Below are 66,981 nucleotides of genomic sequence, written 5' to 3'. Positions count from 1 at the left end.
TTACATAAACCTGCATGCACAAAAGATGCATGTTTTTCATAATTATTCAGCAAAAAGAACAAATGTTTTTAATTTTGTTTGTTTTGTTTTACACACCCTCCTTGTGTGTAGTGTTCTACAGCTTCTTTCAAATGCACACAGTGGGACCTGAGAATTGGGAGAGCTTTCATACTCAGGTGAATAAGCTCCATTTAGTATAACCTGCTCTGCAGAGGGAAGAGCAGTGAGTGTTTCGGAGGGTGGGGGTGTGGAGCGTGAAGTGAAGTGAAAGGCCACCCACACTCACCCAGCCGTCTCAGAGGAAGTGAAGTTGCGGACAGCGTTTGCTCATTCGCTGCATATAGGTATTTGCAGCCTCATTTCCAGGCAGTTCGTGGCCAGAGCCGCAATGGTCTCTGAGTGTATATACATGCATGTACGTGTGTACGTGCATGTGTGTGTAAGGGTGTCTGCTTCAGTTAGTGTGAAGTTAAAGGTGTGAGATCTCATGTGGGCTTTTCTAATGCTTGCACAACACAACACAACACAACACAACTGCATTGCAAATAAACTGTGTAGCAAGTATAAAGGCTTACTACATACCACCTATGTACTTGCTACCACCCAAAATATTGACCCCTGATATTTATGTGTGTGTGCATGCACGTGTAAGTAAGTGTGTCTGTTTCAGTCAAGTATTCAGTTAAAGTGAGGCGAAACAAGGAGTTGAAATCGAACAGGGTCTGCTGCAAATGAAAGGTTTAAAGGGTTGCCGTATGATCTGATGTGTTGAAGGCCACGCCATTGTTGTCACAGAAACTACGGGTTTACTCACAGATATTCGTCATTTCTCATCGAATACAAGCAGTCTAAGAGGAACCAAAAGAAAAGCTGATGGCAAACAAGCTTGTAATAGTGCTTTTTAGAATAGGGCTGTCATCATTTCTCCATACTCACATACTGTGAGTGATCGCAGTTTCCAGAAAAGCAGAAGAGCCATATTTCTTAGCTGACGTATTTTGTTGCCAAAAAATGAGAAGGGAAGTGGATCAATCAACATAACACACAACACTGTCGATCTATGCTTCTTCAGTGTAGGAATCCCCCTTTCTGGTAGCATATCTGTACCCATCCAGAGCTCAGTAGTGGTTTTTGACACAGGCGAAGCGGGCAGTGGCTCGGGGCGGCATCTTGCCGTGGGCGACGGCAAGAACGCTCACCAAAATAAATAAATAAAGTAGTTTTTAGCTTTCATTTGCGCTAATCAGTTTTCTATCGCTCATTTGCACGTCAATCATATTTCACTGTGTGGGGAGTGGGCGCCATATAGGCAATTAGTAGGCTAAAGTCAGTCATACGAATTGGCTCCAAAACAGCACATTTCATTCATAACATTGTGTATACAGGGCTACATGTTATTTTTCTGGATTGTGAAATAGTAAAAAAAAAAAAAAAAGATAACAGCCTAACTACAAAACGAATCTGCACACCAAAATTAATTGGTTTAGTATTGACGGTGTTAAGTAGCCTAGAAATCTAGACGCGCCCCTAGCGGCAGCGAATTACATTTGCTGCCAGGGCTAGTCTAGCAACTCTCCGTTGGCTTGTGAGCTCCAGAAATCGAAACTTAATCAGGCCAATGAAATTGTGTATAGAGTCGTTAGGTGGGCTTAACATAATGATTGATGGCAGAGTTGCAACGGTTTGGCTTGAATTCCCTGCTACTTGAAAACAAATAAGATGGATGTTGCTGCTGGCGAACAGTGTGACACGAGTTAAGCTTTGATTAAGTTGGCAAACGTTTGAACTAGCCAACTAGCTCCGCTGGTGGGAAACGCATGGGACTCATAGCGCTGCCGCTGTCCTATTGCGTGCAGAGGGAATTTGAAAGACAACTGATTATCCCGCCCCTCGGACTGAGCACTGCGAACGGCGAGTGTCCAGACCCTACATTTTAATGTGGGTCTGGCTCGTCAGGCTAGGTGTTGAGGGATAGGGGATTTGATTCTGGATTGCCAAATAAACAATGGACAAAAAAGGGTCAAGCCATCGGATAGGAAAAAGAGCAAAGGAGAGGAGAAACGAGCAAAAGATGAATACAGCTATGGCGTCTGTTTATGAGTAGCCTGTTAGTCTACACATGTAATGAAAGTGCAGCCATCCGGTCCTGCAGCCATTTGCGGTGCTGGTCACAGACCCGCTTGTCAGATTGGGGGTACAAAGCGACGAAGGCGAGGGATGGGGGGTAGACGGGCAGTATATATGACATGTATTTGAAATACAAAATAGTATTTTGTCATTTGTATTTTATTGGGTTGAAGAAAAATGGCTGAAGTAGTTTGTATCAAAATACGTTATGGGTGTGTATTTTTCCAGACTAGCACCTCTGTCTGGTGCTGATTTACTAATTTGCGTAGAGTTGTGATCAGAATATTGAGGTGATCCAGTGCAAGATGGGTAACGTGTAGGTTGCTCACACACTCTCACACAGTTTCTTGAGAACTTCTGTCATCAATTTCTTGAGAACTTTAATCATCCAATTGGAACTGGTCATGTGGTTGCCCTGCAACATTGCTCAAAAAGTTGCCCCATGTATCACCTTAAGCAACATGATGAATTCATATTTATGCCCCTTTACGTCAACATAACACCATTTAGTGTACCCAGTTAAAAACAACTAAAAGGGTCATGATCCTTCCTTATCAGCAGCATTACATAGTGCAATATCAAGCAATCTGGGCATGCATTGACAATGTCAGAGACTTGTCTCCACTTTCTACCACTTGACAAGTTCAGTTGACTTTTCGAGCGCATGTTTGATATAGTATTTAGGCTAGCTAGCCTATGGGATGTAACCGGCAGGTTAGCATAGTTGATCTGTTGACTGTTCATAGGTTTATGGCATGTACTGTAGGCAGAGAAAAGCTGTTGCTCTCAAACACTGTCCACTTCATCAAGAATCAGTGTATTGATGAAGGAGTAGCTCAAAGAAACAGATACGGAAGGTTTGCAAAGTGATGTCATACTCCCTTTTCAAGAGTATTTTTAGTATTTTCAAAATACAAAAACACAGTATACAAGTATTCCACAAAATGACAGCTTTAAAAATCATTCTGATGTTACTCTGACTTACTATGCAGAGAAATGTTGACTAACTGGGTACCATCTCAGCACTAAAAGGCATTGAATATTGTTTTAGGAGCTGGGGTAGTGTGCAGCCTGAAAAGTTGTGGGTTCAATATCCGGCTTACACCATTTTTGCTCTGGGACAATGTAATCAGATGCATTTTAGCAGTAATTTATTGCAAATAGCTTCATTACCATTAAAACGTTTTGCATTTTGGCCTTGACATTAATAACCAGCTAGATATAACCATTGTTACGGCCGGCTCGAGACCATAACATAAAAGAGGAAGGCGGACAAGGTGGTTTGGTCAACCAAAATATATTTATTTAAAAGTCATCATTAAATATTAAATTACTGCAGTTCACAAGATGTCTAGGGGGGAAACTACAATGTATGTAAGTGTGTGGGTGTAACGCAAGCGTCAGTATGGTGTTGCAAAAGAGGAGTGAAAGATAAAGAAAGAGATAAGAAGTGTGTAGGAAAGAAATCTATCAATGTGTCTTCAAATTAGAAATGTGCCTAACCCAGAAGTGACCCAGCAAGAGAGAGAGAGAGAAACAACCCTGTATATAGCCCAACCCATTAACCCAGGTGCATACTATTAATCAATTAGTGGAACCAAGGACACCACTATCAGTGCATTGGCTATGCCAAGCCTGAAGAGGGCACAGGGGGTCATAACACCTCCCTCCCTAAAGAAGTTTTCCTCAAGGAAATCTTCAAAACAAATTCAAAGACCTCCTGTGGTCCTAACGATATCCACAACTACCTCCATATCCCGGGCCCTAGGACAGTAGAGAGCAGAATGGACGAGAAAACACAGAGGCTATGCATAATAAAATTAATTAAATCCAAGAACAGACAAAAACACCATCCCACATGATAAACTAATCAGTGTCAAAATAAGGCCTATTTTCCCACGCAAAGTTACCCTGGAGTAGTTTTTGGAAACAATGGGGAGTGTTGCCAAGACTCCCCTTTGAAACCCAAATAGGTTTGCCACAGAACCAGACTACCAGTGAAGGACACAGAGCAACACCTAATTTGCCCTACTGTGTTGGGATCCTCCACAGAACACAAGCACCAAATAGGTGGCGCCAACCCAAGCTCAGTACTATGCACTGTGAAGACAGAAACAAATGTCATTAACAAAAACAATAACAGCAATAATGACAATGATGGTAAATATGCTGGTAGGCCGCCCTCAGTCTCAGCTGAGGCACTACCCTCAATTTCCACAAGAGGCTCCACCACGGACGCCTCACTCTCCGCATCAGAACAGTTACCTCAATGGTGTCAACAGGCAGATTATTCACCTGACCAACAGGTGAACCTAAGTCACCCTTATTCATACACTCAGACTTAGAATTATTAGCCAGTTGTCCAAAACCTAAATCTGGGAGCTGCTTTACTACGGTGCAAACTGGCACTTCAATGCGGTCTCTACACAAATGTCTCACCTCAGACACGGGCACACCTACAGGTGACGACACCACACACATTTCCCTGCAAACTTTACCTCCCGCCAGATCGTTCCCAAGAATAAATGACACTCCCGGTACTGGAAGGGAAGGCCGCACGCCCACTACAACCTTACCAGTGACCGTGTGGGAGGCCAAGTGAATCTGGTGGAGGGGCACAGGAACAGACACGGCCTCAAAACCTCGAACCCAAACATTCTTGCCCATCGCAGTCTGGTCCGACAGAGGAAACACGCCATCCAGCAGAAGAGACTGGGTAGCCCCTGTATCTCTGAGAATGCGAATGGCAACACTATGATTTTGACCAGGCAAGGAAACTTCTCCCTCTGATAAAAGGAGCATAACCAGTGGGATGGCCGTACAGGGTAGCATGGGCTTCCCTGTAAACAGTTGCTATCAAACCCACTGATTTAGCCTCTTCCTTTTTCTTAAGAGCATGACATTCAGAAATTTTATGGCCGAGCTTTCTGCAATAAAAGCATGTGATCTCCTGCTTAGTAGTTAGGGCACGGCTAGAGCTACCTGGGGGAGAGGACTGTGTGGAACCGGAAACCCTATTCCTCCGTCTACCCTGGTCGCTCCTGTCATAACTGTTACCCCATCTACAGTCAACAGATTTGTGGGTGAGCACATACTCGTCAGCCAAAACTGCTGCCGCGTCCAACGTACGGACTTCACGCTCATGTAAATAAGTGGCTACCTTCTCAGGAAGGCAATTCCTAAGCTCTTCAACAAGAACCAGCTGTTTGAGATCCTCCATGGAGTCAACTCTCTCAGAGCCACACCAACGCTCAAATGCCCGCTCCTTCTCTCTGGCAAACTCGATGTAGGTCTCCTGATCTGATTTCTGATTGTTCCTAAACCGTTGGCGATATGCCTCAGGAATTAACGAGTAAGCATGCAAGATAGTGGTCTTTACTAAGTCATATTGACGGCTTTGCTCCAAACTAAGGGCAGAAAATACATCTTGAGCTCTACCAGTAAGAACACACTGAAGCATTATGGGCCAAACCTCTTCAGGCCACTTCAATGTGGTAGCTACCCTCTCAAAATGTGAGAAATATTTCTCGACATCCTTCTCTATGAAGGGTGGCACTAAACGGATGTTACGAGTGACATCAAACATAGGCGCTACAGGGGCCGATGGATTGGCTGGGTCAACTGGAGGTAATGTACGGGAAGGAGAGACTGGTCGTTTGGCACCGAATTCCAACTCAAGTTTCTTCAAAGCAAATTCATGCTGGCGTTCCTGCTTACGTTCTTCCTGTTCCATTCTCTTTAACTCTATTTCATGCTCAAGCCTGCGAAGCGCAATGTCTCTCTCTATCTCCTTCTCCCGAAGAAATCTTACCTCACGGTCAGTCTTCAGTTTTTCTAAATCAGACTGGTCTTGCAATACCACTGTACTCCTTGTTGCATTGTCACTACCCACTGCAGATGGTACTAATGAAACAGGTTGGCTAGGATGATCAGTTTGTGCAATAAACAGACCTTTATTAACCAGCTGATTTTTAATGGCTAGAAACAATGTTTCTTTTACCTTTTTCTCGAGAGGTTATAATAAACCCATAGTGCTCAGCAAGTTGCCACAACTGGTCTTTAGTAAAACCTGCAAGCAATTCCTCTGAGGGATCAGCTACAAATTCGTCGAGAAATGAAGCCATAATCTCACCGATCAAGCCTGCCACCTAGATAAAGGGGAATACAACCAGTCCAAACAGCTAAACACAGGCAAAATTTTACTGTGCAGACAACGCAGAATAGCCAGAGAGATAAGTTAATGCTACCAAGCTGTGATTTAAAACAAGAGGGTCACAATAGACAATGGCACAATTAAGACTCTCTCCACACATAAAACATGCACCAACACAACAGCTAGAGAGGTTACTGCAAGCAGAACACTAATAGCATAGGAACCAAGGCTCTCAATTCTCTACACAGCATAAACAAAATGCTATTTAATGGTTGCTTAATTGGCATGTAATTCTCACTAACTGTGCTACCACTCTGGGCCAAGTTAACGTTACTTTTAACACGCACCACAAAAATAACGCAAACCGCACATTTTTAAATAGTATATGCTCAAACAAGTAACATAAGTAACTCAAACAAAAGATCAAGCGTTCGCGCACACACAAGACACTAACCACTGGCGTTACACGCAAAGTCAGTTATAGAGTTGTCTCCAATATCGTAGATGTAATTAGATTAACAAACACACAAACTGCAACACTAACGCAACATTCACTTACCCAACTTCATACGCACTGCATAAGGTACTCCACATAAATCCAGGCGGAACTAGCCAGCCAGTCGCTGCTATTTCGCTGCATCCAATATTTAAAACAGAGCTCCGGTCCTAATTATGCCCGCACCAAACTACTAACTCACCTGGCTAGTCTTCAAGGGCCTGCTGGCCTCGGGGCGACTGAATAACGCATGAACTCGTCACAGTATGGTGAAATAACTGCGCGAAGCGTGCCCCCGACAGGAATGCGTGACTCCCGACCAGGATTACCCCCTATATGAAAATAAACTAAAACAGGATAACAAAGAAATAAACAGTACTCCGATGGAAAGGCTGCAAGCAACCTAGCTGGAGCACTCTTACTAGCCGGAGTCTGCTAATAGGCTAATTGAATCAATCAAAAGCTTCTCACCTGGATTTTTGCGAGTTGCGAGTCAGAAAGGATCCAAATTTTACAACTTGTTTGTTCTCCCGGACGAGCCCCAAATGTATGTTACGGCCGGCTCGAGACCATAACATAAAAGAGGAAGGCGGACAAGGTGGTTTGGTCAACCAAAATATATTTATTTAAAAGTCATCATTAAATATTAAATTACTGCAGTTCACAAAATGTCTAGGGGAGAAAACTACAATGTATGTAAGTGTGTGGGTGTAACGCAAGCGTCAGTATGGTGTTGCAAAAGAGGAGTGAAAGATAAAGAAAGAGATAAGAAGTGTGTAGGAAAGAAATCTATCAATGTGTCTTCAAATTAGAAATGTGCCTAACCCAGAAGTGACCCAGCAAGAGAGAGAGAGAAACAACCCTGTATATAGCCCAACCCATTAACCCAGGTGTATACTATTCACCAATTAGTGGAACCAAGGACACCACTATCAGTGCATTGGCTATGCCAAGCCTGAAGAGGGCACAGGGGGTCGTAACACCATGTTATGACCAGTATAATCATATCATCAGCACAGGGCAAAGTGTGGATGAGTACAAATCAACTGATATCACTCTGTCATTTCCGATTGAATTATAAGAACAGACTGATTGCTATAATGGAGGGAATCAGCGCTTAAAATCATGTGTGTTTCCTGTATTAGCAATGGTCGCCCCCAAAAACAACCAAAATGCTGATAAAGTTCTTGAGTGTACATGTGAAACGAGAAAAAACCCGAATCCAATTCTGCAGCAAAGCAACACAGTTTGTGAAACACAACAGTGTGTCAGTGCCAACTCAACTGAGTTAATATTTTGTAGTTGATGTGAAATAAATTAACAAATGAGTCAGCATTAGACTGTGCAGGATGTTGGTTATTCACTGCAACACAAGTGGGGTGGAGGGCCAGGAAGTCACAGTGATCTATCAGCCGTCACATCAAAGTCTGCTTTATTGTCAATTTCTTTACATGTCAAGACATACAAAGAGATCGAAATTGCGTTTCCTACTATCCCACGGTGGAGACAAGACATATTTTACCAATTAGGTCCACAGACAAACATAACATTCAAGTAAACAATATAAAAAGTAAAAATAAGAAGGCACATACAATGAAGAAATAAGAGCAGCAAAATTTGGTAGAAATTGTGCAATTGTGCATACAGTAGACAGTCAATATAATAGTGCAAAAGTCAGGCCAATAAATGGCTGAGATAGTTTTGTTTGACCTAAGTATGCAAGTGGCATAGTGGTGCAATTTATGTAAGAGCAGCAGAAGTATGAATTTTGGTCGCCTTGCGGGTGAGGTGGGAGGTGTAAATGTCCTTCAGGGAGGGGAGAGATTTAAATTTAGCTTGAGCCCTCTACTGGTGTAGATACAATATTACCTACAGAATATGCAGACATACCATGCAATTAAATGGTCATCATAATTAATACACAAACATTTGTTATAGATGGTGGGGTCTAGATGAAATCACACTGTGTTATGTTGCTTCATTATCAAGAAATGTGGGTTTATGGGTTTATGTTAAAAATCACAATGTTGCAAGGCCTTGAAGAGGGGAAATTAACAACAATAACAACAACAACAACCAGAACTTCACAAGAAGTTTATTGTGGAGCACACAGTGAATACTGCTCACATATCAAGTATCATCAAGGTTGTTTACGTATCTACTGTCATCAAAGTGATCTGACCACAGTGTGTGTTGCCCACGTGTGTACAGTTCTGTCCTATTCCCAGCTTGTTCTCCTCAGAAACGCTGAAGTTGCTTCACTCTGCTAATGAATAGGGGCTAGACAGTGGAGAAGCATTTCCTAGACACAGGAAAAAGGTATTGTGACTGGATACGTCCGTCTGTCCCTTTGGGTGAGTCTGTCCACATAACATTGAAAGTACTAGTCTGATCTACGTCACATTTTTATACAAGGCACCAAATCTCGGTCGTGTTACATGACCATCCACATCAGGCTCAGAATCCAGATATTGGGGGCAGCCGTGGCTTACTGGTTAGCGCTTCGGACAACCGGAGGGAACCCCGACCAGTAGGAACGGCTGAAGTGCCCTTGAGCAAGGCACCTAACCCCTCACTGCTCCCCGAGCGCCGCTGTTGTAGCAGGCAGCTCACTGCGCCGGGATTAGTGTGTGCTTCACCTCACTGTGTGTTCACTGTGTGCTGAGTGTGTTTCACTAATTCACGGATTGGGATAAATGCAGAGACCAAATTTCCCTCACGGGATCAAGAGTATATATACTTATACTTATTGGAATTTATATGATATGATGCATAATATGATATGCATAATATGACACACATGCATGCGCATGCACACGCAAGCACACACACACACACACACACACACATCACACACTTTCTTTCCGCAGTTCATCCAGCCGTTCTCTGAATCTGACAGTAACACTTTTAGCTCCAGCTTATTGAATCAGATTAGACCGTTATCTTATAGGAGAGATGCTAACGGTCTAATCTGATTCAATGAGCTGGAGCTAAAAGTGCTACTGTCAGACTCAGAGAACGGCTGGATGAACTGGGGAATGGTAAAACTCAATTGTTTAACTCAAGAGGAGGTGGAAAATGAGTGTATTTCCCCAAATGGTGGAATATCCCTTTAAAGTAACACACTGAGGGAGGGATACACAAACTTTTTGTAGCAGTGTGATGCTAACGCTACAATTGCAAGTGGAGAGCGAGGGTGTGCTGTTTCCTGACTGCTGTGGTTTTAATTTGTTGACTCCAGTTGACATGGCATTTCTCAAAATGTGACATTATTGATGTACTTAGTAAAGTGCAGAGAACAGGACTTTTAGTTCCTACCTCCCAAAGTACAGAGACCTGCATCTGATGGATCCTCTAGCATGCCTGCTGAGACATTTTAAAAATATATTCCAGGGTTATATTCCATGTAACCTCCCTAATATCAGTAATTCCAGGTTCATTTCAAAGTCATATTTTCTCCATCTAGTGATACATACCCATTTTGCTTAATGACAGTTTGTCGTACACTGTATCCATCACTGTCAAAAAAAAGACATCAATGAGTACTGGCACTGTGATAAATTATAAAAAAAAGTCTGTTGAAACCTCACCTGGTCTGCTCGGTTCTGTGAATTCAGTGGTTTCATAGATATGACGCCCTTCTAGAGGTGAGAGTATTTTAAGTGTTAGGTTGCATTAATCTTCATTAAAGTCTTTCAGAGTTTCAAGTTTTCAAGAAATATATGGTATTACACTATAGTGAGTTTTAATTTTAATTTTTATTTTAAATTTACAAAAGAGGAAATATGAGGTAGGCTAAAATGAGATATAATGACATTCAAATAGAGACCCTCCTCACCTCCATCATACTCATCAGTGGTGTTTCTGCCTGCAAGACCACTAGAGGGAGACAGCAATCTACCAAATTAGTTCATTTGTAAAGTCACCAAATTAGTTCATTTGTAAAGTCACCAAATTAGTTGATATCTAAAGTCATTCAACACAGCATAAAACCATAATATATTTATGGGACATTTTATTCACCGACAGATAATAGTCTCTTGAGCAAACAAGGTGGCTTTTGACTGCATTAAGTAATTGAGTAGATGTTGATAGACCCTATGCATGGAAGTCTTATTAGGCAGCTCATTTGTTTCCGGTGGAGCCAGGTGAGTTGTAGTCGCTGCTATAGTTAATGTAATTAATGTACAGGGACCTGGTTGGGTGTTGCATCTAGTGAATCAGCACATTACAATGTAAAAGGATTTACTGTATGTGTGTGTTATTTTTATTTTTATTTTGGGCAAACAAGATATTCGATTGATTTTTGATTTGGAACGTTTATTTTCTTTAACATGTAGACATTAACAAATAAAATATTTAAGAATCAACATAGACATAGACAACAAAATAAAAATGAAAAGTCACATTTTGTTCAAGAAAAAGGAGTAGAGGGAAGCAAAAGCTTGTAGGTCCCTACCCCCATCTTTCAGTTAAATGAATCTTTTATCATCCACGTTTAGTATTTACACATATATATATATTTATTCCACTGCTTGGTTGAACTTCCCATTGTCCTACGTAATTTAGAACGACCATTAACCGTATGTTATCTGCACACCTATGAAGTAGATCCAATTTTTTGGCCGTATCACACTTGTATATTAATTCGCCGAACTCGTTGTGAAGTTTAAATGAACTGTCACGTTGCATCCGAGCTGTAAAATGCAGACGTTCAGAACATTGCAACATTGTAGCATATGACAGAGGTGGCTTTTAGCTAGATGGATGACAGCAGGCTAAGTAAAAGCGATGTTTCAAAGCTAAAGTTCATCAGAATCTTGGGATACGCAAGCTTGACAACGGGAGAGATAGAACTAACGACTGGCCTTTGGCCGTAGCAACCATCCATTTAGAACTAGTAATGGCAGTTTGTCTTGTGAGTTGAGAAATTAGTTGATATGTGTCGGAAGAAATTAGTTCTACAAACAAGACAGTTTTAGCGATTAAAGCGTTTAAATTGTAACAGGAAATGAACACAACGCAAGTGGCAACTGTGGAATAAGCGGGATAATGGACTCCACGGTGGTATGTTCACAGAAGTTAATGCACTACGAGGTTTAAACTCTTCGCGGTCGGCCGTTTTACAACCTCGGTCGGCCGTTTTACAACCTCGACCGTGCATTAACTTCTGTGAACAGACCACCGTGTCGTCCATTATCCCTTACATATTTGTAAACCTTTCTCTTATACTTGCACATTTAACAGTCATACCTCCTATGTTTATTTATATTCACAAATAATATATATTACGTTGAAGATTAAAATCACTCCTATGTTCATCATATATACATACACCCATACGAACACACACACACACACACACACACACACAATATATATATAATTGTACTCATTAAAGGCCATGCATTACTTGTCATTTCCATCACTGAATATTTTCACACATCTCATATTTTGCTATTGTGTATAATTTAAGATGCTTTTTAAACTGTGCAATATGTTTGCAATCTTTGATCTTATCTGGTAAGTTGTTCCACAACTTCACCCCACAGACAGATATGCACATGCTTTTGAGTGTAGAGTGTACCGTTGGTTGCCTCAATTTCAATCTCCCTCTTAAATTATAATCTCCTAGTCTGTCACTAAGCCATCATTGAATGTTTCCTGGAAGTAGGCTGTTTCTTGCTTTAAATACAATTTGTGAATTTTTAAAATCTATAAAATCCATAAACTTTAATGTTTTTAATTTAAGAAATAATTTGTTAGTGTGTTCATAGTACCCCACATTATTAACTATCCTTATTGCTTTTTTTTAATTGTGCATATTGTCTGTAGGGTGCTTTTGTAGGTATTACCCCACACTTCCACACAGTAACTCAAATAGGGGGAAAACAGTGTACAGTACAGTGTATGCAGGGATTTTTTATTCAATATATGTCTTACTTTGACTAGTATCCCTACACATCGTGCCAATTTTGAGTGTACACGGGTGACCTGAGGTTTCCAGCTGAGCTTGTGGTCTATAATTACACCTAGAAAGGAGTTTTCAAACACCCTTTCGATTTTTATATTATCGATCTTTAGTTCAATGTGTGTGTTTGCTTGTGTGTTCCATTTACCAAAAACCATAAATTTGGGTTTCTTTACATTGAGTGATAATCTATTTATATCAAACCACAATTTCAACTTGGTTAACTCAGTAGAGACAACCTCCAACAACTGTTTGAGGTTCCCTCCTTCACAGAATACATTTGTGTCATCAGCAAAAATAAAAATGTTCAGGACCATAGAAGAATTACTTGAAATGCCTTCTTCAGATCTATGAAGTAGGGGTGGCGAAATTTAAAAAAAAATCTTAACCGGCCACTGAGCCTCATAATTCCGGTTAAAGTCGGTCACCGAAAATTCTATAACTGCCATTTATGATACCCGTGTCCTGTTGCACGTCTTTCTCTGCCCGTGAAACAAGTTATCCCCCCATTTTAGAATGGTTAGGCTCCCGTCACACAATGTTAGTTCATGCCCTTTGTATTATACATTTTCCCCAATCATTGTCCACTACTTGTGGAGGAATAAGGGTTTTGTTTTGGGGAGAAAAATAATTGCTTTCCCTGCGCACCCACGCACAGGCACACATTACGCACAACGTCGACCTTCCATGCAACGCGGCACCGAACTCGGGCTATAAAAAGCTCGCGTTACAAAGTCACAAACAGAGAACGCTACATTTGGTGGTGTTACAGGAAAGTATATTAACCAACGTCTTTGTCTTTGTAAAAAACTTACCGATTGCCAACAGCCTCTGTAGTGTGCTGCACAAAATCCTTTGCAATAAGTTCCTGTCGTCATGCCATTTAAGTACAGATGAATAATAAAACACAACAAGTAGGCATATGCTAAGTTAGTCTTTCGTGTTTTCGTTTGCCATTACATTGTTACAATTATCATCATGCCATAGTCAACACGCAGCCACTAACAAGCAGTGAAGTTTGTCACAATATATAGGCTACACGCAAGGCGTACAAATCACTAAAGTAACCGGTAAACTGTTTGGAGCCATGGCTCTGTGCTGTGGTTGTGCTTAATAAATTCTGCCGTGGGGCGGCTCATGCTCACATTTATCATTTTTAGATATTGAGTGATCATATCGCCCCATACAATACAACACCAATAACACGTGTGTGCGCAGTGTAATAACAGACGCTGGCTGGCATTCGGGAGCTTTAAAAATTGTGTTTTTTTTTTTGTTTTGTTTTTTTTAACCGGCAGCAGAAAATTTTAACGGTCAACCACCGGTTAAACGGCTACCGGTTAACATCCCTACTATGAAGACCCCTATTGCAAACTTTTTGTTGTCTATTGTGCTTGTCAGTTCTTCTACTAAGTCCATGAGTGCCAATGATGTTGATCGGTTTGTCCTAAAACCATATTGACTATCTATGAGTAATTCATGTTTGTCTTTGAAACTGTCCAACCTAGAAGCAAATATTTTTTCAAAATTTTTGAAAACTGGGAGAGCAGGGAAACTGGTCTGTAGTTATTGTAGAGATTTTTTTTCACCTTCTTTGAAGATCGGAATTACCTTAGCAGTTTTCATTTTGGTTGGGAAGGAGCCCATTTTAAATGAAAGGTTACAGATATGTGCTAAGGGATCTGCTATATTAATAATAACTTTTTTTACTATTGTCATATCAATACCATTCCAGTCTGTTGATGTTTTATTTTTAAACTTGTTAACAATATCAATAATTTCATTTTTATCTGTATCCTTCAAAAATATAGTATCTGGGTTCCTCTTACCCAAATAATGTATTCAGTGTCGGAGTGAACATGTAAGGAGCATAATATAACAGAAGATGTTGTTACAACTCAGCTAAGATTCCACGGGAAATAAATGAGCTGACTAAAGAGCCTTCTGTGCATAAGGTGCATTGTCTGGGTTACTTACGGCCCTGCACTAGACGTGTTGGACACAGCACCTGCAGAGGTACAAGACACAGTGAATGGCAGACGGAGGAGAGAAGCACAACTGGCATCTTAAAGTGTCATATCTTATTTAAAAGTGCAATCTGCAAATTATTTTCAAATGTACTTTTTGTTAAATTCAGTGATTTGCTGATCACACACATCTAGTTCAACATACGGTATATAAACTGTAAATGGGAAACAAACATAGTGGCACGTAGAGCCATGAACAATTACAGCCAAATAATTTCAGTGTTTCGCGAGCATGGAAAGGAGGGCTGATTAGCTGTTGACCTCAATGAAAAACCTTTCAATCTCAGAATTGTTGTCTGCACCTTAAAACTCTATGGGGAATGTACACAAAGCAAAGGTACAACTATGACAAATGCTGGTATGATCACTTAGAGAGAGTCTTGGTGCAAATCCCAGGTGCAGAACAGAAAAACCATATGAATAACTATAACAAACCTGTCTGTCTTCTGCAGCAACGTGGTACAACTTTTAAAATGATGATAGTGAGGACCACTCCACCGGCCACACCCCCAGCCACAGCCACACCCATTATTAACAGACTGGACCCAGAATCTGAAAAATATTCAATCAACATCTTATAAAGAGGGCAACAATCACACAATCAGATTAGAGGGGTGTCATATCATGTATTGGGAAAGATTTAAGTTCTACAGAATGGAAAAGCCTACTAGCCTACAGTACTAACGCAGAGCTGGTGAACGAGACTGTGTAGACTGACTAACACTGAATAGAAACAATGATCTTAATATAGGAAATATTAATGTAGGAAATATACTCAATTCGTGTCTAGCTTTGTATTAACCACCATGTTTCCATGTTTTGGAAAAGAAATGAGCAATATGAATAACACAATTTACTCACCCCTCTTACCAACAGGAAGTGAGTTACTGAGCTGTGATGATGTGGGTCTCTCTCTTCTCACCCCCTGGCACCAGTATGTACCCTCATCAGAGTCAGTAGCTCTGGTGATGGTGAAGTTGTTCCCCTCAATCACAAGATTGTTCTTCTTGTCCTTGTACCACTTATATGTCCAGTTGCTGTGAGACTCTATCACACACTTCAGAGTGACCATCCCCCCAGTGGACAAGGGACTCTGTGGCTCTGCTGTTAGCTTAGCTTCAGGTAGAGCTGTGGAAACAAAAAATAGGTATAAAGAAGAGTAGAGTACACAATTCTACCCCAGCACACTTTTTGTCAAACTCAGCAAATTGCTGGACACAGGCCAGATTCTACTGTGTATGAGAAACTCAGTGGCTCAAGTACTAAACAATTTTAACCAACCAACAGGTTGCTTCAGGGAGATGGGAGTGAGATGTGGTTTTGGCTTACTGTTTAAATAATACCTCAAATATCAACAACCTGAAGCCAGAATAGCGGGGTTTGGGCTTAAAATCATAAATATTACAAACAATATCCCACTGTTATCTTTATGAATAAGTCTTTACTTTGTACACTGAGGTTAGCTTTTGTACTGGGTTGTGTTGCTCTGGGTCTGTGTGTCCTCTCCCCCTGACACCAGTACTGGCCCTCATGAGACTCAGCAGCTCCTCTGATGGTGAAGCTGTTTCCCTCAGACACTGGGGTTCTGCTGGACCCCTTATACCACTTATATGTCCAGCCACTGAAAGAGTCTATCTTACATTTCAGAGTGACTTTCTCTCCAGTGAACACAGGACTCTGGGGCTCTATAGTTAACGTTGCATACAGGACTGAGGACATAAGCATAGAGGGAAAGCATTACTTTATAAGATTTACATGGCATTTACTGTACTGACAATATAATTGATGCTGCAACTGAAATGACAGAAAATAAATAAATACAATATTCCACCTTGCACAAGATAGATAAACTCACCCATCACTTGAATATTAACTTCATTACTCCTTTCTGATGTTGTTGATCTGTCTGTTCTCTCCCCCTGACACCAGTACTGGCCCCCATCAGAGCGGGCAGCTGCAGTGATGGTGTAGATGTTTCCCTCAGACTCAAGAGCACTTGACCCTTTATACCACTTATATGTCCAGTCACTACGATACTCTATCACACATGTCAGAGTGACGTTCTCTCCAGTGAACACAGGGCTCTGTGGCTGTACAGCTATTGTAGCTGTAACAGACAAGGAGAGATATGTGCCTTGTACGTTAAATGTATAAATGTAGCATTTGGCATATCAAATGTAAAACACAAGTACAGCATACAGTAGATTGTGCAATAGATATATTTAATGTAAATCTTACCATTCATAGATACAGTCATGTCAGGGCTGCTGTAACTTCGTAATCCCCTTCTTATACCAAAACAGTTGTAGTGACCACTCTCTTCAGGGAGTGAGAAGGTGATGGTTCTGTTGATCAGATTATGAATGTGTTTATTGTTCCTCTCCCAGTGATATTCCCAGCCTCCGCCCTGTGTGATGTCACAACTCAGAGTGACTCGGTCTGCACTGTGGAGCTGCTGAGGAGGCTGTATGGTGATGGTGGGAGTAGGAATATCTGTACAGACAAAGGTATAAACATCATACTGTAGGTAGCCTATTTTAAACCCAGAGAAGGTCATTACATACTGATTTAGAAGTACAAATGTATGAATGTGACACACATTGAGATATGCATGAGGGGCAACACAATGGATAAGTGAACCTATGTGTATGCACTTCTTGACTTTGGACCATAAATAAAAATGAGCAGATCATTTAAAAAAATATCCTGCTTTTAAAACTGTGGCTGTGCATTGTTGTCATGCTAATTAAAAAAAGTCAATAAAAATGTCTTCTCATGAAATAATCGGATCAAATTAAGTTTATGAAGATACAGTGGGTACTACATTTAATTGTCCGTGATTCTCACATGACCTCACGCGTCTTTTATTTATAATCCCCCAGTGAAGCTGCAATGACCCAAACAACCACCAGGTGGCACTTGTGAACTGGGTTAGGAACGTCGCCTTTTGCCGCTTTGAGTCTATACGCGCCAGTATGCTACAGTATGGACCATAAATTTAGCCTACCCAACGTTTGTTTCCACAATATTACCTACAGTGTGGATACCTAACCTTTCATTCATTTGTCTTATTCAAAACAGTTCTTGTAGGTATCCATTACTCTACCACCAGAAATAATCGTCACTTACGCGCACGCTCTCTATCTCCCTCTCTCCTAGAAATGCACATTTTTGCCGGAAGATCATGCTTGAGTTCGAGTTGGGGGGGGTGGTCGTCTCACCTGGCGAAAATGTGTGTATTTCTTTTCCAATTTTTCTATTCCAATTGCTATCCGTTTTAGCGAATATTTATAATAAAGTAGGCTACTTTTATATTATATAGCCTACTATCTCCTTCTGATTGATTTGTGTCCCCTGGGATTTTTAATATGGAAAGGAAAATATTCATAAGTGTTTTTTTGACTCAATTTACCCCTGTACTGTTTGATGCAAATGATGGGCACTGCACTCCGAGGGAGATTGTTGGTCCACTGTGAAGATTTTCATTGTTGTGTCAATTTCAATTTTGCTGGCCTGTCCCTGCTGGCTACTGTCATGGAAATAAGCTGGGGGAGGGGAGCTAGTGGCGTAACACGTTTTCTGAAGCGCAGAAGTCAGCCTCATATGAGGGGGATGGTAGGCTCCAGCATTGAGGTGAAAAAGGAATATGGAAAGTTGCCTTCCTCGAAAAAATACTTTTTTACTCATGTGCGTTACTTGTAACACGTTACTACCCCTGATAAATTGTCGCTATAGGCTATGCTGGCGACCCAAATAAAATCTTTGGGAACCAATGGCTTACAGTAGGCCTATCAATCACACTGCCGCTTGCAACGCCTCTGAATGCAGACCGCTGCCCTGTTTATCGGCAATGCTTACAGTACGTGTTAAGGGCAACACTTCTACTTATCTCTGCCAAAACGCTTCACATGGGAATTGAACCCCGGATTCCCACGTCTCAGTATGTAACTCTAACCATTGAGTCATCTACTTCCACTTTTCAGTGAGAGTTTGCAGGCAGATGAACCCTTATTCTTCATAGGCCTGTGCGTCACAATCACTTCATTTTTGTTAGCTAACAAACTGCCAGTTGTATGTGTTCACTGAACAAAGATTATGAAAATAAAACACAACCTTTCCATCTAAAACTTAATTTGAACAGATATTAGTGTTGAAACTGTTCAGAATTCTTTACTTTCTGCTGACGAAAAAACAAATGTCAGCCATGTTTTTTGTGGAAGTGAGCAACGTGTTTTTGTTGTTATGTCACAGGATGTGAATAGCCCAGCTGTGAGGCCAAGGCTATTCGTACCAGGGGTAGACACTTCAATTAATTAAACAAGAAAACTGCATATGTCTTTCTTTCCTCCGATTGGAATTAATAAAATGATGAAATGTTGCGCAAAGTGGAAAGGGAAAAAAGTGTGAGATTTTGCCAAATTTGGTTTTACTCATTTTGAGTAGGCCTAAACTGTTTGGTTTTACTCATTTTGAGTGGGCCTAAACTGTTCGCCAAAGGCCATCATCTCTGGCCCCAGCTTGATAAAAAAAAAAGTAGGCTCTGATTTAGCCTAGTCTACTGTATGACTTCAACGAGGTGATCTTTAGTATCGTTCTGTAGCTTACAGTATCAATCACACTGCCGCTTGCAACGCCTTTGAATGCAGTCCGCTGCCCTGTTTACCTGCAATGCTACAGCAGACTTAAGCTGCCACCTCATGGCGATAAGTTGTAATACATTCCACGCAGCTGCGTGAATCACGGAAAGCGCAAATTAAGTGGCCACTTGAAAATGGCACCCTACTGTACTTTCATATTATCTCATATAAACATTTCATATTACAACATGATAATGATCCAGCAATGCACTGCAATAGGGAAATATCTCAATAATGAAAAAATAAGATATTGCAGTTTTATGGCTGAGTAAGAAATTAATTTTTATTCTGAAGACTTACCCAACACAACCATTGTGTAAGGTTCACTTTCAAGTTCAGACAGTTGGTTTTCTTCATGTAATGCATACATTTAAAAAAACTGTTGTTGAATCTGTGATCAATCGGTTGAAATGCAATTTCATTCTTTTCTATATAATTGCTGAATGGAGAACCGTTTTTGAACCAGCAGTACCGCCACCGACCATTTGGTTCTCCCTGTATGTCACATCGAAGGCTGATATGCTCTCCATGGAAAATGGGCATCAGGTTTGGCTCCATAACCACTACAGCTTTGAGACTTTCTAAAGAAGAGGCATATTCATGAGCAATATGGACACCATTCCATACAAACGGCCTGTAATGTGAGATTAACAAGATGTTCTTTTACCTGCTGTGTAACAAGAACAACACAGGGAGGCCAAAACTGAAACAGAATCAGTATGTCATTCAACATTACAAATGTACATGTCTTAATTGATTCATTATGATGTCTGATTTCAAAAGCATATGTCATGTTTAATCTGTGTTCTGTCTCACGTCTTGTCTTCTTACTGCTGATAAACCCATCTGGCTTTATGTCTCACTTGATTGGTTATTAAAACCAGATGGTTTTAACTCGGCAACAGTGCATATTCTGTATTTATCTAGCAGTTTGATATACAGTACATGCTTTAAAGAGTGACAACTCACATGGTTGCTACAAGTCCAGTTTCTTATTCTCACAGTTTCACTAATACTTTCATTCTCTTTATTCCCACACAAAGTGTTAAGACGCTTTAAATTCCTCTTTCCTCACTCTTACTGTGTTATTCTCTCTTTCACACGCTCTCTTTCTTTTTCTCAGTAAAAAGTTGAGAATCATAATGAGTGCATACACCATAGTCACACATGCTAACAGGCAAACTTGGGTCAAGTCAGGTCAGATCAGTTCGTGTCACAGATATGGAGCGCAGAATAGTCATTTTTCATCGCTAAATAAAAAATGGCATTTATTTCCGTAAATCACACACCACATATTTCTGTAAATTGCTCAGCCCCAGAGTATCCCTCCAACATGGCAATGATATTGCCCGTTTCAGGACAGTCAGCCCTACACACACATGAAATGCATGTAGAGCTATGAGCTTGCTGTGGTGAGATACAGGTCAAAATATAAGAATTTTTATAATATGATTTTTATATTTTAATTCTTTAAAAATCAAAATAAAATCAATGCTAGTACTAATACATGAAATGATGGCAGATCTGGATAGCCTAGACTCGCTGAAAAAAACAATATATAATATGTGTGTGTGGCACTTACAATGACCAGAATAAATCCTTATGAATAAAGGTAGTGAAAATGCCCTAAAAACAGCTTAGGGTTCTAAGTGTTAAGACGCTTTAAATTCCTCTTTCCTCACTCTTACTGTGTTATTCTCTCTTTCACACGCTCTCTTTCTTTTTCTCACTCTCATGGTTTTTGTGTGTGTGTGTGTGTGTGCATGTTTCATTATATGTCTTGTACTATTATTTACTTGACTTCCCAACCAACCTTTGTATTTCTGATCTCTCACACGTTTCAGTTTAAATTAAAACAAGCTTCTCTTGCTACATTTGTGTAACAGAAACAAAACACACTCATTCTCTCTGACAGTCTCTCCCTACACACAGACACAAACACAAATACATACACACACACACACACACACACACACACACACACACACACACACACACACACAGATGCCACATTGTACTGTCTACACAACTGCACAGAATACCGTACTCAACCTGCACTTGGTATTTACATGTAATGCTTCTTTGCACTTCTGGTTGGATGTCAACTGCATTTCATTGGCACTGTACTCTGCTAAATGACAATAAAGTTGAATCTAATCTATTATTTACTGGACACCCCAACCCTCCTTTATATTTCTGATCTCTCACACGTTTCAGTTTAAATTAAAGCAAACTTCTCTTGCTACATGTGTAACACAAACAGAACACACTCTTTCTCTCTCTCAGTCTTGGTCTATCTCTCTACACAGACACAAACACACGCACACACACACACACACAGACACACACACACACACACAGACACACACACACACACACACACACAGACACACATAAACTTGTAAAATCTTGAATTTCCCCTGGGGATCAATAAAGTATCTATCCATCTATCTATCTATAAACACATGTACAATGTTGTCCACACACGCACATTGTCGACAACGTAACTGTAACGGACTTGGTTTTTATCACGTGTGCTGCTCACAAAAACAGCTGATGATACTTTACACACAAACATAGAGAAAATACTCACAGACTGCTAGAATGAGCTTCATGGCGGTGATGGCCTTGATGTTATCTTCATGTGCTGTTTCATAATCCTTTAGAGGAACTGAACCTGCATTTGTCTCTTTCCATTCAGCCCCCTGGCCCAACCCATGTGTCATTTCTCTCTTCAACAGTCGTGACGTGAGGTGACATGACGTGTACTGTGGCGAACCTCAAAGGGCATTTGTGATAAAACGTATAGAAGCAAATTTTATAGTGTTTATTCCCACATTCCTACACACACACACACACACACACACACACCCACACACATGAGAGTTAATGATAGTATTTAGTAGTACTTATGTGCATGTTTTCATGGCCTGCTCAAGACCTAAATGTGTGTGAAGCAGTTTAATCTGTCTCTATTTTTCATTTTCGCAGTTGCATGTCCGTGACTCTTCACCTTTCCTATTTAACCCTTAAAGGAGTACCGTCACACCGGTGTGACAGGAATGTTGAGAAGTGAACATTCTAAAGAATATCTGGGTTCATTGAATTCAACATAGAATTTTAGAACCTTCAATTGTTGCGGAACTTAGAACGTTCAAAAACCTACACCTTTAAGGGTTAAGGCCCTTCTTTCCACTCTCTACACTTCTGCTCACATTGAGGTCCACCTCAGTGTTTTTTCCTGTTTCCTCCACTTCAACTTTTTATATCTCTTATGTCTTAACCCTATGAAGGTACTTGCTGCTTTTGTAATCTACTCTTGAAATTCTATCATTTCAAGGTTATGCATTCAAGCCTATCAAGGTTATGCCTTTTAAGATTATGTCTACAGTTTTGGTTTTAGAATGGAAGTGCACAGGCCTGTACAATGCCTGTCTTGCTAATACATGTAAGCATGTGTGGCCATCAACGGCATCATTAACTTTGTGCACTTCTCTGTAGGAGCATTAGATCACATCGTCTATACCTGTGGTATCTAACAACCACAGAGTGAGAGAATTCATACAGGCATGCATGATCTCGAGCACGCACAAACACAAAGACACACACACACACACACACACACACACACACACACACACACACACACACACACACACACACACACACACACACACACACACACAGACACTCACACTCACACAAACTGATACACTGTGGTCAGAGTGAGTGCAGTTTTATTAGACCAGCCATCTGTCTGTCATCACATTCAGAGGCTTTTCAGTGAACTTCATCGCTCATCTTACCACACTTATATTCAGTCTTTTAACAGTGATGGATAAGCTAAGTTACAAGCCATTATATTAAAGAAGAAATCCGGTGATTTTTTTTATAGATATCCGTTTCTCGAGGTCATGAGTACTATATACGAAAAAAAACCCCGAAAACAATTGATTTTATGCAATCAGAAAGTTAGAGCTTCCAGGCCATTGTTATGTTCATGACCCCAGACTGTGCTGAAGCTGCTTTACCAAATGTGTTGTCTTTTCATACTGAGACCAACACTGTCACGCTTGCCCAACACTGTCTTTTACATTCGCCCTCTCTGACACACCCTTAAATCTAAAGTTCTCTCACTTTTATAAACACACTGATGTGTTTGAATGAGAGTGAATGGGAATAGGAATACTGTTGATGTTCATGTGTTCATATTGTCAGCTGAGGATGCTCCCCTTCACTCAACAAAAATCCCCTTTTCACCTCATCTTACCACACTTTTATTCAATCTTTTACATAACTTTACAAAGTGCAGTTAATGGAGATGAAGTCACAAAGTGGAGTTGATGGAGATAGAAGGGGGGAGGAGGTATGAGGGAAGACAGGAAGTGCATGGTCAGTTCATGTTAGGTGGTATTACTGTAAGAGCAGACAGAGTACCTGCTATCCACCATTGGTGTTACATGAGTTAGGATAGCAGGTACTCTCAGAAGAGTTGGGTCTTCAAGAGCTTCTTGGCGATATACGGTACTTGTCAGGATCCTGTCTGGACTGATGACTTTGTGCCACCCTGGTGGCCATCTTGTGTATTGTCCTGTATTTGCTTTTGCCTGTTCCCCGTGTGCTCTGTTTACCTGTCTGCTGTCATGTGACTGTCTCCACCCCTTTTCCCTTATATGGTCTGCACTTCCTGTCTTGTCGGTTCCCTGTTATTGTCTTATTGGTCTCGTCCAGTCCTCTGTCTTTCTGTTAATTAGTCTGTGTATTTCTGCCCCCCTGTTTCTCTGTTCATTGTTGGATCGTCTCTCTGTCTTGTCGAAGGCCTGGATGTTTGGAATGCTGTAAGTGTTGTAGTTAACAATAAAGTGTGTTTGTCTGTAATTCTGCCTGGAGGAGTCTTGCACTTGGGTCCTATCCTTGTAACCCTGACAATACGCCTCTACTCTGGCAGCACTTGGTAGGTCATTCAACCAACAGGTAGGGATGTGCCGAGCGAGGCTTTTGAAACAGTGGCGCTTCTACAGCCAAACTGGTTTGATGCTTCGAAGCTTTTGACACACTACTCCACAACGCCATCTGGTGGTCAATAAAAATCCCTACACCAACATTACAGACATGCATGAATTTGCAGAAATGCACGAATACTCAAATACAAATGTTTTTATTTCAGCATATGATTTATTCTGCTTTGCTGGCGCTTAATCGGCTCTTTTTACTGAAGACATCACCAGCTTTGGAAAATGTAGGCCTACGTTTAAAAATATTAACTTTAGTATCTGCCTGCACCCGTCGGACTTGAACCCGCGAACAGTAGGCTACTATCCCAGATCGGGAGTCGAGCGTGCAGTCAACCGAGCTAAAAGCTCCTTCATAGGCACTATTCTTGACGTTGTTTAGGCTACTAATGTAGGCTACATATAGCCTAGCATACTGGCTAAAGTTACATTCATGTGGAACAGATGTGCCCGTAAAAGCCTGATACAGTATATACTGGCCCGAGCATGAAGATGGGGGATACACAGACTTATGTTATACATTATGTATATAATTATTATGACCGCCGCGCAGCGAAGCGGCGGTCATATAGGTTTAGTCAGATTTATAAATTTTTTTTTTTTTGTTTTTCTTTTTCCCCCCCGCTGGACTGGACCCCCCGAAAGGAGGGTAGGGCAGACACAGTTTTCTGTGAATATCTCGAGAACCGTAGGGTTTAGGAGGACCATTTTTTTTTGTATGTTGATCTCAAGGGGCCATGTCAACCTATTCCATAACCACTCATTTCATGTATAGCGCCACCTAGTTAAACACAAAAAAGTAAAAATGAGGTGTTGTAATCTAAGGTATCTGTGACCTAACATAGTCAAAACTGCACGAAATTGGAAGTGTAGGATCATTATGACACCCTCTGTATGCACGCCAAGTTTTGTGGAATTCCGTTCATGGGGGGCCACACAATAAATTAATTTATGTTACTATACACCAACTGGCCTGTAGGTGGCCGGAGACAGTTTTCTGTGAATATCTCGAGAACCGTAGGGCCTAGGAGGTCCACCTTTTTTTATGTATGTTGGTCTTAAGGGGGCATGTCAACCCATCCCATTACCACTTATTTCATGTATAGCGCCACCTAGTTAAAAATTAAAAAGCAAAAAATTAGGTGTTTTCATCACAATATCTCTGGCTGACAAGGTCAAAACTGCACGAAATTAAAAGTGTAGGATCATTATGACACCCTCCGAATGCATGCCAAGTTTTGTGTACTTTCGTTCATGGGGGGGCCTTACAATAAAATAATTTATTTGTACATTTAGTGACGTACACCAACAAGGATTCCCGGGACACTGAAAGACCGGGGTACACAAAACTTGGTGGGCATGTACCCCCACATGGATAGCATGGAACCGTCATTTTTCGTTTTGATCTGTAGCCCCCCCGCTGGACTGGACCCCCCCGAAAGGAGGGTAGGGCAGACACAGTTCTCTGTGAATATCTTGAGAACTGTAGGGCCTAGGATGACCATTTTTTTCCGTATGTTTGCCTCCAGGGGTCATGTTAACCCATTTCATGTGCACACATGTGCACAAACAGATACACACACACACACATACATTCACAGTAATCATCCGTATGACACATACTCACACAGTAGACTGTACGCTTGCATGCACAGTCACATACGCAGGCACACACACAAGCGCGCACACACACACACACACACACACACCCACACACATAACATAAACATAACACAAACAATCAAGAATTTCTCAGAATTATGAACAGGCAAGATGGAGGTGGGGTTGTATAAAATTAATTTTACATGTGAAATCTATGAACTAATCATGTTTTGGTACTTGTTGTCTAGCAGATACCAGTGAGAATTGAGTGTGGATAATGCAATTTAGTGAGACAGTTAGAATCATATAGGCCTTTCAGCGTGATTTATTTTTGTGGAAAAAATGTGCTGGACTGGGCGGCGGTCATATTTTGTACCGCTCTGCGGTACATCTAGTTTAATGCATTAACAGTTTACCTATTTGGGTGAGTCTGTGCTGTGTTTTGAGACCTGCATGACGTGTCAGTGAGTTAACGAAGCTTCGTTTCAATAGGTCACGTGACAACCTCATTTCAAGATAGGCTCCGAAGCGGTGTTTCGAAGCACTAGTGTTTCGCAAGCTCGAGGGGTGTGTCGAGCGACCCATCCCTACCAACAGGGAATAACAAATGAATACATCCTGACTGCTGATTTTTTGGTTTAATGTCAGTTTGTAAAGTTTAGGCGTGGTAGGAAGCAATGTTAGGAATTCCTGATCAATGTGATTGATTAGGCTGGACTAATGATGCCGCTAGATTTGGGAACATTTCCCAATAAAGCATTTGTTCATTAATGTAGCATTTTTGCTTTAGGAGGACAACTCCCATGGCTGCAGCAAGATCAATTCCTCATTCACAAAGTCTATTTGTGTGTCAACTTATTCCCATGTAGAGTGATGAGACCCTTTACCTTCCTTTTTTTACTAACTCTGTCTCATCACAGAGTTTTCTATGATTTTTAGGATGCTACTGAGGCACTTAGGTAAACCAAAACCTCTATGTTTGAGAGTTTCACAGGCTTCACAGGCAATATGAAATATCAAGCATCAGTATGTGTCGGTTCCCTAGAAACCAGTGAGCTTGATTATAGTGTTTCAGTAACTGACCCTAACATTCAGATCTCTATGTACTTAATGTCTATAGAGTTCTTGAGAGTACTACTGGAGTATATTTTCATATCCTGCCCAACTATGAAGCAGTCGTATCTCTTTATTTGTTAGGCCTGTCCCTTGTCTCATTTCTCTCTACACGTCTGCTTACAGTACACTGAGGTTGACCTCAGAGGTTTTCTTTCAGTTTGTCTTTTTATAGCCTCTGTGTCTTAACCAAACAAAGGTATGTGCTACATTTTCTTGTCTACTGTTGAAACTATAATGGCCATTTTCACAGTTTTGTTTTTAGAAATGTTTTTAGCAGTTAACAGTTCTCCCCTGTTCAAAGGTTGTCATGGTAATAAGCATGTGAGGCTTTCAACAGCACAAATCACCCCTAATCTGTGTGTGTTTGTAGAACTGTTTGATCATATCATCTACACATTTAGTAGAGGCAGACACACACCCACATGCAAATGCATGCTAACATGTGATGAGGTGTAGTAGGTTTAGTCGGTGCAGGTTTGTGAAACCTCATGGACTATAATACACATACAGGTTCACTTAGCAAATAATAGGCTTTACTGCAATGCAAAGATTGTTTCATAACAAACTTGGATGAACCTATTTGTCATCCAACCGATGAAATCAAATCATATGAAAAAGGTTCCTGAAGATATATTAATTTCTGATAGTGCTGACAATAGATTGAGGTTGTTCCTCTACATTATGTTTTTTCATGAATTATGACCTGCGTATGAACATGTGACATGTAGGCTACTGTATTTACACTTTGGTTCAGCTTGCTCAAGAGTTCCACCTAGTGGTGAGGAAAGTTATCTCTAAACTGTCTGTCTAGTTTGACAGGACACTTTAACATCATCACTGTAACAAGGTGTGTAGATGACATAATAACATAACATACGGTTAATACGCATTCTAAAGAACGCAGGACAATGGGAAATTCAACCAAGCAGTGGAATAAATACACTATAACATCACCATGCCTCTCTTACTGTATATTTCCAGCATGTGAATTCAAACTGAATTGACAGGTGATGAATAAGATGAAGATTAAGATGATGAAGATGACAATGAAAGTGCAGATGATAATGACGATGATTTCAGTGATGATGAGGATGATTATAGTGACTATACGAACAAATTAAGTCACTGAAAAACTAAGTGAGGAAGGCAAAACACTGCTGACTTGCTAGAAACAAATGTGGAATCTTTTTTTTTTTTATTGTCCAAAATCCAGGTCCATTCAAAACATCCATCCAAGCACAGTTCTACATCAAAATAGAAGCACTAATACAAAAAACACACAACACACAGGACGTGGCCTATGGACTATGGCCGCTATAATGATGACCATGATGGTTGTGGTGATGGTGATAAAAAGGGAAAGGATGAACCTTTGACATTCGATTGGCTTTGGATGCACATTTGAACACGCTGTTTTTGTGTTCTCTGCGATCCTATTTGGGACAGTGGGAAAACCACTTCAAGATGAGCTTCTAGAAGCCTGTTCACTATCTGGAATTAGGAAGTAAATATTGTGCCATATTACATCACAAGATTTACATTTTATTTAAATATGTTTTCTTCCAGCAGAAAATTGAAAATAGTCTATAATTGCTGCAAATAGCACAAAGCAGTAAATATATATTTGAAGATGTATAAATACCTTCCCCATCACAGTGCTTGACAGTAATTGTCTCATATACATCTTCACTACCTTAAACAACAGAGAAACGCTCAAAAAGAGAGAGAGAGAGAAATGATTATACACATTCTTCCTTATATATTATTATCAATGCCAGTCCCATTGGAGTCATAACCTACAGTACTCACCCCTCTGCAGAGGCACAGAGAGATTGGTCCTCTTCACTCCCCCCAGGCTGGCTTTGGGCTTGGCCTGTTCTGATTGATGGTTTGCTGTGGTTGGGCACTAGAGGGAGACAATGTGCTTTAAGGTAACATTTTAGTTCCCTGTTATGATTGAAATTTGTTTAGAAAAAGAAAAAAAAACAACTTACAGATCTGATGTACTAGGGCACAAAACTGAAAGGAGACATGGATGTGATGTGGGTCTCTCTGTTGCTCTCTCCTCTTACCCCCTGACACCAGTATGTACCCTCATCAGAGTCAGTAGCTCTGGTGATGGTGAAGTTGTTTCCCTCAATCACAAGATTGTTCTTCTTGTCCTTGTACCACATATACAGTATGTCCAGTTATTGTGCGACTATCACACACTTCAGAGTGACCATCCCCCATTGGACAAGGGACTCTGTGGCTCTGCTGTTAGCTTAGCTTCAGGTAGAGCTGTGGAAACAAACATAGACACAAAAAAAAGAGTTGCATTTGATGTGTATGCCATGCCAACTCCACTAGACCCTTGCAGGTTTTCATCATAAAACTCATGACACATGAACTGTTCTACTTCTTTGAATAAGCATAAGAATTCAGGAACACAGAAATCAAAGAAGTTGTTGTAAGATGTTGCAATTCAATGGACATCTGAAAGGTCTTTTTATGGTTTCCGTGGTTAAAGCTGCAGTTGGCAAGTCTGACAGATTGAGGGGACTTAGCCAAAATTTTGAATGTTTACAACCCTCATGCCCCTCCCCCACTACCACCGAGCACCCTCTCATCGAGTTTGTGCTCATCAGTGCGCACCAGACTGTGATTGACAATCAGATCTCACACAGCCCTGCTTTGATTGGACCAGAAGAACCGGGAGCTGTGGATTTTTGCAAAACAAACAGGCTCTACGTGGAGGTAGAAGTGTGGAGTTTTTTCTAAAACCAGCTGATTTATGTTGTTCTGTCGTAGCATAGTGTCAGTTTTAGTGAATATGATCAAAAAAACTTGCCAACTGCAGCTTTAAATTTCTCTTAGATCCATTGTGATTTGAGCCATTGGTGAGGTTAAATATCTGTGGCTTCAGAACAATAGAAATTACTCTGCTTTCATCCAGAGGCACCAACTTTAAAAATAATTCACAGAAAAAAATATTTTTCTATTAATTTAATTTTCTAACCTATTAGATTGATAGTTGTACGATTTTGTACATTTATGTTGAGAAATCACATATTTTTTGGAATTTTCTTTGTGAAATCCATAACATGACCTGCAAAGTTCTGGTCAAGTTGGCATGGAATGACCTGATCTTCAAAATGAATTCACTTACTATACGCATCATATGAAGATTAACTTCTTTACTGGGTTGTGATGATATAGGTCTGTCTCTCCTCTCTCCCTGACACCAGTTAGTACCCTCATCAGTCTCAACGTGTTTAATGGTTGTGTTGGTTTCAGACCTAGCGACTGGTTCAGGGTTGTTTTCATATTGTAATAATATTTGTCATATTATTAACCACATGTGATTATTTGTGAAATTGTGCAAACAGGTGCAACACATTTGAAAAGGAAGGACTGGTAGCATGCAAGCTCCCAGGAAAGATTGATTTAAGTGTGTCTTCGTGGCGCAAAGCAGCGCGGGCGGAAGACCGCGACATTTGGCAGGGGAGGGTCATGTCTTTTTTGACAATTCTGTCGGAGGGTCATTGAAAAATTTCTAGCAGGCAAGGGAGGGTCATGCAACTTTTGACTGAAGCACACAAAATTCCTCCGGTGGCCCCTTCAATAAATAACGAACAGTCCCTAGATTGCTGCTGGGGTATAGGCTATATCTTGGTTCATGTCTGTTAACAACTCATTGCCGTCAAACGCGTATCTCGCGGTTGCATCCATTACAAACAAACATGCAATGTGAACGTCTGAGATTGGGGAGAGCACTAAATGCTCTACTGAATAAGCACAAAGTCATACCTTAATAAAAAAAAATAAACCGCTAATGAAGTAAACTTGTGACCATCAAAAATCGTTTATCGCCTGTAACTCCGTGATAACAGGACGTAAGGAAGGCATTTGGCTGAGCAACAGAGATTAATATGCTCTATATTTTGTCCAAATGATGTCGGTCTATCATTGTTGCACTCGGACAAAAACAGAACGTTTAATTTGTCCTGCGTTTCTTCTACGGCTGCAAACAGATTCACTCGCAGTTAACCAAATATTTCTTTATTAGATTATTTCTAAACCAGTCTGCTAAAGTCTGTAGTGAATTCTGTGTAGGGTTTTCCAGGCTCCATTTTTTTTTTTTTATGAGACACCCTGCTCACTTGAGACATCTGCCGGTTGTTTGGGTTGTTGCAGCGTCACTGGAAAAATACAAATTAAAGTTGCGTGATCCCGTGCGCGGACCGCGAGGGAAGCTGGCCAAATCTAAACACTGCCCACTAATAGGCCTACTTCAAATAGATGTTATTTCAGATAGATTGTGTCTTGTTTGTTAACAAGTCATTGCCGTCATCGTGAAGTGCGTCTCACAGTTATGGGAATACCATGCACTATGCCATTTATATAGCTAGAATACTACATGTTTCCAATGATATGTTTCTATAAAACAGAATGTTATTTCACTCTGTTTTTACGTTGGTAAGGCCACCGCCCATCCAAATAACTGCCCTTCATAACCCACAGGCCGTCACTCTCCATAGGTTAACATAGCAAAACTCATTTTTCTAAAACTGCTTTTCCATGTCTCACCTGCATAAAATATAGTAGGCTATAAACATAGATATGTGTGCATTTACTTAGAATACATGGGGTTGCCTGGTCGGGAGGACAGCTTCATTCCTCCCTCCATAAACATTCAGCAATAGCTGGCTGTTTTGCATCCATTACAAGTCTGGGATTGGGGAGAGCACTTAGTATGCCTAGTCTAGTGCATAAGCATGAAGTCGAACCTTTAGATGAAAAACACTCTTTAATAATAGGCCTACAATAAATAAATAAACCGCTAATGAATCCGGGAAGTCCTGGGGCAAACACACACACACAACAGCAAATGAAACGAAGCAGCAGTACAGTCAAGGACTAGGCGGTATTCGTAGAAGAGAGACGGAAGGCAGGTCAAGATTACCGGGGCTGGAGAACACAGAAGTAGTCGAGCGGGTCCGGCATCACAGGCAAAGAGTCAGCGGCGTTTTCCAAAACAGGCAGGTAGCTGGTGCTGGTTGCAGACGATCTGACAAGTGTGGACTGAAAAGCAAGGCTTTATATACAGGGCATGATGAGTGGTGAATGCAGTGCAGCTGGTAGGTTAACGAGGGTGAGGCAGAGCAGAGCAGAGCAGGAACAGGTGGAGGTCATCAGACTTCAATCAGCGTGTGTTACCAGGCAGAGAGAGAGCTCATGACACTTTACATGTATTGTTAAGATTTGGGTGCAATTCTAGCAACTTAGAGAACGTTTATTAATGTTTTCATTATGACCACGAGTTCATACACACTGAGTCTAATGTGACTAGCTGTAAACTCCGCTAGCAACTTTCCATGCATTCAGTGTAGTTTAGCTTAGTGTGCATGGAAAGTGCAATTCAGTCAAGCAGGAAATGAATGTACATTTAGTTTAGCATTATGTTTATGCATTACCTCCGTATGGTCTACGTCTGTGAGTGTTTAGTGAGTCTCAGAATATTAATTAACTGTCGTTCTGTGCACCTGAACATTCCATGTCGCATGTCTCCCTTGCTAGTAGGGCTGACAGTGATGGTATAGGAATGATGCATGTCATATAGCCCATTCAACTACTTGTTGTTTTGTTTGAACTTTTCCTAAAGGAATAAATGTGATAAGCCAGTTTTGGTCTCAGTCCCTTCACCGTCTGACTAGTTCTATATTACTAATATATTAATAAAGCTTAACCAACTTTATTATAATGGGTCCCCCATACTGATAGTTATATATTACTAATATATTAATTAAGCTTAACCAACTTTATTATAAGGGGCCCCACGCTTATAGCTATTAACTACTAATATATTAATTAAGCTTAACCAACTTTATTGCAAGCGGTTCCGGCGCCGACAACAGTGGCAGCATGTCAAGGTAGCTCCGTGTTTTTTTCTTGAATTTCCCCTTGGGGATCAATAAAGTATCTATCTATATATTGTAAGGGCCATATGGAGAGCGGTTCATATTGGGATAGGCAGAAGCACAGTTTAATAACAATTAGTTAAATAATAATAAGTTATTAACTTTTCTATTAACATATAGTTTGTATACATATAAATAAACATTTAACATTTAAATTATGCAAGAAATAACTGTTAATTAGTGCCAAAAAGACATTTAGTTAACTATTAACACATATTAATACAATATTAGTTAATAGATTTGCTAAAACATTAACATACAGATTTTATGCAAACAACTAATATTTAATTAATGATTAAAAACTATTAACTTGTGCCAAATAGATATGTTAGTAACAATTAACAAATATTAACAAAGGGTTAGGTAATTACTAGTTTGCTATTTATTATGGCACCTTATTATGTAGTGTTACCCGATTCTTTATTGATTGGAATTCAATGAGAGCACTGGTGGTCTGTTTAATTGACACATATTGACAAAAACATTCCTTTCCTGACTCATCAACTAGAAGAACTGGCACTGGCTCAAAATAATGAAAATCAACTCTTTTTCCTCTGAGCTGTGCTTAGAACTCCTCCATTGCAAACTGTCAACAAATCCTCCCTAGTCAGTTCATCATGACTTTGTTAATGAATCAAGTAACTCAAGTCAAACAAACTTTTCATGGTGATTGGCAAGAAAATATGACTGGTCCTTGTCATGGATTATGAAATATTCAATTTAAGGGAAGTTCTGGAGTTAATACAACCTGGGGTCTTTTTGTGGTTGATAACAGGTTCCGACTTCAGTTTGGGAGCAAAATTACGTTAATCGGTGGAGTTTTGAGCTAGACCATTGTTTGCAACAAAATCGTTTATAGCGTGTTGCAGCAAGCATAGACAGACGTTAAAATAAATTGCTATTTTAAAAACAAAGTTCAAAATAGCCTTACACAGGGTTTCTATAGATACAGTAAACCAAAGTATTACAAAAGTGTACAGAGAGGCTATAACAAGGAAGGTTTCTGAAGAGAACACATTGCCTTACATCTGTTCTGGTAGTGTCAAATCAGTGGCATTCATTCTAATGTTTTGGTTACCTAAAAAACATATAGTTTGCTATAAAAAGATAAATGTGGGCAGCCTCCCAACATTAGAACAAGAAGCCTACAATATATCTTGTAAAAAAGCTGTTTATTGTCAAACAAATATACCCAGAATCCATAGTAAAATACAATAACTTCACAACAATTTGTTACAGTGCAGTGATAGTTGTGGGTAGTTACAGTAAGCATTTAAAGGAGGTGTTATTTTTCATCATCGATCGGAAATGGCTCCTTGCTGATGTTACAAAATGTAAAAAATAACCTCTATGGTCTTTTATATCTTCTTCATTTCAGTTCATAGACATCTTCAGTAATGGTGTCATAGACATCTTCAGTAACTGAATAAGGGAAAGATAAATGTTTACAGATTGTATTTACCAAGGCTGATAAATTCAAGTGCAAATATAGCTGCAAGCAGCAATGAGGGGGCCAAGCAGTCAGTTCAACAGTCCAGATTTGCCATGTAACTCAATGCCATTGCATCAGCCATATAGCATTAAGCAGTCACAGCAAGTTCCATGTCAAACAACCCAAGATTGGCTGAGTTACAAGGTCAAGTTTCACATCAAAACATAACTTATTTTGTGGGGCTGAACCAGGGCTCAGTGTCGCCGCCCCCTCCCCTAGCCAGCCCACCGCCGCAATCGCCCCTGCCCGTCCCACCCTGCCCCACTCTTGCACACATGCATTAGAATGAACTGAATGGAACTTGCTGTAATCAGTTTCACATCAAAAATAAAAGATCGACTGAGATATGATCACACTTGATCACACGCTGTGATTTCAACATAGAGGTCAAAAATTGACATCATAGGGTGTGTTTCTCAAGCACACATCAAGAGCTTGGGCTTGGCCCAAGGATTCCAATGACACCTCATTTTGACATTCGGGTCAACGGGTCAAAGGTTCGTCCGTGAACACACGTCCAACTTTGGCCTGTTGGTGGCGCTTGAGGTGCCAGCATGAAACTTGGTGAAATTAATTATTGGGCTGTCCCCAATTAGTGTGCAAAATTGTATAACTTTTTACCAGACGGTTCTATGGGCTGCCATTGACTTCCATTGCAAAATAATGCACATCAGCAACTATAGGCCAAAATGCATTTTTGTCAATTACAGAGCCCCCTAGAGGTCAAAGGTCACCAATTTCTTGAGCGTCCTCCCGATGGGGTCTGAGGTACATGTACTAAGTTTAGTTTTGATACATGAAAGCGTTGCTGAGATATGAGGTCACTTCCTGTTTTGCGGCTTCGCCACAAATTTCGATTGGCTGTTACAGGTCAATGCTTCTGTCAATTGTTCCAGAAAGCAATGCACTCATCAGGCATGGTCTGAAGATGGTCTCTGCCAATTTTGGTGAGGATCAGATGAAATTTGTGACCTGCCAAAACTTTTTTGTGTTTTTGATTAAATCCAATATGGCGGCCGAATCAATTTCGATGACATCACAAGTTGACGTGGGTCGGCTTAAGGAACTCCAACAGTATTAGCAGACACAACTAGTGCATTTTAATTCTAAACACAACAGCAGCTACAGGCTAAAAGGCATTATTCTTAATTGCAGCGCCCCCTAGAGGTCAAAGGCCACCATATTTTTTGAGCATCCCCCAGATTGGGTCATGAGTCCATGCACCAAGTTTGGCTTTGATACATGCAAGGGTTGTTGAGATATGAGCTCACTTCCTGTTTGGCTTCCAAATTTCGATTGGATATTATGGATGAACGGTTTTAGCTCCGAAGACAAAACACCACAACTTTTGTGAGGCTTGGTCTGAAGATCATGTGGGTCAAGTTTGGTGACGATCGGACAAAATTTGTGACCTGTGAAGAATTAGTTTCACTTTCACTAAAATCCAATATGGTGGAAAATCCATCATGGCGGAAAATGACGTCAATGCGTTGGTCCAAGTCCAAGTCCAGGTCCAAGGATTCCAACGATACCTCTTTTTTTTATAGTATATTCTTTTGGCCTTTTTATGCCTTTAGTGACAGTGGAGAGTGACAGGAAGCGAATGGGAGAGAGAGCAGGGGTGGGATCCGGAAAGGACCACGCAGAGGGAACCAAACCCGGGTTGCCGGCGCATGGTGCAGGTGCCCCAGCCAGTAGCGCCACAGCTGGGGCCAACAATACCTCATTTTTGACAATCGGGCATACGGGTCAAAAGTTACGTGCGTGAACGTACGTCCAACTTTGGCCTGTTGGTGGCGCTAGAGCACTCAAGGTGCCGGCATGAAACTTGGTGAAATGAATCATGGGACTGTCCCCAATAAGTGTGCCACATTTCAAAACTTTTCACGGGACGGTTCTATGGGCTGCCATTGACTTCAATGACGGAATAATAATAATAATAGGGAAGAAAACGTAGAAACACAATGGGAGCCTTCACAGCTTCGCTGCTTGGCCCCCAATAAAGTGGAGTAAAACTCACCTTTCTGCAGTGGCATGTAGAAAGACTGGTCCCCCTCACTCCCTTCTGGACAGTTTTGCCATTGCTCCAAATGTTTTTTGGTGTTCTGCTGATTGTGGCAACTAGAGGGAGATAGAGGTCATTACTGTGAACTTCTCCCGATTATAATGACAGTGTAATTGTCATGAATGATAAGACACTTACCATGTTTTCTTCCTGAAACACAGAACTGTAAGCAAAAACAACATGATGATTCACTGTAGTCACTTGTTCATATTCACATATCTATCTATAAAGCAAGAAGCATCTGTGTGTCTGGCACGCATATCTCGCTGACCATTTGTCAGACTGACCTAAGATTTCGTATGTGGCACAAAGGTGTGCAATCTCGATTTTGAAGATTTTTGAATGCATATTTCAAAATATGCTTATTTACGTAGGACGTTTATCGTATGCAGTTTGCTTGCATAAAATGATTACGCGGATTTTGCAACAACACGCCAACAAACATGGGTACAGTATGTAGTATGTAGACTAAACAAATGCTAATTCCGACTGCAAGGTCCCAAATTGAAACGAGCGATAGGCTAATGCCACATAGACAACAAGTGGCAGGCTGAGCGATGTCACTTATGCTAAAGACACATTGTTGCAAATTTCAAACAATGATGCTTCATTCCACAAAATGGTTTGTCTTCAGTATTAGGAAGTTATTCAGTAAGCTTAATACACATTTAGCCTTAACTCAAAACAGTTGTTAGGCTTATGTCATTCTGATCTGTAGAAATGTCCATGCACTAGTATTATATTAAACAGGTAACAGTTTGTAAAGAATATATATTTTTTATTATCTGTTAAATGTGATATTGTCGGTTTAGTCAAACAAACAGTCCTACATATTGCAAAAATATTTTCCACAGTAAATAAATCAGTTTGACTTACCGTCATAGTTTGAATAGTGATGCACTAAAACCATAAGAGTAAAGACAAATACTGAAGTCCCCACTCCTGAAACAACTCCGACCAGCAACCATATAAGACAACTCCACACTGTAAAAAATAAAAGTTTTATACTCTATTATACTCTAGTATACTCTATTTTTATTAATAAGAGAATATACCTGTAAAATACAGTAAAATCAGCTTTTTCAAGGAGACTGCTGTAAAATCATGGACAAAGTCTGTAATGTTCAAATGAGAAGAATCCACCGTTTTTTAACACAGTTGTACCATTTTAAAATGGTTTATACTTTTAATTTAGTAGTTATCAGTGTAAAAATACTGTGAAAATGGTTGGTGGTTGGTGTTTTAACCACTGACTGCTAACTTGCTAATGTTAGATGGTGTAGGCTATAGGCTCAAACAACATTTCAGATGTGTTTTGGGATTACAATAACAGCTTTTTTAAATAATGTACAGCATCTATTTCTCACTAGTGGTCACAAAATCCTAGTAAAAAAAGCCAAACAAAGGACTTTTATCTGCAAATATGTCTGTCTCGGACCATCTGATGAACTCCGGGCGCCATCTTGATTTACTTTGAGAGCTGCTTATTAGCATAACTGCAATTTGATTGGCTGGAGCTCTGCAGCAGTTTAAAAAGTTGAACTCAAATGTTGTTGGGGGAGGGGAGTTTGCTTGTTCGGACTCTCGGAACAACCGTTACTTTTTTCTTCATTCACTCACCAAGTGAAGTGATGGAGCAACTTTCAACAGAGGAGCTTCTAAAGCAGTGGTCCCCAAACTACGGCCCGCCACCTCATTTTGGGTGCCCCCCCAAAACATGTCCGTGGTATATAGCAACCGGCCAGCACGGGAGTACGACATTGTCAAACTATAACCTCCGCAATTTCCCCCATTCATTCTCTATGGCGAGTCTTAACAGTACACATGTAATACTCTTTTTGTCCACTGGTGGTTGTTTTGGCGCTGTTTCGCGTTTGCCATCAAAAACGGAATGAAATGTAGGCCTATCTGCAAACAATGTAAGAGGCCTATGCTGACTGCATCAGTGCTCAAAGTATTCTAAAAGTTTATAAATGAATTGTTAATAACTAACTAACTAACTTATATTCAAGTCATATTTCTGGGACTTTCTGGGATAATTCTTTTTATTTGTTCAAATGTTCATACAATGTTCACAAGTTCAGGTGAGTGAAAGTTAGAATGGTGGTCATTTCAGACCACTTCAGCACTTCATATAAAACTCTCATAGTTTGAGAACTTTACATATTCAGAGTTCAGAGTTCACACATGTTTAATGAAATACACTTTTGGGACTACCTGCTAATACTTTTGGGAATGCAAAAGTCTTTTTATGAGTATTATTTAATTTGAGTTACATTTTACACTGATATGACATGATGGCAATATAAACACAGCTAACAATGGTATTAAATTGCAATAGCCTATAGATTAAATGTAATGGAATATTCAACTAAGGTAGACTGCTGTTGTTCACAGCACTAAGCTATTTATGGTTACTGATATACTCCGAGTCTCTGGCCCTCTCTTACAGCCAGTCATAGTAAGCTGGCCCTCGGAAGAAAAAGTTTGGGGACCACTGTTCCACATACCTCAAGTATGAGAAACACGTGTGCAGTCCTGGAATAATCTTTGTGAAAGAGGAGGCACAGCTATCCAGAGGTAAGGTTTAGTTAAATTGTAAGGAAATTTGGGTGATAATAAAACTGTCGACTGCAAATGCTAACATTAAAAGTAGGTTGCTGCTAGCAACAGCTGCTGCTAGCAAGCTAGTGCTAGCCCATGTTAACCATGAATTCTGATATTTCACAATGGTGTTCACATGCCTTCAATAATGCATGACTATCATAATTGAGATTAAGGAGGAGGACTCTGTTGTGTGTTTTAGCCTACCTATCTTTGTCCTTGTAAGTTTGTAGAACCCAACTAGCTATTGTTTAGCTAACTAGCATAGCACAGCGTTTTTAGCATTGTGCTATTCAAAAGTTTCCATTTTTTTATCTATTATACTTGTGGTATTTTCCTTATTAAGTTAAGCTACATATTGCATTCTTAAACTAGATAAATATGACCGCCGCCCAGTCCAGCACATGTTTTCCACAAAAATAAGTCACGCTGAAAGGCATATATGATTCTAACTGTCTCACTGAATTGCATTATGCACACTCAATTCTCATTCTGGTATCTGCTAGACAACAAGTACCAAAACATGATTAGTTCATAGATTTCACATGTAATATACATTTTAATACAACCCCACCCCCATCTTGCCTGTTCATAATTCTGAGAAATTCTTGAATTGTGTGCATGTGTGCATGTTTATGTTTATGTATGTGTGGGTATGTGGGTGTGTGTGTGTGCGTGCATGTGCTTGTGTGTTTGCCTGTTTATGTGCCTGTGTGTGTGCATGTGCATGCATGCGTATATATGTCTACTGTGTGAGTATGTGTCATACATAGAATTACTGTGAATGTATGTGTGTGCGTGTGTATCTGTTTATGCACATGTGTGCATATGGAATGGGTTTACATGACCCCTGGAGGCAAACATACGCAAAAAATGGTCATCCTAGGCCCTACGGTTCTCAAGATACCCTGGTCTTTCAGTGTCCCGGGAATCCTTGTTGGTGTACGGTCACTAAATGTACACATAAATTATTTTATTGTAAGGCCCCCCATGAACGAAAGTCCACAAAACTTGGCATGCATTCGGAGGGTGTCATAATGATCCTACACTTTCAATTTCGTCCAGTTTTGACCATGTCAGCCAGAGATATTGTGATGAAAACACCTAATGTTTTGCTTTTTAATTTTTAACTAGGTGGCACTATACATGAAATAAGTGGTAATGGGATAGGTTGACATGCCCCCTTAAGACCAACATACAAAACAAAGGTGGACCTCCTAGGCCCTACGGTTCTCGAGATATTCACAGAAAACTATCTCCAGCCACCTACAGGCCAGTCGGTGTATAGTAACAAATTAATTTATTGTGTGGCCCCCCATGAACGGAATTCCACGAAACCTGGCGTGCATTCAGAGGGTGTCATAATGATCCTACACTTCCAATTTCGTGCAGTTTTGACTATGTTAGGTCACAGATACCTGCGATTACAACACCTCATTTTTACTTTTTTGTGTTTAACTAGGTGGCGCTATACATGAAATGAGTGGTTATGGAATGGGTTGACATGGCTCTTTGAGATCAACATACAAAAAAAATGGTCCTCCTAAACCCTACGGTTCTCGAGATATTCACAGAAAACTGTGTCTGCCCTACCCTCCTTTCGGCGGGTCCAGTCCAGCGGGGGGGCTACAGATCAAAACGAAAAAAGGAGGTTCCATGCTATCATGCTTGGTTACCGTAAAATTATGGTAAAATATCATATAAGGAATTGCCGTAAAATTACGGCTTTCCGCTCTATATTCACTGTAATTCTAGGGCCAATTGTAGTAAAATCACACAATTTCAAATTACAGTCAATATATACAGAAAGCCATAATTTTACGGCAATTCCTTGTATGGTATTTTATCATAATTTTATTGTAACCAACGGGCAACTTTTGCTGCCGTGCCTTTTACCGTTTTTTTACTTTTTTTTTTTTACAGAAAACAGAGACCCAAACATATTGCAGAGTTATGATGAAATATTGCTAGGCATTGAGAATATGTAATTAATCAAATAGCATTCTGAAAAAGAAAAAAAACTCATGTTCTGCTATTTAAGACTTTTATCAGCCATTGTGAGAAATAATATTTTAGATTTTGGTGTACATAATAAACCTCTTATCACAATTGTCTAACTTTTATTTGACATAGATTACGTATTTACAGGTGATGTGAAGCATGCATGTATAAAACTCACAGGTCAACTTCTGTCCTTCCTCATGGTAAGGATCACTTGAAGTGTTGCTATTATTTAATGAGGCATTGAGAACATCTCCCTCTTCTTTAAGGTGATGGAAACTCTGCTCAGTAGAGGGAACCTCAGAGAGACCTGAACAATAATAATTACAATAATAATAATAGTAATCATAATAAAACAGAACAAAGCTTCACTTGCTAAGCTGAATACAATCGTGGTCATTAACGTTTATCTGCTCATCCCACAAACAGGTCTTTACCATAACGCACAATAACATAAGGAAAATAACCACAAAAAATAGCCACACACAACTAGAGCATCTCCTAAGTAAATGTAGGCTGCTTTCTCAGGTTTATATGGAATTGTTGCAGGAATAATCCAAGCATTTCAAACTATGGTTTAAACTCAGACATAGCCTAAGCCTGTTAATATTAAACAAAGACTATACATGGATTTCTATGCAATGTCACAAAAACATGTGTACGCAACTAAGAGGCAGAAAGCACCATAGAACAGCATATAGAAGCAGTGAGCAGTTAAAACTACACATAAGCCCATAAGCTATTTCCCCTTGTCCACCCTTGATCTGGGTGCTATCCAGACATGATGGCTAGGCTAGGCTACCTTGAATTGACCATTTAGATTAATTCAGGACAATAAGCAATGTAGTCTTTACATTTAGTCTAATGTTACCATGTCATTCTGTTGTCCAATGTGCAAGTGAAATACATTTGGAAGAAATACTTCAGTGTCATATACATAAACAAGATACAAATAGATACGAGGATACAAATAGGATAACACCACCTGAGATCAACAGAAAAAATGTTTGTATAAAATCAGCCTAAAACACAATGACATGTACTGTAGCCTTGGAACTTCTTACCTTGTAGCACCGCAAACAACAAACATCCCATTATCGGGAAAGCAAATAAAAAACTGTGACGCATGTTTTTATGATGTTCTTCCTGAAGATATTTTAGATATGGTCCATCAAGCCCCACTTGGTGAGATGCTGTGTGAGCGAAGCAAAATGTCTTGGAATCTACCCCTTTGTGTTTGTGTGTGCATGTGTGTGTTTGTGGCCAGCATTCAGGTCATGCTTCTCAGACTTACCACACTGAGAGCGATGTGCTTAAGATATCACATACAACACAAGAGTTATTAATACAGGCCTACTGTTCTAGAGCAATTGAGGTAAGCTCAACAGTAAGAAGCTGCAGTCTATCACGTGATCTGCTCTCACAACTCAGCTGTGAAATGTCCATAGTGTGGATATTATTAACATTTACCAGAATGGGATAGATGTTTAGATATTTATTTGTATCTTTACCTCCCCACCCCTCACAACACTGAGGGTTCTGACAATGTGAAGTGAAAGGTGATTCTCTCCCTCACTGAAGCTGTTGGGATTGTGAATGTGTGTGGGTGTATGTGTTAGTCTGCTGATTATTAGTTGTGCATGCATAGTGGTTAACAGCAGTGCAAGAGAGGCCAGAGAGTTAAAACAGTGCACATCACTTCACTAGAGTGATGTTTTCTGGGAGTGTATGATGGCGTCTTCATGCAAGATGACAACAACTGGCAATGACTGGAAGAATAGTCATTACCTTATCATTCCTTCAGTCGCTGCCATCTTGTGAGGATTCCTAGCAAGATGGCAACAAACAGGTAGCCTGGCCTTGGCCTGTCTATGTACTTCCGGTCGATTTCTTTTACTCTCCGTCTGGAATAGGTTGATTCACGCTCGTTTACTTCGGCAGTTGGGCAGCCGACCAACCAGCGAACAGTGGGCGTCCCTGAGAGCGATTACGTACCCAGGCATGGTGTTTCAATTACTACGTCCCCGCCCCTGAAGCAGATCGCTTGGAATACATCAACGTAGGGAGCGAAAATGACTTATACTTATGAAATCTTTGAGCAAATGTAAATAATAGTTTAGCCTATTAACAGGAGTGTCATGAACGAAGTCACAGTGGAGTAGGATGTTATATCGTCAGCTAAACTTTAGTCATAGATTTTGTTAGCCTAGAAATCTAGACGCACCCTAGCGGCGGCAAATTAATTTGCTCAGCCTGTACGTCTAGTATCAAACCATAGGGATTTCTATTGGCTGACGCCGTGGACCTCATCCAATCACAGCGCTCTATTTTGTTAGAGAGTCTTAAGGCGGGCTTAACAGGATAACGACAGTCCTGCGACGGTGAACAACAAGGAAGCTGGCTATGGCAAACGAAGTCGGCGTTGGCGTCAACTTTGGAGAAGTTGGACTTGTGCTTTTCTTTGAAAGTTGAGCAACACAATGCACTTAAGTCATTCCTTTCGAAGAAGGATGTATTTGCCGTTTTGCCGACCGGATACGGATATGGTCGTAGCGCTGGCCTATTGCATGCCTAGGCAGTTTGAAAGACAATTCTCTGCCCGCCCCTTGGATTAAGCGAGGTGAATGGTTCGATGCCAGACTATACATTTCAATGATATAGGATGGCCCGCCAGGCTAAGATTTTGTCACTAAAGGCTACGAACGTACCCGAGTCAAACTGTAGTTTAGTAGGCTACATGGTCGTGTCAAAATCGCTATTTTTCAAACACTAAGAAGGCTCGACATAATTTGAAACTTTGATCAAAGCATCATCAGTGTCTCTACATATGAACTCGAGCATTAAGAACATTTTTCGTGTACACATAGTTTACTAAAAAGAAAGATTTTGGACAACTCACTCCTTGCAAGATGGCAAGATGGCAGCGAGCAGAAAAAACAAGTGAGTTGTTCAAAACCTCTCTTTTAGTAAACTCTGTGTACACCAACAATGTTCTCAATGCTCGAGTTCATATGTAGAGACACTGATGATACTTCGATCAAAGTTTCATGTTGTGTCGAGCCTTCATAGTATTTGAAAAATAGCGATTTTGACGCGATTGTATCAAAAAAGTAGTAGCCCTATAGGAATCCCATTCAAAAGGTCATTTCACCCGAAAACGACAACGCATACAAGCTTAAAAGTGGTGCTTTGGACGTACTTATGCATTTATATGAAAGTTTGACTTGGGTACATTCACAAAACACTATATGATGCATTTTGGCGAGAGTTACGCAGATGAAACGTGTGATTGTTTGCTGATAAGATGCACCCGTGCTTGTTATGGGCATGCTGCAGAGAAACTTTTCTGTATGACGAAACGCCGGTTGTTGAGGTTGTTGTGATTGGTTCAAAGCGGTTCAAAGGAACTCCAATGATTTTAAACCTCAAAACTGTGCCCTCCCACCCGGAAATAAATGAACGCCTATGGATCTAGGCCAGACTGCGAAGTCAGAGAGTCTGGTTTCCAGGCTAACAAACAGGTAGATGGTAACAAACTTGCCTGGGAGGGAAGTATATCTCAATTTTGACTAAAAATAAGCTTCCCTTGTGTAGGAAAGCCTATTAAATTCATGCAGTGAGTAAACAGTAGGCCTACTTATGCCTATGTGTTTGGATGTTGCTGGATAGTGGCTGCTACAACAATTGAGGGAGAGAGTGCTGGAGGAGGAGGAGGAGGAGGAGAGGGGAGAAAGAGCACAGGCTGGGCAGTCCAGTACCAGGCAGGAGGAGGAGGAGGAGGAGAAGGAGGAGGAGAGGGGAGAAAGAGCACAGGCTGGGCAGTCCAGTACCAGGCAGGAAGAGGAGGAGAGAGACAGGCAAGAAACGGATGAGGACATGATGGGGGCTAGACGTAAAAGCCATTTATTTCATATTGCGCGCACATTTAAATGTTTTTTTTTTTATGTATTGGGAGTTGGGGGCCTGTGCCCCAGCAAAGCTCTAGGTCTAGAATCGCCTCTGGTCAGTGGGTGGTATTTTTACACGATTTGAGCTATAACTTAGCACATAACCTGCTCCCGACCAGGTTTGGTTGACAGCATAAGACACCATGGTGATACGGCGACGCTAAAACAGATCTACTTTCATGTCACAGCATACCCTGGCTTTGAGCGCAACATACCTCGCTAACCCACTAATCGAGATTCATAGTAGCCTATACCCCACCTGACAAGCTAGGTAGGTAAACAGTCCGAGGACGAGGAACCGCGCAGCTAAAGGTTTAAAAGAATTAGGTTTTTGCCTCCCTCCTCTAGGCTATATGTCCAGTGCTTTTGTCACTTCTCCGATAGTCATAATGGTTCATTGAATCGCGGGCAGATAGAAAAAAAGAAAGCAAACTTTTCTCCAATCAGGAAATACTTGCTAATTTGGCATCATCAAACAAACATAGGCATTCAATAAAGTGGTAGTGGCGTTCATTCAGTGTGCGTGCGCCGCATCTGCCCAAAATCAATTGAAACCAAGTTGCACAGATATTGTTGGTAGACTGAGCTTTTGTTCAATATAACAAGTCAACCACGCATTTATAGTGGCATTGGCAAATGCATAAGCCCGTTTATACAGTGTATAGAGATGCATCGTAAATATTAATAATAGGCGAAATTTGAGCATTAAATATTTGAATATAATTTGATTATTATAAAAATAATAATGAATAAAATTCAAATTGGGTTATGGAAGAAGATTGACAGCCCTATTTTGTAGTCGACCAGAGGATACTAAGGAGCTCATCAAGTGCCATAAATGTGAATGTCCGTGAGGGTGCAGGGCTGAGTTTGAAACCTCTATGCTCTTTTTTACCATTGAACTCTTCTACGATGAAAAAGACACACTTCACCAAAGTCTGGCAATCCGTGCTGCTCTGTGGGCCAGTATCATTCCTTTCTTTTCCTTTCGTATGTTATTCCCTTGGTTGTCACACACTTTGAAAGGTGAATCAGAGATGTTTCCAGAAACCTTTGTTTAATAATCTGTGCAATCTCCTCTTTGAGTAAATCTACTGGTTGCGTGGATACAGTTGAGACCTCTAGGTCAGGCTTGCCCATACAGGGAGGGCTCAGATGGTAAGCAATCATCAGCTGATGCTTTCATGCCAATGACAGAGGCACATTTATAAAACAGCTTGTGTGCCTGATGACTTGCTTGAAATTTCTGTAATTCTATGATTGGACCAAACAACCTAATCGTCTGGGGATAATGTTCCAAATAATGCTGTTTCGGTAACAGCCTGATGTTAGGGAACAACTTTTGGTATCTCTGCCTGTGTTCTATGATTTTGCTTTCTAAAATAACAAGGGAATCATCAGTATGCACAGGGACTACCACAAGTTCCGCAGATATGCAGTGCAAGGGCCACCTTTTTGCATGGATCTTTGCACAAGACACACAGAACTAATTCCATCAACAATTTCTCTGACCAAAATGTCATCAACAAGGAGGTTTCTTTGATGAAGGATGTCACTAACAATTTTTAAAAGTAATGGACCAGAAGCAGAAAAAAATCAAATGATGGAGTTCCCTTAAAAAAACTCAAGAGCTGTGCTTGGCACATGAATCAAATGCTCCAACTTCAGCAGTGAAGCTGCAAATCTATAGCCTAGAAATCTAGACGCGCCCCTAGCGGCAGCAAATGTACAGGGCTAGTCTAGCAACTCTCCATTGGCTTGTGAGCTCCAGAAATCGAAACTTAATCAGGACATTGAAATCGTGTATAGAGTCGTTTGGTGGGCTTAACATAATGATTGATGGCAGAATTGCAACGGTTTGGCTTGAATTCCCTGCTACTTGAAAACAAATATCCTATTGCGTCCTATTGCGTGCAGAGGGAATTTGAAAGACAACTGATTATCCCGCCCCTCGGACTGAGCACTGCGAACGGTGAGTGCCCAGACCCTACATTTTAATGTGGGTCTGGCTCGCCAGGCTAGCAAATCTATACTCTACCTTCTAGAGATGCGCGGATGGCCTATTATTTCAACCGTAACCGCATAGCAAAACTTATCATCCATCCGCACCAACGTTTTTTGACCAATTTTCAAAACCACACCCGCCCGCCATCCGCTGGTTGTTTTAATGTATATGGGTGATGCGTTTGATTGGTTCAACCGCCACCTGCCCGAATTTAATTAAAATATTATATTTCTTCACGTCATCTGCCCGATCCGCGGTTTAACCGCGGAGTCCGCGGCTGTAACCGCGAACCGCGCATCTCTACTACCATCATAAGCAAGTTCTCAGCATCAAAGTGACCGGTTGATGAAGTGGCAGAATCCCACAGATCTCCATCCTCACTACTCTGTTCCAATTCATCAACAGGGGGAACCTCTGAAATCACGATTACAGGTTCAACTAGTGTATGATGACTTTGTTTACAGTTCTTGTGTGTCTGAAATGTGGACACTGCTTCAGCAAACCCAGAGTGCCTGCATCTGGAGAGGGAAGTTTTGGCATTGTCAATGACCCTGACAGCAATGTCAAGCTGCATTGAACTAGTCTGCAGAAGCGTGTTTTCTTGGTTAGTGGTCATAAGAATTTCACACCACTACATGATTTCACATTTAAGTTGATGTGTTTTGTCAAGATGCTCCATCGCTGTGTAGCTCCTGAGAAGAAACAAAATAGCTTCTGCAAATAACCAAAAAAAGCCAGCAGCATCCCTGGATGACTTGGGAGCATCAGCTATGACAAGATTCACCGAACGAGCTGCGCAAGGAACAAACAACACTCTCGAATTAAATTGTAGCAGTCAGGCCTGAACTCCTTGATTTTCCCCCTTCATGTTTGCTACATTGTCATAGGCCTGTCCGCGACAATTATCAAACGGAATGTCAAGTTCCTTCAACCTGTCTAGAAGGACAGTAGACAGGTTCAGTCCAGTTGTTTCAACCACTGTCATATACCCAAGGAAATACTCCTTGATATTTGGCTTTGACACCAAATCAACAATGGGTACCATGAGAGACATTTGTTCCTTGTGGCTTACAGTATATCAGGTGTACAGTCAAGAATAAGGGCCTGGACCCACCAAATACGTTTTTTTGCACCGACGGCGGCTATTTTCAATACAAATCCTATGAAGTTCCCCTGGTGGAAAAAAGCTGGGCTCGTCAATGTCACTTCTCTCTTGCTAGCCAATTGAAATCAAGGAAGGGGCGGGACCTACACTGTCGACAATGTTGGTAGTGGCAGAGAAAAACTCGATCAGCCAAGTCCTATTGTGACTAATATTAAACCACTGCTGCAAACTGAACGCAAATGACAAAGCCTAGAGGGATGACCTAATCTATTGTAATGCCAAATAGATAGATAGATAGATAGATAGATAGATAGATAGATACTTTATTGATCCCCAGGGGAAATTCAAGGTCTCAGTAGCATACAGACAACACACACACATTCACTAACAGCAGAAAAAGTTAATTAAAATTAAAAGTAGAAACTCGTTTTAAATCGTGTTTCTGACCTTGTAACATCCACATTGTCTGCCGAACTTATGCTAACCGTTTTGCTAGCTTGTAAACAAATCCATGTGCTTTATCGTTACCTTTTTATCGTTACCTTTTTCCACAGTTTGAAATAGCATAATGCACAATTTCTCCAGCAGAGGGGGGAAAAAAAGCTGATCAGGCTCTTTAACAATAGTGCTGTGGAGTGGGTGAACTCCTTTTGTCGGTCGAAGTCATATTTAGCGAGCTGAGTCCTGAAGGATTGCTGCCATTTCAGTTAGCTAGTTAGTTAGCATTAGACAATATTCCAAAAAGACGTGCTGGCAGAAGATTTTGGTAACATATCAACAATAAACACTTGACCGAAGCGCTCTGAATATGAGGTTGAGGGCGCTGTCGCTGCAAAAAATGTGATTGGTGGACACAGGCCCTAATGGCAGTGCCGGTTCAGACCTCCATGGGGCCCTAAGCAAAATCCTACTAAGGGGCCCTCCTACCTGAACTCTGAGGGCCAAAATGTAACTATTTTTTTACAGTATCATCTGACACCTCAGTGCTCCCAATACAATCATCCCACCCCATTTTGGATGTCTATGGACGTTACCAAACATAATGTTTTTCCCCATGAAGGACTAGGAGAAAGATAAAAATAATAATAATTCTGTGTGAATCAGTTTCACAGCTATACATGCCCAGTTTCAGGGTCTGGGCTGTTTGCTTTTGATGCTTGCTGTACTCATCCCCTAGCAAAAACTAACTGCAGTTTTTTCGAAGTACAGTTCAGTTATACTACAGTAGGCTACAGTGCAGTATAGTATTTTGATACTCGGAAATCTGCAGTTTGACATTTTGTAAGGGTCTGATTGTACTAGTAGCCTACTGGCTGACTGTTCTTCACCTGTGTCTGTAGTAGGCTACTTGCCAAAGACATAGGCTACTGAACTGGCTCCCCTGATTCCCTTCAATATTTTTTCAAATGTAGACTATTTTAAACAATCATTTTAATACTTCATGATATAGGCCTAATTTACGATGTGCATTTATTGCCCATGCAGCACAACAAATCAAAGTTAATAGGCTACATTAGGCTATTTCCATTTTGCATATATTCAGTTATGCCATCTATAACTAAAGCTTGACTGAAATATTGTAAAACAATTTAGTTATTTTAAAAATTCATGGGAAGAGTGAAATCACTTATTAGTTACGACGGGTCCTCGCATGTTTCTGCTAGTTTCATCCCGAGCTGCACGTTATTATGAACGCATTTAAAGAAATACAGTAATATTGGCATTATGATTATTATGACTATGAGGATTTTTCATTAGGCTATTTTTGGTGCCCTAAGCACAACGTGTGATGCGCGCGGTGGGAACGGCGGCACTGGTAGTAAGCTTGACCCCAACGCCATGCCATGCAATTTCCTTGCAAATGTCTATTCCAGCCTTACTCAAAACTACTCCGATTAATGTCATTTTGGGCTAAACAAAAGTTTGCATTCGTTATAATTTCTAAATAGACCCTAGGTTGTTGCACCAAACTATATACCTTTAAATCTTTCACTTACGTATGGTCTATTGTCTACTTGTCTACGATCAGGGGAAACAAATAGAGATTTGGAGGGAAGGAAGAAAGAAAGATAGAGTAAAGGGTTGAAATAACTTTAAAATTTAATTTGAAAGTTACACTTGGACCAACAACATAATAAAAACATCATACAGCATAATGACAATATCAGTTCAGATGTTCATATGTGAATGGATGGTAAACATTGAAAAGCATTGGGGGGGGGGGGGGGGGGGGGGGGGGGGGGGGGAATCAGAACATATTAATTTGAAAACAAAATCAGAACATATGAATTGAAAAAAAAAATCTCAACATATGACCACAATGTGATAATCTGAGGTCGTCTTATGGGTAATGCAGTGCAGATACTGTATATTTCTTACTTCACATTCATGGGCTACATTAAATATCATTACAGTAATGTAATGTAATCAATGTTTCTGATGCTCAAGAATAGACTGCTTGAAAATGCTTGATAGGTTTGAAGTTGTGTGCTGACAGACTAGTTTGATAGACTAGATGTACTGTAAGAACTTTGCCTGACACAAAAAGAGGAAGTAAAAACTGTAGTTTGAAACTAACCACAAGTTCAGGCCAAAGTTTCAACCGTTTTACCTTCACCTCACGGTGACAGGCGCCCCAGATGCAGGCAGCTCTCAAAAAGGAAATGCATCCGGTCAAAGGGAGTATAAATAAAAAGATAGAACCCTTTGTTGGCGGCTCCGCAGACCTCAGAATTTAGACTATAGCTTTAGTTTTTGCTCGCTTTGAGACGAGCTATAGAACAATCCTCTTTTGAGCACTCTCCTTCATATAACAGAGGACAATTTTAAAGAAAGGTTTTCTTGACAAATAGACCAAAACCTCCTTTAAGCATTCAGCGTCTCTTGCTGTATGAAATATAGAAATCAATCTTATGTGCATTTATCTTTAACAAAGAAGGTGTCAATCTTCTAATGTACTAATTTTATGTATACAAATGAGTGAATATTGATTATAAATTGAGATGAGTGTCTCTAATTATGTACTAGTGAGAACAGGCGCGCTCAACTTCCAATCTGAGAGCAATTTCGGGTGCGAGTTATAAAGTGACTTTTAAATTAGAGTAGAAAAACCAGACTCAGTTTTTTTCTCATTACTTATTTATGGATTAATGCCATGTCCACAGACACATTTTAGCCTAAGCCATCGTCAGTGTACTAAATTATGTACTAAAACCTCTTATTATATGAGCCTACACAAACACTGCAGGCCATGGGTCATTGGAGAATGTGGAAGAAAGAAAAAGACAGACCATGTACACCAGGTGACAAAGACAAAGTAAAAAAGTAATGAACACAGATAAACAAGCTAATTTCACAATAAAATGGGTCATATTCATATTTAAAGAAAATATTAAAAGTTGTGCCCCTCCATAATTGGCTTCTGCAGAAGTATTGCTCCTCAGTATTGAGTACTTCAGTCAACTTGAAAGTGGGTGGGCAGAAGGGAGGCGGCTCCTGTAGGCCAGAGACATACTGATGTTGAAACTCATACTTTGGAATATATTGCTTGGTGATGTACTGAATACAATATGTCTTAATTCAGCTATGTGTGATGTATGATTACGCCTTATGTTTCAAAATCTGTTTACAAAATCTCCACCTGCTCAGGTTGAAATTGTAAATAACACACACACGCATAGAGAGAGAGAGAGAGAGGGGGGGGGGAACAGAAACTCTCCACCTGCTCAGGTTGAAATTGTAGATAACACACACACGCACAGAGAGAGAGAGGGGGGAACAGAAACTCTGTGTTCTTGGCTGGTGTCAGTGTGACATACACAGTCTGTGGTTTTCTTGCATCATCTTAAATTAGCCAGAGCATGTAGAAGTGTTCATCAGTAACTAAGTATAACCTCTCAAACATTTAAACTTGTTCTGTTATAAAGGACAGATGTGCTTCTGTTACGGTGCAACAATTAGCTGACATCAATGAGAACAACAAATGAATGATGATAAGAGTGAGACACAGATGCAAGCTTGATGTACACTGTTTAGGTCCTTTTGTATAGACCCTTTCAACAATAAAAACAAAAACAATGCTTGAACGTTCTATTTGGGCCCCAATCTACTTCCTCTGCATTAAGATAACATATGGAATGTTAAAAAGGAAGTCTTGTGGGGCCAACTATGATGCTGATAATAGAACTCTCTTGAAAGGGTCTATATTCAGCTGGGGAGAGAACAGTTTTACCTATTTTAAACGTTCTTTTGATGGACAAAGGTATATTTGGAGTCAGTGTGCAAACATGGTGGACGCAACGCATGTATTTATTTAAATCGTCTAGAGCAGTTTTGCACAAAACATACATACACAGTGTGCAAAGACCTTAATGTGCTCCCACCCTATAACCCTGATGCCGAGAGAAACCTACCTGTAGATGTTTAGAAAACGGATAGAGAAGTCAGAGAGATAGAGATACTCACTACATTGAGCTGCGGTCCTGGGTGGTGCCAGCTTCACATACACTGTTTGTGGGCCTCTGGCTTCTTCAATTGGAGAGAGAACAGTGTTATCTTCACCAGGAGTACAACATTTAAAATACCAACTGTCCATACATAGGTCCTCAGCCTCAAACCACAAACCATAAGGAATGGTAAGAAATGGATGACTGATGTAGAGGTTGACCGATTGCTGATTTATCGGCCAGTTCTGATCACATGGTTCATACAGTATCATCATCGACCTCCTCGTATCACTTTTTGTTGATATTTGTTGAAATGTGCCATCTTGTTTTTAGACCAACATATTTTATTTCGCACAAACTAAAATAAAGAATTATTTTCTTTACATTTATGTGATTGTTATACCTAATATCTTCTAGTTTGCATGTTGTCCAACCAGAGACATTATATATCAATTTTGTTATTGACTATTAACCTATTTTATATAGTCTACTCTATGCTATTACCAATTCCAACACCGTGACTGATGCCATATGCATATGTTTACACTTGGGGAATGCATAGAACAGAGAAAGATGAGAGGGAGATAAACTCACCATATGAAGTTGTAGATTTGGGCTTTTCCAACTTGACATACACTGTTTTTGGCCCTCTTGCCTCATCTTGAATTAGTGAAAAAATATATTGTTACTCCAACATATACACTAAAATTCACACACCAACCCACACAACGTGACAATAGGTCTGTTGTCATTTTCTCATCCTCTAATGTCTCTCGTTATGAAATTACAGTTCCCTTTGTGTGTCTGTGACTATGTGAGTCGTATGGCCCTTTTCCACTATGGGGTAAAACCCAGGTGACTGGGGTAAAGCCTCTGGCTTGTTTCTATTTCCATGATTGAAACCAGGTCCGCGGCCCAGACGGCCTCAGGTTGGCCTATAGGGCATGATTTTGCTTATAAAAACTATCTACATAATATAAAACCTTTGCGAAAGAATGACGGATTCTTACAATTTAATGACTTGTTGCTGTTGCTTACACCTTCTGTGCAATCATCTACAATGGTTTCATAGACATGATGGTTCACTAAAAAAATAAAAAAAATAATATTATCAATGAAAGCTTCTAATTGTGGCACTTTTGAACTATGGATGTCAGAATTAACAGTAAATAAAACCAGTTCTGAATTATACAAATAGCTCTTCTCACCTCCAGCCAAATTCTGGTCTCGATGAGTGCTTCTCTCAGCCTGCCCACTAGAGGGAGCCGTAGATCTATAATGATCAATAACAAATTAGTCAGTGAAGCTTAGTAAGTTGCTTTTCTAGTTGTGGTATTTAAGAATAGTTTGCTATTTGTGTCAGTGAGGCAGCTGAACTACTTACTGGGCCCTTGGTGCAACACCCAGAGCTGCAAAGAGACACACAGTCCCAGTAAATTACATTTAATCCAAGTGCTTAATCTGCTTACATTCATATGAATAGTAATATATTGTAAATAAATGACAAATGGGCACAGTTTACCTCTCAGTTTTAGAAAGCAATATGGACAAATTTTAAAAAGGAAGGCTGTGAAGAGTGATCCCAGCACTACCCCTGTGACCACACCCACTGCGCACTGATTGGATTGTTGACCTACAATGAGGCATTTGTGTGTTTACAAAACAGATAGAAACAGGTTCAGATATCAAATGTAAAAAAGTATATACATTAAGTAAGTATTTCATATCTTTAATAAATATTAGATAAAATCACACACCCCTTCCAGTAATGCAAACTGAGTTACTGGAAGATGTCAAGTTGGACGAACCCTCTCCCTGGCACCGGTGTATGCCTTCAGCAGCTGCATGTAATGTGGTTCATGGTTAATGTGGTTTGTCTTACAGAATGAATCTGAGATGTCTCTGTACCCAACTTACATGTACCGTATATGTGCATAATTTACACCACTGCTTGGTTGAATTTCCTATTGTGATGCGCTGTTCCCAACAGGGGTTCCCAAACCTTTCCATGACAAGGCCCCCCAAAAAAACAGTCTGGCCAAGCCCCCCCCTTTGAGAGATATTTATTAAAGTCATCGACAAAACTACGGCAAATTTAAAAATACATTCTCTGTGTTAAGCCACAAGCACTTTGCGATGGAGCATACAGTGTGAGAAAATTTGGGGCTTTCTTCCGGAAGAGAGCTGTCAATCCAATGTCATTCCCAGTCACAGCCGCGGCCCTGTCTGAACACACTCCATCACACCAAGACCAGTCAAGTCCATTTGCTTTAAGACCTACGCACATGGCCGTGCAAAGCAACGGCAATTTATGGCAGGTGACCGGCAAAATGGAATAGAATCTATTAAAGTGAATGGTACAACGCACACGGCAAGTGGAACGACAGGGCGATCGTCGCCATCACTCGACCCCTTTCAGGGACGTTTTGATACGTCATGATACACTGACCAGACAGCTGTTTTGTATCTCCACTGAATCGATAGGTGACCGCGTCGCCAGCAGTGTGTGTAGTAAATCGATTACAGAATTCCACCGTCATGTTTGACTGTCGCATCGCATATCTCTCCCTTTGGCTGTAGGCCTACTTTCAAAAAGGTTTCCATTTTAGCAGAGCTAACCAGCTAGATAAATGACAGGAGTACTCATGGATGTCACACTTTACCAGGGCTACGCTGACAGTTTATGTGATGATGAAGGTGTTTGAATAACAGCCAATCAAAAGATTATCATGGAAAATAAAATGTTCAGATATGCGACAAAATTATTGTAATGGTATTTTATAACAATACTCATGATGTTTGTACGCTTTTAATTAATTTATTTTTTGCTTTTATTTTTCCTTCCAACTTGCTTCATCCCCCTGGCGTCTCATCGCGGCCCGCACTGGTCAATTATTGTATATTAATTTGTTGAACAGGTGACGTTTAAATGAACGGTCATGTTGCATCAGAGCTATAAAATAGCAATCTGACAGACGTTTAGAACATAGCAACATTGTAGCATAGGACTGAGAGGGATTTAGCTCAGTCACAACTAGTAACGGCAGTTTTTCCTGCAAGTTGAGAAATAAATTGATATGTGGCAGAAAGAAGTAGTTCTACAAACAAAACAGTTTTAGCGATTAAAAAGATTAACACAATGCAAGAGGCAACAGTGGTTCGGTTAACAGAAGAATAATGTGAGTATGAGGTGTAACGGCATCCTCCGCTGCGCATCGGGCCACATTACCACCTCGAACATACATTATTTTTCTGTTAATCCAACGCCGTGTTATCCATTATCCCTTACATAATATGTATAATATGCACTATATGGATTGTTTCCTTTGTAGTTATTATGTGTGGTTCATGCTTGCATGCATGCATGTATTTGCATACATTTGCCACTTTTTTTATTTCAGAATGAACTCTGCTGAAGGCACATCTGGCTTGTCCTCTTCACCTGTTCCCTCCTCCTCTTAGTCCCTCTTATCATTTAACCTGGCTGCAGGAGACACTCTACTGCCTCTTCAAGAAGTAAGAAAGTATTTTATATCAGATAGATGTCAGATAAAATCACTCACCCCTTTCAATAAGGTAAACTGAGTTGCTAGGAGATGAAGTGAAGTTGGGTGAACCATCTCCCTGGCACCAGTACAAGGCTTCATTAGCTGCAGACATGCTGATTGTGATGTTGTTATGCATAGTCTTAGAGAATAGATTTGAGATGTCTTTGTACCATTTATATCTCCAGTCACCGCCAGGCTCAATCACACATATCAGAGTGACATTCTGTCCTGTGGACACAAGATTTTGTGGCTGCACAATCAGTACGGCTGTGGGAATATCTGTGTGGAGTAGAAGGAAGAAAAAGTAAAGGAATGTGAATTATGTTGGGTATTGAATGTACATTTAATGATATGTGATGCAATCTAGGAAAACCCACCACATGGTGCACTCAAAAATCCTTGATTTTTGCTCCCTTTTTACCCTCTCTGGTGAAATTTCACCAAGTTAAGATTCTGATACCATCCTAGCAACATTCTGGACACTGTCTCCTAACAAAATCCAGGATACCATCCTCCCAAAATCTTGGATGTTGCTAGGATGGTATCAGAATCATAAGTTGGTAAAACTGCACCATGTGGTGTGTTTTCCTAGATCGCATGACATATGCATTAGGCTACTCATAACAACAGAAAACAGGATAAAAGTACACACATAATAAAGACATTACTTTTCAGTGCATTATCGTGTGGTGCATATTAAGTGAACACAATCCATGAAACATCATAACCTCAACTTCAGCTTTCAAAATACTCTGACTCTAATAGGTGTAAAGTAAAGTGTGACTCAGAGTCTAAATGTAATTACCTGCTGTATGACCACAGGACATTAAGGATCCCAGCACTGAAAGACACAGTAGAATGCTGTGAATACTGTAGCTCTATGTAAACTTGGCATTTATGCACAGGAGCTGTGAAGACATTTTTTTTCCAACTTAAAGACATGCTGTCAGTGTTCAGTACACTCACCTGCTAAGAAAAAGAGTCTCTGCTGTGGAATCTTTTGATGCACCACACAGGAGACAAGCTGACATTGGTGCAAATCGGCAAGGGCATGTTGAATCTTCCATCCATGAGCTGAAAACCACCCCACTATCATGTTCTCAGTACTGTTCTCAGTACTGTACTAGTTAGCAATATTTAGTGATGGTATTCAGTGATGATTTTTAATCATTTTTGCCGCTGATTACAACATGTTTTAAACTTCACTCAAGGCAGTCAGGCAGTTAACGAGCAATGTCTCATTTGGGAGTGTGTGTGTGTGTGTGGGAGGGATCTTCTGTGTGGGTTAGAGAATTCATCACACACATCCTTAATTTCAATTCCCTGCATAACCAGTGATGCAGGCCATTTCCCAAAGTCAAGGAAACATACTCAAGGGCCGCCTTTTTAAGGACGCCAGGTCATCGAACTCCCCTGAGCACTATTCCAATGTCAAGAATGCTCTGAAATTTGCACCCTTTCATTCTGAGAATTTTCAAGGAGGTATCTGTGGATCCTCAGGTCAGGTGAACAAAAATACCCATAATCCATCGCGTTGACATTCATCAGATCAGCGCCGCTACCGCTCCACACTTGCTGCTAGTCTGTTCCAAAGTAAAGTCCGAGAAGGAGGCCTCTAGCCTCAACTTCGTAGAACCCGACTCGCTAGGAAGCATTCTATCAAGGAACTTTGGGAAACAGCAGCAGTCTAGATTGCAGTGTTTTTTTTTTTTTTTCATGTCCAGCGTTCAAATCACTCATATCTTGTTAGTTGTATGTATGTTGTTAGAATCTGCATAGATTTGCAAATCACATAGACTACACCACTGAATCTGCATAGATTTGCAAATCACATAGACTACACCACTGAATCTGCATAGATTTGCAAATCACATAGACTACACCACTGAATCCTGAAAAGATGTTACACGGTGATACCTATTCCTGTTCATGACAGTTGCGATTGACCCTTCACGGTCCACGTCACAGGAAAATGCCCACATGTCAGTACATATAGCCATATATGGCGGGCCAATGAATCTTTGCCCACTTGCTAACAACGTTGTCTACCCATTCTGTTATCAGCTCAGGATCAGGCAGATAATCGCCATTAGCTAAGACTAATTTCTTTAGGCATGGTTTGTGCTCCTGGGGTGACAATGCATACCTTGACAGCTCAACATGCCAGTCTATTAGCTGCACTTTTTTCCTGACCCATGCTGCGTGCCCATCCAATTGGATATTTATAAACATTGAAGTGGTAAATATTTATAAACATTTGTTGTTCATTCAGGAGTATTTTTGCATACAATAGGTGAGTTGTGTGTCATTGCCATGTTGGGATGTTTTCACACTATTTTTAAAATAGGAAATACCCCTAATTTCAAGGTGAGTTCTCATATCAAATGCAAATACAACTCAAATAAAATTGACTAAAATACAGTTTGCTGTGTGATAGTTATTCAGACAGTTGGTCATGCATTTAAATTTGGAAATTTGAACTTGTTGATTTGTGGTGGCTCTTAAAGACGTAGGAGGATGCCTGGTGTTATCCCTTGGGCAATTTCATAGTTAATATATATAGGAAATTGCTCAAGGGAATTCACAGGGCTCCCTCTTAAAAAGCTAGTCCTAGTCTACAAGATTCAGCAAAAATAAATAAATAAATGCAATTCACAAAAGCAGGCCTGGCCTCATGGCTGCCGGACTACACTTGCTGTTTTGCTGTTTTGTTACGTTTCTCTTCCTTCGTTCATGTTGAATTGGTTTAGCAATGTAGCTTTCAGTTCCTTGGTAACACTTTACTTGGGTAATCCAGTATCCACCCACAGAGGCTTAGATCATCTATTAATACTCAAGTTCAGTACTGTATGTGACATTTGTGTTGAATGTTACCTTAACCAAATCCAACCCCTAGCTTTTACCTTAACCATAAATCAGAACATCTGTAGATATTGTATAGATAGGCCATCCAAGTTAGGTGTCACCAGTTCCTCAGCTAATATGAGGCACACACAAATGCTTTTTGGCCTTCTTCTTTCACTTCATCTTTTTTCAGTTAAACAAACACTGCCATACTGACATATATTTTGACAGTTCCTGTACTGGTATGTCTCCATATAAAATACAGAACAGTGACATGGCATTTCCTCATAATTCATGCCATATTCAACTGCTTGTTACAATAGCATAATATAGCATGACCCTAACATAACATGTAACCTATGCCAGTTGTAAATTAATTTCAAAATGCCTTATTCACTATTCTCCATGGCACTCTAGTACACGTACACAAAAAATGACAAACAAATTACTTGTGACAAGCTGACTCGGTCCCTAAACATGAAGAATCATTCTTACAACTCTTTAAAGTGCATGCACACACACACACAAAGTGTTCGGACATAATTACCTCTATATACAGTACCTACACCTTTTTGTCTTTATTTTTCATTTCTACAATAATAGTAATACTTTTGCAGTACATTAAAGCACAGAGGCAGAAAGTGGTTAAAGGTACAACATATGTCAATAGCAAGAGCAGGATCATTCAAAGAAATATTCAGACCAACTAAAAAGCAGCAGAAATATGCCCACAAGATATCAAAACTCATTACAGTCTGTCAATACGAAAGACAAAGCTGATACTCAGGCCTCTGCTCAAGGTCCACCAATCAATAGCCAGTTGGAAAAGGTTTAGATGGACTCAGCCAGTGGCTTCCCACTTATCAATCTGCAATTACAACACCTAAAAGCATATCATCAGCTTTCATAGGTGATAAAACAAAACAAATGTCATCAGCACAGAAGAAGGTTCTAGAAATCAGCTTTGAGGGATCCCCCTGGTGGCCACTAGAGGTATTAACTGACTTGGTTTGTGTGCCGATGGGGAGGGAGGGTGGCGTTATAGATAGCCCTTTTCCACTGACGGAGAACTGGTTCTGTTCCCATTCACGAACCAACATTTAGACCATTCGGAGCATTTTGCCCAAACAAAAACGATTCAGAATGTGGCACTTTGGTTTGGAGCTGGAACCAAAAAAATAGTTGTTTTTTTCCTGCGAACCAGAATGGTGTACCATTCTACCATTCAGAGGGATGAAGGCTAAAAACATGAGTTTCCCAGTGTTCTCAGTACCACCTTTGCTCAACCCTGCTAAGAATAAACAGGCACATAAGTGCTGCCACCCATGCAATTCTAATTAGTGACTAATTGCTTCCTTACTCAATGAAACTTCCCCTTCAAGCGGAAACTGTTGTGGTCTTCTAGAAATGCTCCCTGGGGGGGGGGCCTTGTCTTTGGAACTGTTCAGTGCATCTTTCATTGTCCATTAGGGATATTCCAACTCATGGAACGTCTCTCGGCCAATCAGAAACAAATAAATAGTTCCATAGAACCCAATTGTTGTATAATGTCCATTAGACAGCACAAGAGATGTGACTAAGGTTTATCTCAGTCCAGATACTGTAGCTTACAGAGAAAAAAAAAACTGCTCAGATGTTCAGTGGCGTGCACAGACATTTTGGGGGGCAGGTGCTCAGGATGGGGGGGGGGCACTTTTTAGCGCACGTGGAACACTTAATTATAAAAACAATTACACATGTTGAATGAAATTTGACTTGTGCTGCAATTAGTAAATCAATATACAATTAAGACAATAAAGAGACCAAAATGTGTTAATTTATGTTGCCTAACAAAACCTATACAACAGAAAACGTTCGTCTTAACACATAGATTTGCAATTGCAAACTCTACCGAAATTATTTGTAGCCTATGTGGTTGTCCTCATGTTATCTGTCATTGACTTGGGCTACAGCGTAAAACTTTATCAGGTGACCAGTCGGCTAAAAATGCTTAGTTGTTTGATGCTGTATGAGACATTTTACTGCACAACAAAATGATTACACGTTGGGCTTAGAGGGCAAACTGTACGATTTTACTTGATCTGTAAGACAATAAAGAGACCAAACAGTACGAGAAGGAGTTATAGTGGGCTACTTACTGACTGTTGTCATTACATGAATGCAGATGGGCATTTTTCACAGGTAATGGGGAACTTCCCGTTTCTTCTGTCACAAATTAATGTGTTAATACATGTTGCCTAACAAAACATATACAACAGAAAACGTTCTTCTTAACACATAAATTTGCAAAATCTAACAAAATTATTTGTATGTGGTCGTCACGTTATCTGTCAAAGATTTGGGCTACATAAAAACTTTATCTGGCTTCATCTAACTAGTTTATCTGGTGACCAGTCTGCAAAAATGCTTGTTTGGTGCTGAATGAGACATTTTACTGCACAACAAAATTATTACATGTGGGCTTAGAGGGCAAACTGTAAGATTTTGCTTGATCTGTATGTTACCTGGCTGATGGGGCACGGGAGAAGCAGCCTGTCAGCGACCATGCCTGCTATCTGAAGACGCTTACTGAACTGCTATGGTGCTGCGCATCTGGCGTGCCCTGCGCGCGACTGCGCGAGTTCACGTGACAAAGGAAGAGAGCTAGGCTGGTCGGGTGTGCTCAAGGAGGTGGCTCATTTCGGGGCATTGTTTCAGTCGTTTTTAATGGCTCAGGTTTTCAAAAGATCATTTCAAAACCGACCTCAGTAAACTCTTAATAATATTAATAATTAAAAAAAAAACAAGTTTCAAAAGGGCATTTTCGTTGATAAAGGGCAAACTTCCTAGTGCTTTAGCACCACCTAGTGTCTATGTATGCACGCCTATGCAGATGTTGGAAGAGTTAACCCAAATATCCTTTGGCGATGTCACAATTTCATAGTCATTCTATAGGTTATGGCATTTTTAAATGGTTGGATTTTTGATCTGTGTAAAAGACTATAACAGGGTGGTCTTTGACTTCTTTGTAAATTGTTCCCATTTAAACCTGTTAGCGCGTCAACATTTCTATTTTCTTTTTTTTCATGATGTCAACATGTTACTCAATAATGTTCTACACCACATTCCATCATCATCAGAACACAGAGTGATACCTCACATGTTTGTCTTCTCAGAAATTGTACCATGAGCATGACTCTATAGCACATGTCTCAGTTATTTATTTATTTTTTTTTTTTTTTAAGTATATTTTTGTGGGCTTTTTGCCTTTATTTGGACAGGACAGTGGAGAGTGACAGGAAGCAAGTGGGAGAGAGAGATGGGGTGGGATCGGGAAATGACCGCAGGTCGGACTCGAACCTGGGTCCCCGTGGGCACTCGGACCCATATATGGTACGGGTGCTGTAGCTTGCTGCGCCACAGCGCCCCCCGTCTCAGTTACTTTTTGTTCCATTTTCTTTTTTTATCCTGGTTTATCAGAATTAAGGAAGACTAAATCTAAAAGATGAAGTGCATTCACCCCGTGATTTCACTAAAAACTTTCGTTTTGTATGAAACAGGAAGCAAAAATAGCTGACATCCACAAAATGTTCATGACCTTTTCCCTTGGAGTAACAACTTGGTTAAGCGGTTTCAACCAAAGACAATTCAGTTTTTTCTGTTTTGTTATTAACTGCTTGGTTTATTTTGCTGTTTTTTTGTGTGTTCGACTGTTTTATGCTTAACATAACTCCATATCTCATCATTGTGACCCTTGTTTTAAAATGTAGAGAACTATCTAAATAAAGGAAAATCCCATGAATGACTTTTGAATGTATATCAACAGGGGTTTTGGAATCAACTTGAGTGCCTCAAGGAAAATTCTGTCTAAGGTGCTGAAGTGTTGTCAGTCAGATTCTCTAGCATTTTTAGAATTATAATTATCACCCCAGTGGGCCATTGAGAACATATGAACTCATATGTGACAGAAATAAGCAGGTGTGTAAAGTCAACATCACTTTTTCATTGTCATTTTTGCTAAGTGACATTTGAATTTGAGTTGACGGTCATAATTAAAAATTAAGAGACCACTGCAAAGTTGAATATGACTGTCAACTCATTTAAATGTCACTCAGCAACCATAGGATGATATCAGAAAACAGTCCAGATTTCACAGACCTACAGCACAGTATGTAGTCCAAGACTCCCCAGCCAGCTCAAACAGTGTTAAGTAATGTCAAGGTAACGTTAGCATGATGCAGATGGAAAAACTAACACGCTTTATAGTGTTGACACCATGGCAGCTCTGTCACTTCACACACTTTGTGACATGGAACACTTTCATTCAAACGCACTATTGGGTAACCCTTGCTTTAACAGTTACCTAATGTATCTGGTAAGTACATAGTAAATTATAGTATTGTGTAGGGTAATTACTACAGATAACATGTAGAAAAATGCCAGAGAAACTTCATCTGAAATACTTAGTAATTAGGGTATTGTAAATGGAAGGGATAAATGTCACTCACCCTAAGAATGTTAACTATAACAACAAAAAATTATTGTTCTGGCTGATATTAATGACAGTGTACACACACTCAATTAGCCTAGAAATCTAGACGCACCCTAGCGGCGGCAAATTACGTCGCTAGCGGCGGCCTGTACGTCTAGTATCAAACCATAGGGATTTCTATTGGCTGACGCCGTGGACTTCATCCAATCACAGCGCTCTATTTTGTTAGAGAGTCTTAAGGCGGGCTTAACAGGATAACGACAGTCCTGCGACTGTGAACAACAAGGAAGATGGCTATGGCGAACGAAGAGCGGTTGTTTGAATCGGCGTTGGCGTCAACTTTAGAGGAGTTGCACTTGTGCTTTTCTTTGAAAGTTGAGCAACACAATGCACTTAAGTCATTACTTTCGAAGAAGGATGTATTTGCCGTTTTGCCGACCGGATATGGATATGGTCGTAGCGCTGGCCTATTGCATGCCTAGGCAGTTTGAAAGACAATTCTCTGCCCGTCCCTTGGATTAAACGAAGTGAATGGTTCGATTCCAGACTATACATTTCAATGATATAGGATGGCCCGCCAGGCTAACACTCAATAACAACATTAAGAACAATTTTGTTTGGGATTACTTTAAGAGTGATTTTAACGATAAAAATCCGACAGGTGATCAGAGAGACTTCCCTTATCATTGGACACCGTGGACGCTAATAGTTAGAGTTATTATTACAGATTTCTGGTGTTAACGGCCCTTTACCACTATGGTAATTTTTCCCCATTCCATATGATTTTCAGTAAGGCGGGGATCACATTAGCCAGTGGCAAGCGGCAGGTTTCCTAATTGTTCTCTATGGTTCGGTCAGTTAAGGCAAACCATTTGTGTTACCATAGGAACGAGATAGAACTTATTATGGTCTGAGCATTGCGTTACGCTTGCCGCTGGCCAATATGATCCCCACCTAAGTGGGGCATACAATTCAGTAACAAACTATTTCCAATCCTATCTGTTGTTGTCCAATATAATGTATTTGTTTCATGTTTTAAGTTAATGGCAATCTTACAGTACACAGGGTCTCCCAAAGTGACACTGTCAGAAAACATGAAGAGAATTCTCACAGGACGAGGCAGCTTTATCCTCATACCTATCTAAGTGCTTATTATACAAATCTACATTCCACCTGATACACAATACCAACAGCCAAATAAATAATACTGATGTTTGAAAACAACTGACGTTATAGAATGACACTTTAGATTCTCAATGTGAATAATACAATGTCAATATTTCAGTCAAGGAAATTCTGTCAATGCATTGTTTTTTTCACTTTACTGAAGCCAAATAAGCTTGAAGCCAACCATCTGTTACTAAATCTGTCTAAATGGTACCTTATGCAACAGTGTGTTTCCTTTAAGGGAATGTTTTCATATCCAAGAAATTGAGATAGCATCACAGTAAACTCCCTCCATTAAAACAACTATCTGCCTCTTCTTTTGCACGCTACACTTGTCCACCAGACGACGCAGCAACGGTGCTGGAAGGTGGTGTGTATTCTCGAGACTCCTCTCATTCCCACGATGTCTTCGTGTCCAGCAGCCCTCCTTCTGGCTCTGCTGGTGGCCATGATGCCTGTCCAACTCCTACTTGTATCAGGTTAGTCTGTAACAATACCTTACGATATAGAATTGTTTCTTGAAATAGGTTAGATGCACCCTGTCATATTATCTTATGTCATGTAGGTTATGAGGGTGAAGATAATCAAAGTAGACTGCCAGATGGTGAGTACCACAAGCTGCTTTTAAATCTATTTTGTTTGGAGTGAAATGCTATACAGTACCCTCCAGAATTATTGGCACCTCTGCTAAAGTTGACTAAAAACAGTATAAAAAATGTGTTGGTGATTTATTGTAATCTCACAAACGAATAAAATGAAAACAATTGAATGAAATGAAAACAATTAGGAAAAATCCAACCTTGAAGGGAAGCAAATTTATTTTGAGAAAAAGGAAAATCTCACGAATAAATAAATATTTTTAACTCGTCGCTCACAATTATTGACACCTCTGCTTGTAATACCTTCTTAAGCCTCTCTTTGTCAATAAAACAGCCCATAAAGTTGGAGAATACAAAGCAAAGGGATTTAAGACCGTTCGTCTTTACAAAATCTCCCCAGGTCGTCCAGATTCCTAGGTCCACACTTGTGCATTCTCCTCTTTGACTAACCCCACTGTTTTTCTATGGAGTTCAGATCAGGGGACTGAGATGGCAATGGCCAAAGCTTGATTTTGTTTTCAGTAAACCATTTTTGCTTTGATCTGGACACTTGTTTTGGTTAATTGACCTGATGAATGATCCAATCATGCCCAAGTTTTAGTGTCTTGGCAGAGATTGATAGATTTCCTTTGAAAATGTTCAGGTTTTTCTCGGTGTTCATGATACCATGCACCTTAATTAGGTTCCCAAGGCCTTTGGGAATAAAAGCAGCCCACAATAGCACAGCCCCTCCACCATAATTCTCATTAGGCATGGGGTTCTTTTCAGTATTGTCATTCTTCTATGTACGCCAAACACACCTAAAGTATTTCTAGCTAAAGAGCGCAATTTTCATTTCATCTGACAATAGACCACACTTCCAGACAAAATCACTGTACCATTCAGTAACTCCTGCTGTTTACATTGGTAATTAAATGACTGGACAGACTGGCATGCCCTCTAAATAATCTATTTGCAGTGAGGTCACTTTTTAAGATTTTGTTGGGGACTTGGTGACCCCAAGATGATCTCCAACAGTGGTTCTTATGGAATTTTTTGCCTATATACCATCCTCCATACTGTACGTGGGGGCAAGATAACCATGGGTCTTTTGCAAGCATGTTTGTCACATTTCCAGATGATTAATAGCTTTCATGAAGAAGAAAGTCATGAACTACTTTTGAAAGTTTACAGACACTCTGATTAACTTAAATAAATTAAAATTAAATAGGAAAGTGCTTCTGTTTTTTTTGTATATACGATTTTTCAGGGGTGCCAATAATTGTGAGCAATGTGTTTTAGTTAAAAAATATTTATTTATATGAGATTTTCCTTTTTCTCAAAATACATTTGCCTTCCTTCAAGGTTGGATTTTTCCTAATTTCTTTCATTGTGAGTTTACAATAAATCACCAACAGATTATATTTTATAACGGTTTTTAGTCAACTTTAGCAGAGGTGCCAAAAATTCTGGAGGGTACTGTATGCTAATTAGTTTACCATTAAGGATATCTTTCTTGTTCTTGTGAGGGCATTTTTCTATGATTGCTGAATTTCTTATGATTTGTATGTGACTGTATACAGTACATTTTCTCTGTTTAATAGCTGC

The 66,981-nt window shown here is 40.2% G+C and overlaps 2 protein-coding genes and 2 long non-coding RNA genes across 9 annotated transcripts; 1 reads left to right on the top strand and 3 right to left on the bottom strand.

Moving 5' to 3' along the window:
- Positions 1-8,853: 8,853 nt before the first annotated feature.
- Positions 8,854-22,330, bottom strand: LOC121689432 (leukocyte immunoglobulin-like receptor subfamily B member 2). Of its 3 annotated transcripts, none has more exons than XM_042069257.1 (12): positions 22,005-22,330; positions 17,013-17,267; positions 16,630-16,881; positions 16,220-16,483; positions 15,645-15,902; positions 15,210-15,326; positions 14,725-14,755; positions 10,615-10,655; positions 10,367-10,417; positions 10,253-10,294; positions 10,095-10,142; positions 8,854-9,078 (listed from the first exon to the last, which is right to left on the bottom strand). In XM_042069257.1, exons 1-12 carry the CDS (start codon positions 22,135-22,137, stop codon positions 9,035-9,037), a joined length of 1,536 nt encoding a protein of 511 aa, XP_041925191.1. In that variant the 5' UTR covers positions 22,138-22,330; the 3' UTR covers positions 8,854-9,034. The 3 variants fall into 3 exon arrangements, with proteins under 3 accessions (XP_041925191.1, XP_041925189.1, XP_041925190.1); XM_042069255.1 differs by having other exon boundaries at positions 15,636-15,902; positions 22,005-22,329; XM_042069256.1 differs by having other exon boundaries at positions 10,095-10,139; positions 15,636-15,902; positions 22,005-22,329.
- Positions 21,154-47,363, top strand: LOC121689526. Its single transcript, XR_006024806.1, has 3 exons — positions 21,154-21,170; positions 27,592-27,600; positions 47,256-47,363. It is a non-coding gene; the product is annotated as an uncharacterized LOC121689526 (long non-coding RNA).
- LOC121689506 lies at positions 28,259-32,147 on the bottom strand. 2 transcript variants are annotated; one of them, XR_006024786.1, is made up of 5 exons: positions 30,295-30,439; positions 29,136-29,421; positions 28,951-29,047; positions 28,784-28,834; positions 28,259-28,632 (listed from the first exon to the last, which is right to left on the bottom strand). It is a non-coding gene; the product is annotated as an uncharacterized LOC121689506 (long non-coding RNA). The 2 variants fall into 2 exon arrangements; XR_006024785.1 differs by lacking the exon at positions 30,295-30,439 and adding an exon at positions 32,087-32,147 and having other exon boundaries at positions 28,784-29,047.
- Positions 47,364-50,790: 3,427 nt separating the features above from the next.
- Positions 50,791-57,528, bottom strand: LOC121689458. 3 transcript variants are annotated; one of them, XM_042069311.1, is made up of 11 exons: positions 57,280-57,528; positions 57,119-57,154; positions 56,329-56,592; positions 54,523-54,606; positions 54,288-54,398; positions 54,150-54,174; positions 53,974-54,038; positions 53,776-53,850; positions 53,360-53,425; positions 52,785-52,847; positions 50,791-51,815 (listed from the first exon to the last, which is right to left on the bottom strand). In XM_042069311.1, exons 1-11 carry the CDS (start codon positions 57,407-57,409, stop codon positions 51,775-51,777), a joined length of 960 nt encoding a protein of 319 aa, XP_041925245.1. In that variant the 5' UTR covers positions 57,410-57,528; the 3' UTR covers positions 50,791-51,774. The 3 variants fall into 3 exon arrangements, with proteins under 3 accessions (XP_041925245.1, XP_041925246.1, XP_041925247.1); XM_042069312.1 differs by having other exon boundaries at positions 53,806-53,850; XM_042069313.1 differs by lacking the exon at positions 53,776-53,850.
- Between the last annotated feature and the right edge of the window lie 9,453 nt (positions 57,529-66,981).

Source organism: Alosa sapidissima, chromosome 18 (genome assembly GCF_018492685.1).
Source record: "Alosa sapidissima isolate fAloSap1 chromosome 18, fAloSap1.pri, whole genome shotgun sequence".
Classification (NCBI taxonomy): Eukaryota; Metazoa; Chordata; class Actinopteri; order Clupeiformes; family Clupeidae; genus Alosa; species Alosa sapidissima.
The sequence above is the reverse complement of the archived record's forward strand: the minus strand, read 5'-3'. Positions and strand labels throughout refer to the sequence as shown.

Bases quoted from the DNA above. Each gene is read 5' to 3' on its own strand.
- LOC121689458 (XM_042069311.1), bottom strand. From the start codon at position 57,409: ATGATAGTGGGGTGGTTTTCAGCTCATGGATGGAAGATTCAACATGCC. The intron at 57,155-57,279 runs GTGAGTGTACTG...TGTGTCTTTCAG, and splicing joins GAGACTCTTTTTCTTAGCAG to TGCTGGGATCCTTAATGTCC. The intron at 56,593-57,118 runs GTAATTACATTT...TACTCCACACAG, and splicing joins GTCCTGTGGTCATACAGCAG to ATATTCCCACAGCCGTACTG.
- LOC121689432 (XM_042069255.1), bottom strand. From the start codon at position 22,137: ATGACACATGGGTTGGGCCAGGGGGCTGAATGGAAAGAGACAAATGCA. The intron at 16,882-17,012 runs GTAAGATTTACA...TGTCTGTTACAG, and splicing joins CATGACTGTATCTATGAATG to CTACAATAGCTGTACAGCCA. The intron at 16,484-16,629 runs GTGAGTTTATCT...TTATGTCCTCAG, and splicing joins AGTTAATATTCAAGTGATGG to TCCTGTATGCAACGTTAACT.